The 72089-nt window shown below is 38.4% G+C and overlaps 6 protein-coding genes across 7 annotated transcripts in view; 4 read left to right on the top strand and 2 right to left on the bottom strand.

Moving 5' to 3' along the window:
* The first annotated feature begins 21577 nt into the window (after window positions 1-21577).
* LOC111797706 (protein BEARSKIN2-like) lies at window positions 21578-24256 on the top strand. The gene is made up of 3 exons (XM_023680812.1): window positions 21578-21758; window positions 23257-23552; window positions 23639-24256. The coding sequence occupies exons 1-3, from the start codon at window positions 21578-21580 to the stop codon at window positions 24254-24256; spliced, it is 1095 nt and encodes a 364-aa protein (XP_023536580.1).
* A 2486-nt stretch (window positions 24257-26742) lies between these two features.
* On the bottom strand, window positions 26743-28913 carry LOC111797307 (pentatricopeptide repeat-containing protein At1g33350-like). The gene is made up of 2 exons (XM_023680286.1): window positions 27027-28913; window positions 26743-26958 (listed from the first exon to the last, which is right to left on the bottom strand). The coding sequence occupies exon 1, from the start codon at window positions 28845-28847 to the stop codon at window positions 27255-27257; it is 1593 nt and encodes a 530-aa protein (XP_023536054.1). The 5' UTR covers window positions 28848-28913; the 3' UTR covers window positions 26743-26958; window positions 27027-27254.
* A 2998-nt stretch (window positions 28914-31911) lies between these two features.
* LOC111796902 (CLP protease regulatory subunit CLPX1, mitochondrial-like) lies at window positions 31912-55475 on the top strand. Its single transcript, XM_023679697.1, has 15 exons — window positions 31912-33191; window positions 33538-33599; window positions 33710-33807; window positions 33898-33977; window positions 36026-36076; window positions 36588-36662; window positions 36749-36826; window positions 40666-40722; window positions 42148-42318; window positions 42453-42557; window positions 49049-49111; window positions 49216-49338; window positions 49414-49572; window positions 52558-52578; window positions 55117-55475. Exons 1-15 carry the CDS (start codon window positions 32292-32294, stop codon window positions 55168-55170), a joined length of 2097 nt encoding a protein of 698 aa, XP_023535465.1. The 5' UTR covers window positions 31912-32291; the 3' UTR covers window positions 55171-55475.
* Window positions 43511-45681, top strand: LOC111796900 (CLP protease regulatory subunit CLPX1, mitochondrial-like). Its single transcript, XM_023679696.1, has 3 exons — window positions 43511-43612; window positions 45038-45208; window positions 45343-45681. The coding sequence occupies exons 1-3, from the start codon at window positions 43541-43543 to the stop codon at window positions 45481-45483; spliced, it is 384 nt and encodes a 127-aa protein (XP_023535464.1). The 5' UTR covers window positions 43511-43540; the 3' UTR covers window positions 45484-45681.
* A 568-nt stretch (window positions 55476-56043) lies between the features above and the next one.
* LOC111796480 lies at window positions 56044-59335 on the bottom strand. 2 transcript variants are annotated; one of them, XM_023679116.1, is made up of 3 exons: window positions 59226-59293; window positions 58148-58316; window positions 56044-56418 (listed from the first exon to the last, which is right to left on the bottom strand). In XM_023679116.1, the coding sequence occupies exons 1-3, from the start codon at window positions 59266-59268 to the stop codon at window positions 56214-56216; spliced, it is 417 nt and encodes a 138-aa protein (XP_023534884.1). In that variant the 5' UTR covers window positions 59269-59293; the 3' UTR covers window positions 56044-56213. The 2 variants fall into 2 exon arrangements, with proteins under 2 accessions (XP_023534884.1, XP_023534885.1); XM_023679117.1 differs by lacking the exon at window positions 58148-58316 and having other exon boundaries at window positions 59057-59335.
* A 5935-nt stretch (window positions 59336-65270) lies between these two features.
* Window positions 65271-72089, top strand: part of LOC111797374 — a 9446-nt gene continuing 2627 nt past the window's right edge. The window contains exon 1 of the mRNA XM_023680360.1: window positions 65271-66155. Coding sequence (XP_023536128.1) covers window positions 65321-66155 — 835 coding nt within the window. The 5' untranslated portion in view covers window positions 65271-65320. The remainder of the gene's footprint in view (window positions 66156-72089) is intronic.

The raw sequence follows: 72089 nt of genomic DNA, 5'->3' as shown, positions 1-72089 counted from the left end.
TCCGCTGACCTCCGGACGTCGCTACAGATTAGCTTGACCAGAGGGTCCAGGGGGTGTGCGAGCGCCCTGGGGACTCACACTCGCACGTGTGAGTCGTGTGTAGGGAAGTACTACACATCCAATTTGTCCGAGACTGGAGGCCACCCCTAAGATGATTAGAGATAGGTCCCTANGTCATATTGCATCATGTCGTTAGATCGACATAGGACACAACCCTAAAAGCATGAAAATTATATTAATATAAATATCCACGAGTATGTGTTACCTAAAGTAAAAAAAAGATGAGACTAGAGGGTTGTGTTAGAAGAGACGTTATGATGGATTTAGAGAGACCTCGCATATTGTATGTTCATAAGCATAGGGCTACTTCCCCTAGAGATGATGAGTGTGGACGTGCACAGTACGATGATGAGTGCGAATGTGCATCAGCGCGAATGTGCACAAATGAGGGTGTTCATGAGGTGCATGACACTATGGGGTTCCGCTGACCTCCGGACGTCGCTACAGATTAGCTTGACCAGAGGGTCCAGGGGGTGTGTGAGCGCCATGGGGATTCACACTCGCACGTGTGAGCCGTGTGTAGGGAAGTACTACACATCCAATTTGTCTGAGACTGGAGGCCACCCTTATGATGATTAGAGATAGGTCCCTAAATCATGATTGCATGTGCTTGCATTTGCATGACCCCCTATAGTGGGGTCACTTACCGAGTATTCTTTGAAATACTCAGGTCGTGTGCCACGTCATTTTTCAAGTAAAGGCAAGGCGCACTTGTACGGAGACGTCGACATTGCGAGCATAGGGTAGACTCATATTTAAATTTCTAGTCTTAAGTTAGAATAGGTTGTTTTTCATTTCATTATTTTAAATTATTTTGTATTTGTTTTTATTTTCTCTGAATTTCAGTATTTCATATTTAAATACGTAAGACAATGACTGTGTTTTTCAGAGAAGTTGTTTTAAGCATTTTTCAAAGTTTTGTAAATGATGTTCATGTAAGAGTTATATTTCCGCATTATAGATGAGCATGAGACGTCAGTAACGATTCTGAGTAAGTGAAAATTTAGAATCGTTACACGTTGGAACCATTTATGTATTTTGTCTTTTGAAAAAATTATCGATGATTTTTTTGTGTTCCATGAATTTTTGTTTAATGGAAGTAAGCTTTATGTTCCTTGTGAAATAAGCACATGGAAGGTGGCTTAATGAGATATTTTTGGATTAATAAAACTTATAATTGTTGCATTAACACTTTTTTAGGGCAAAAATGAAGTGTGATGTTCAAACGTTTTTGTAAACAATGTTTCAAATGTAAAGAATCTAAGTTTAGATCACAATTAAATGGATTGTATATTCCTTCCGAGGTACCTAATGAACCTTGGATTGTTCTTGGTTTTCCCCCACACTAAAAGAGGTGAATATAGTATTCTTGTTGTTGTAGACAAATTTAGTAAGATAACTCATTGCATTAATAAAATAGACAATACAAAACATGTTGCTGACATAATCTTTAGGGGAGTAGTAAGATTACATAGAATTCCTAAAATTATTGTCACTGATACACGAATGTTAAATTTGTAGGGTAAATTAGGTACCAAATTGGAGCATATCATCCTCAAACTAATTGAAAAGTGAGATAGTTAATAGAACATTGGGAGTGTTGCTTAGAACTATTAATTTTAAGAATTATGTTTTGAGAAAGAATGTTTTGAAGTTATTTATGGATTTAATACCCTTACATCTCTTAATTTGCTTCATATTCTTTCTAATATTTTTGTGAGTGAATCAACTCCAGCGAGATTTGATCAAAACCTTACCTAAAGAGGTGAAAAAAATAATTGAGAATAAAAAATTCAATATTGTTTTAAGAATTAACCAAGGATAAAAGGAACTCATTTTTAAACTCATTGACTCTATACATTTTCGCAAGGAGTAATTTACATCTGGGGAAGAAAAACTTACATCCAAGAGAGGAATGACCTTTACCAAGTTTTTGAAAGAATTAATAACGCCACCTATAAAATTGATCTTCAAGGAAGAATTTCAGCATATTTTACTTTCAATGTTACTTAATTGAGTCCTTTTGATATAAGTGGTGATTTTTTTTATTCAAGAACGAATCATTTTGAAGAAGGGAAGATGATAAAGATCATGGTTTTCCTAATGTTCCAATTGAACCTATTACACGATCAAATGTCAAGAAGATTTAATAAATATTCATTATTCATCTACAAAATTGAATAGGCTCGGTCTAACGTCCATTTCATATGCTACAAGTTGACTTAAGTGAGAAATGACCATTTAAAATTTTGGAAATGAACATTTCCTAGGTTGTAGTGGAGTATGAGGCTGCCATATATAACACTATCATTAAAAAAAAAAAAAAAAAATATATAATAACCCAAAAAAATAAATTTAAAAAAATAAAGAGAAACGAAAAGGTAAATTGTCCCACATTGTTAAGTTGAGAAGTGGGGAGTTTGTCTCATTTATAAAAGGATTCCTTCACTTCATTGTATCATCTCACTTGAACGGTTTAAAACCAGTATGAGAATACACTTTGTGACGGTTTGATACGCTTGGACCCTTTTCTTCTAGTTTCAACTCTTCGGAAGTGTTTAAGGTTAGTATGACTACAAAAGCGTTTACGGTTAATATCACTACCTTTTTAGCTAGTTTAAAATTTTGGAGTCGAGTTTAAATTATTTTATGCAAAAATGATGTAAACCAATTCCTACGATAGAATTCTAATTTATGATTGTTGGACACCTTAGGCAGAATTAAATATTAGAGAGCAGAGTTAAACTAACATCAATAAGTCGTAATAGGTTTGGCCTAGGCCAACCAAGTGAGTGGTCTTACTATCGGCTCGGTCGGATGACTTGTCTTATGTATGACGACATATGTCTAGTGGCCTTTGAACCTGTCATTTATGTTTTATGTTATATGATGATGTAATTATGTTATATGATTATGAGATGATTTTATATGATGATGTGATGATGTACATAATGATGACATGATATGATGATATGATGATAACATGATACGACGATATGATGATGGTGATGCATGATAACATGATGATGTAAGGTGTATGGTAATGAGATGACTTAATATGATGGTATTTCATATTAAGATACATGTATTAAATGTCATGATGCATTATGACGACGAGTTTTCTAAGACACAACTCTAATTAATGTTAATGATGATGAACGTATGAAGAACAATGCATGCATGTTACCTAGGGTAATTTGTGAATGATGTATAGAGTTGGGTCATAAGAATGATTTAAAAGATGAAAATTATAGGGACCTCATGCATATTGTGTGTTCATATACATCGGGTTACTTCCCCATTTATGATGATGAGTATGGACGCTCGATGATGATGATGATGATCATCATGCCTCGCATGATACTTGGGGGTTTGCTGACCTCCGGACGTCCAGTTATAGACAACTAGCCCGACTAATAGTTCACCCTATTTTTTTTATATAATGTTTCAAGGTTCGATTATATTTTCTAAAATTTCCCTATGTTTTTTTGGTTCTTTGGGCCTTTTGAAATTCCTTCTCAACCATTAATTTAAAATCAAGGAAGTTTACTAAAAATTAGAAAAATAATAATTTTATCCCATCTTAAACTTTTCGTGACCGTCACATATCACAGCATAGTGACTTCATGATAAATTTTTCTGATCTAAAGAGATCGATTGTTTTATGTCGGTCTTCTTCAACCTCCTCTTTTAAATCAAGCATTAATAGTGAATATTGTTCTCGGCACCGATTGTAACAATAACCATAGACTTTGAGGTATATAAAAGGCGACTATCNAAAAAAAAAAAAAAAAAAAAAAAAAAAAAAAAAAAAAAAAAAAAAAGAGACAAAAGGGAAAAAGGATAGACGTTTTTGGAGAACTCTTGATCCGTTAGAACCATGCTATTTTATAGTTGAAGAAATGTTATAAATGATATTTTATATGTGATAAAAAATAATATAATGCAAATATGATTAATATTTTTACCCATTTTTAAAAAATTTCAAAGTTTTTAAATTAATTTTAATATTTTTATTTTAAAATATTCTTCAACGTCCACATGTGAGGGATATTTACATGCATTTCATACAAATACCTAAAAAGTAATATAAAATTAAAATTAAATAGATTAACATGCATTTATTTTTAAAACGACGAGGAATCAAATGGGTTTGAATTTGAAGATTTTTAATTTAAAATATTAAATGTTTTTTTTAATATTATTTAGGTAAGTAGTTATTTATTTATTTCTCCTCCCCTTTCTTTTTTAGGTAAGTAGAAGAGATTTAGGTAACTATTTTTATATTGTAATTGAACTCTATTTCTCCTCACTAATGTACAATGAATTTGAAGAAAAAGAAAAAAAAATCATAAAAGCCCTTCCAACAAAAACAAAGGAAAAAAACCGAAACTTTATAAGTCCCCCCCTCAATCAAGATGTGGTTGATTTTTGTTTTTCAAGTACGATGGTGTTAGACGAACGAACACGACTCTCCACAATGGTATGATATTGTCCACTTTGAGCATAACCTCTCATGGCTTTGCTTTGGACTTCCCCAAAAGGTTTCGTTCCAACGGAGTTAGTATTCCTCACTTATAAACCCATGATCATTCACTAAATTAGTCGATGAGGACTTTCATCATCCACCACTTCCTCTCGAACAAAGTACGCCTCCAGGACTTTCATCATCCAACACCTCCCCTCGAACAAAGTATGCCTCCCCTTAGTCGAGGCTCGACTCCTTTTTCTTTTGGAGTCTTAGTCATTTTTTACTATGCCTTCGAGGAGGCTTTTCATCACCCAATACCTCCCCTCGAACAAAGTACGTCTCCCCTTAGTCGAGGCAGTCGAGCTCGACTCCTTTTTCTTTTGAAGTCTTAGTCATTTTTTACTATGCCTTCGAGAAGGCTCGACTTCTTTTCTTTTGGAGTCCTTTGTTCAATATTTGAGGATTTACCAATCTATTGGCACGACTAAGTTTTTAGGGGATAACTCTGATACCATGTTAGACGAACACAACTCTCCACAATAGTATGATATTGTCCACTTTGAGTATAATCTCTCATGGCTTTGCTTTGGGCTTCTCCAAAAGGTCTCATGACAATGGAGTTAGTATTCCTCACTTATAAACCCATGATCATTCCCTAAATTAGCCAATGTGGGACTTTCATCATCCAACAGACGGGACGCAATGATCATTATAAGAAAAGTAGAGGTCATGGGCGCAGGCGTAGACATGGCAGCAAAGGAGGTTGTGACAATACCTCACAACTCCTTGATGATGACAAACCCTGAAAGGATAACAACATGATCAAGTGTTATGACGAAGAGCCCGCACTAATGTTGGCCTAGAATATGTCTAACTTGTTAATGCTGAATGAATAGAATGAATAGAAAGTTATGGTGAACCTCTTCATAGATGGAGAAAATGGAGTGGAGACCAACATGAAGTGCCTAACAATAGAGCAAACAACCTCATGTATATTACATCTCAAGTTTGAATAACAATTTTATTACCCTTATTCAAATGACCTAAGAAGGCAACAGAGTGAAGTTAGTCGAATCATTCTTGACGATGTTCGACAAAAACAGAACCTTGTTGATGAAAGTTAAACGGTCGCAAAACTGCCTATATAAGATACTAAAGAAAGACCATCAACATCTTTTGGAACCCTCCTTTGGCATTAGTGGCCAAAAAGGAAATAAGAAACTAGTGGGTCGGGAGAAAAAGGAATAGAAAAACATAGGTAAAAAGAAATTGGAGGCTATTTCAATCAATGAAAAGCAACCTACAAATCTAGGTGCTTCATCAAACTTATCATCTCAATCAAAAAGCCCTGGAGGAAGATCATCAGGACGTAAAAAAAATGAGACACCGAACTTGTCATCTCAACCAAGAGGTCTAGAGGTAAGCCTATAAAAATACAAGAATCCAATGATAACAGCGGTGACAATTACCAACTAGTTCAGTCCCTTTCTATTGAATACCCAGTTGGTTCATCCCTTGAGACTAATGGTACCTCCAAAAATTTTGAAGTTATATTATTAGAAAGCAGGGTTGAAAGACACGAGAGTACCTTACAACACGTTTTTACATGCAATTCTAATGATGGATTTCCTGTGATGAAAAAAAAAGGAGGGGAAGAAATTACATGTTACAGAATTGAAAATTTTCTTATGAAGATAGTTGACTAGGGACCCAACAAAGTTGACACTAGAGAGTAACATGCAGATATTCTCACCAAGACCTTGAAAAGGGTAAAATTTGCAAATACAAAGTAAAGAATCTCGATATTATAAGTAAATAAGTTTGACTTGTGGAACCATTTTAAGAATTGTAGAAAAAGTCTCGCTTAAGATTCTACTATTCAAAGAAAATTCCCTTCAAATTTTTCTATCTACTTCATTATTTGTTTCCTTATATTTGGATCAAAAGTAAAAATAATAAATAAATAAAGTAGAATATTTCATTATGGGCTTGAGACTTAGGAGTTGTGTCTACTCATGAGCCAACTGCCTATGCTACAACACCTCGACTAGTGAGACGATTGGTGATCGTGAGCTCCCAACAGTGACATAGTTCTTTTCTTGGGCTTGACCAAAGGGCATACGAGGAAAGTAGTGTCGTATGCAAAGCCCCCATTCCAAACCCCACAGAGTCAAAGTTGACCTAGACCAACAAAGAAATAGAGGCCTTCACAAGATCGTTCTCGTAAAAAAATATTTTGTACTAACTATGGACAACGCCACTTGGGACAATTGGGACAATGTAGCTTTAAGAACATAGCGTGCTTCAATTGCCACAAAGAGGTCCATGTAGCCTCCCGATGTTCTTAAAGTAAAACGATGGCTGACACCAATTAACCCGCATGTAATGATCAAGCTCCACCTTAGAAGCCGACCCAACAAAAGGGTTGAATCTATGCCATTATTCGACTGAAGGCTGAGACCTCAAACACTGCAGTTTAGTAAATTGTCTATCCTTGGACACTTCGCATGAGTGTTGTTTGTTCTAGTTTCACCCATTTTTTCATTTCTACCAATTTTGTTAAACACACCAAAATATAACTAAAGTCACTAGGTTATGTATTGTCCATAGGCACCGGGTGAGTATGGAAACCTCACGTGGATGTGACACAGATAGTCTTGGATATAAAAAAATTCTAACGTCCTCTTAGGGATGGAATGGTTGCCAAATAATCGTGCACTTATTAATTTCTTTAACAAGGAAGTGATGTTTAAGCCCCTAGGTCAGCCAAGTTTCAAATTCACGGAATCTAAAGCAAAAACGTTACCTAAGATGGTCTCAGCATTAAATGCCAAAAAATTACTCTCCTATGGTGCTATGTAGCTATTACCTTCTATTGAGTTGAAAAAATTAAAGTTGCAAATCCAAGACTATCTGTGCATTTCCATGTGGAGTCCCAATAGTATATGTAAAGAAAAAAGATGAGTCTATTTGCCTATGCATAGATTATTAACAGTTCAATAAAGTGGCAGTGAAGAACAAATAGCTTTTGTCTCAGATTGACGACCTGTTTGACTAGTTGCAAGGAGCAATGGTGTTTTAAAAAATTGACTTACAATAAGGTTATCATTAGTTGAGGATTATGGAGGTTGATATTCCCAAGACTACCTTTCGCACTCAATACGAGCATTACAAGTTCAAAGTAATGTCGTGTTAATCATTACAAATGTTTATGGGCTTGATGAACAAACTATTTAGAGAATGTCTGGGCAACTATATGATCGTGTTCATTGACAAAATCTTAGTGCATTCCAAGACAAAAGAGGACCACACTAAACCTCTTAGGAAGGTGTTGACTACCTTCAAAGTTCACAAAACTTAATGTAAAATGCTCCAAATGTGAGTTTTAGCTTGAGCAAGTAGCATTCCTCAAACACATGGTGACACAAACAGGGATCACAGTTGATTCAATGAAGATTGAAGCAATGATGAATTGGCCGTGTTCGACTACTTTAATGGAGGTATGAAGTCTCCAAATAATGGGCATTCCTATTAAAACTCAAACCATTTTGTTTTCAAAACGCGATTAGATAGGTATGTCATTTTATGACTATACATTGTTTGCAATCATGCATGAAAAATATATGTTTTGGGATCACATGTATATGCATGTTATGATTTATGAATGTAAGGAGTATGGTAGGAGTTACACATTGTGTGTATCAAGTAACTAGCCACCACTGGTTACTAAGAAATGATTACTAAAAATAGTTTTTGATGAGTAGGTTACACGAGGTGTGTTTTAGGTAATCAACACCCAAGTCTCTCAAATTTGATTGGTTAGTTGTACTATGATTTGCATATATGGACATCAATAAGACATCAATAAAGGAGTGACTTATTGAGTAGTTTTTAACACTCACCTTGTTCTTAAAATCATTTTCAAGTAAGGGCAAGATCGTAACATTAAGTAATGAGCAGGGTGGAGAAACTAGTCATTGGATATGTAATGGATCAAATAAAATAAAATAAAATAAAATAAATAAATAAATAATCGTCAGCAGGACCGAAAACTCCGATAGTTTTCGTTTGTACACGACCCATAAAGAGTGCCCGACGTCGGGGTCACCACGGAAACCAAACCGGACCTTCAGCCACCTCCAAGACACCTGCAGAGAAGAAAAATAGTGAGAATACGAGAAAGACAATGAGAAAATCCGATGAAGCTTCGACAAAGCCAAACCCTACGAAATCAACGTCGAAACCTCCGATTTACGCAATGAAAACAATCCCAGAGACTTTTACACACACCAGGGGTAGATTTAGACGATTCCTACACGTTGTACACCGTGGAGCAAGGGAGACAGAACGTCGGATTTTCGAACCCTCTACGATCCGGGAGTGTTAGGCCTTTACGAACCAAACATATACCAAAAATGGAATTAGGGGGAGAAGGAGACTCGAAAATGGAGGAAAAAGGATGTCGGAACGACGTTACCGAGGAAAGAGAGGTCACTGAAAAATTTCGTGTAATCGGGCGAAGAAGACGAAGTCCAACTCGAGGGCCAGACTCCCGCGACCCGAACTGAGTCCAACCCACTCCAGTCCAAACCTCGGCCGACGACACCCCCGTGGCCCAATTGCCTCAGCTCAAACAAGAAACCCAATTACGGCCTAACCCATCAGCTGCGACCCGAGACCAAAAATCCAGCTGACCTGAGACCCGCAAGCCCAATCCAATACCTGACGCTCACAGCCCAGCCCACCTGCAGACCTTTCCATTCAGTCCAGGCCCGATCCATCACTCGCGGTCAACCCAGACCCTCGACTGTAACTGAAAACCTGCGCGCTTGACCCGACAACCCTCGCCTCGACCCGAGACCGCTGCACACGCGTCGCCCTCTGGTTGTGCCACGTGCCACGTCTGCAGCGCGACACCCCTCGGCTTCGTTTGAGGTAAGATAGATCATTTTAAGATCGTATTTCACAAATTCAAGTTGAAAATTAATTATGTTTGTGAAATACTAACGAAGGTGTTGAATGATCCAATAGGAACCAACCACCAACGGAAGCGTAGGACGTATACGAGGAGCTAGGAGCTTACGTTTATATTTTAGGGAGTACTTTAGCTAAGGCCTACTAAGTAAGTGGCTCACCCGTCGTAGGTTATGCGTTGTTTGTTGTATGTTGGCACGTGCCCGTAGATTCGCACGTGTCATTAAATTGCATGCTAGACTATTGTGCTTAAGTACGTAATCTTGTGAACCTGAATGTATGTTATTTAGTATGATGTGATATGTAGTGCTTATGACGTTTATGATGTTCCTAAATGATTATGGCATGATTGTACGAAATATTTGTATGTATACAGCATGTTATGAATGACATGATATCACGATAAATGAAAAGAAATGTAACCCCGTTAGGATTATGTATGACACGTAGACTGAAAAATGAGAAATGACATGTTAAGCATGAAAGATGATAGTGGGGTTATATTCATTAATGATAAAAGTAGAAATATTGGGGACCTCATGCATTATGTGTGCTCATGCATTTGGGGATACCCCTATTCCATCACAAGGGTATGGACGTGTACATCCAATGGCAGGACAACGATCGTTATGTTTTGCATAGCATTGCCGTGACGGTTACTAGCCGTGAAGGTTACTAGTTATAACTGGTGTCCGGCCTAAGGAGCTCCCAGAGTATGCTCGTCCGACAAGGAAAGTGGCCCAGCGGTGTGCGAACTGGCTAGTGAACCCATACTAGCACGTATGGGCTGTGTGTAGAGTATATGGTACACGTCTAAATTTACCCGTTAGAACAGCACCGTAGGAAGACAAATTGAAAGATAGGTCCCACCATCTCATTGCATGATTGTTGCATAACCCCAATAGGGAGTCACTTACTGAGTATTCTAGAAATACTCAAGCCTCGTGCTACTATATTTTTCAAATAAAGGCAAGGCACCCATGTGAGATCGACGGCGGCATCGCACACCCCAGGACTGTGGCACATGCATAGGATAGTTGTTTTCCATTTCGTAGTATAGGTCAGTATAGGTTGAATTTTGTTTGCATTCAAAGTATAGGTTAGTTTAGGTTGATTTCCCGTTTGCATCATTAGTATAGGTTAGAATAGGTTGAATTGTAATCGCATAATAAATCATAGGGTAGTATAAGACAGTTGTTTTAAGTGTTGTTCTTTTTCCTTTCTTTCCCTTGTATTCGTTTTTCACGAGGTAATAAAAGGTCAGCGTAAGTCGCATTTATGATAAGAGCCTATTTAATGTAAACTCATCATTTCAAGATACACTAATAACGTTAGATTAAATAGGTAAAAATTTAGGGTCCTTATAGGATAACTCTAGCATCTTTATGTTTTTATCTATTTAAAACGTTTTCTAATAAAATTTAATTACATATTTAAGCTTTGTTAGAATACTCTTAGTCTACGGGAACTAGAAATTTTGGACGGAAGCGTTTTTCAACTTTCTCGTTGTTAAACTATTTGATTAAATTGCATGTCTTTTAAAATTTCTTTAGAAAGCGATACTCGTAAAAGTGTCTTTTAGCATTTTTTTTCATATATTTTTAATTAATTAATTTTTTTCGTGTCACGTGCTTTCTCCACTAGTTTTAGTACTTTGATTACTGTTCGTGTCAGTCTCAATATTGATCTAGGTTCTAATTGTTGGATTAAAGTTTCACATCAGCTAATTTAGGGAATGATCATGGGTTTATAATCAATGAATACTATCTTCATTGGTACGAGGCTTTTCGGGAAAGCTGAGAGCAAAGTCATGAACGCTTATGCTCAAAGTGGACAATATCATATGATTGTGGAGAGTCGTGTTCGTCCAACACTAATATCGGCCTTATTTTTAAGACAAAATTGCAGCATTCTCCAACTACGAGGATTATTTTAAAAGGTTTTTTCCAAAATCTTTCACATTCATAAATTAGATCATTATAGACTTTTGACTTTGGTAAAAAAATGTGATGTAGTTTTCTTGGGAATGTATATTTGTATTAGGTGTTGTCTTTTTAACCCACGATCCCGTCAATAGAGACCTACTCGAAACGAGATAAGAAATCTCCATCTTAATGGATAATAATGAGAGGGAGTAGAAAGGATTTTCTCTATTAATTAAACATAGCTCGAGACGAAGAATATCGAAATCCTGTCAAATCTTCACGTCACCCGGTTTATTATATTTCAAAAGTAAACCTCAAAACTAAATAAATATATAATAAATCTATGCATGTATGAAGTAATATTGAAATTTGAGAAATATCATTGGATTTATTAGAAGGTTTGAAATTATATTAAAAAACGTAAATCATGTATTAATTTTTTTAAAATGAATAAATATATACAAGGAAGTACTACACATCCAATTTTTCCTTGGCTGAGAAGTAGAGACCAAAACTATGATATTCTACAAATGAATAGGTCCCAATAATGGAGCAGTATTTTTAAATACTCAAGCCAAATGCAACGTCTTTTTCATATAAATGTAAGACACTCATGTATAATTGACGGCATCGCTCTACAAGTCACAGAAACAACGAGGATAGTTGTAATTTTTATTCAAGTTGTAGCCATTAGGTTAATGAAAGAGTTTTCATTATTTTGAAATTTTTTGTTATTTCGTTTTCGATGTTTATTTTTAATTCAAATGTTATGCGAACGTTTAAGTCCATGGTATCCTTTTCATGACAAATTTTTGCACATATAAGCATGTCATGAATGTAGGTGCAACGTTATTTTAGAAGTAAACATATAGTTGTTATATTTACATGCAAAAAGAAAAAAAAATGATAAACGTTAGGGTATAATTTCTTATTATGTTCTTAAGGGCTTGGCACTTAGAGCTCATCTTGTTGTAAGTCATGTTCTGTTCCTAAAATCATTTCTCTAAAGTAACCTTTGATTCTCTCTCCATAAATACATGAGTGGTATCATCACGATCCTGTCATCCTACTGGAGAATCGTGGTGCAAAGCATCTAATTTAGGTGAGGAAAAGAGGAGGCCCATTATAACGTCCTGCTCATAGTACATATTGCAGGACATCCCACCTAAAGAGGAATAGGGGCCTCATAGTACACCTCGTGATGAGAGATGTTGGTTACTTATGGGTATCACTCCTAGCAACTTACTTAGGTACATTCTGACACATGGATTGATGATTAGCCTTAGTTTATACATAGTATCATAGGTTAGGCTTAGGACCTAAGGGTTTTAATTTAGGTAAACGTTAAAGGGAAATCTATCGTGGTCTCATGAGCATGAAAAACCTACCAACACCTTGATAACACTATTGTAGGATCGAGGTTCATGTTGTATAGGTACTCAACATTCCTAAAACGAGGTAAATTCATATGAAGGGTATTATGGTCAGTTTATATCTTATTTTGGTTTAGCTATTTAATCTTGTCCAATGACCACCAAATTTCATATACAACTTCAGTCTGTCATATTATGCTCAGAATTAAAAAGTCATAGGCAGCGACATACGCTTAGTGAGTCATTTTAACGTTACATAAATTGAGCAATTTGGTCGGTTTAGGGCGTTAACTCACATTTCTAGGTATTTTTCTTTCATAATTCCTTAATTCATACTTAGTTTAAGGTTCTTCACGAAAATTTTGAGATGACTACTTTTCTCTTGTTCGGTGTTCGGGACCTTGTTTCTTGAGCTTTTGATACTTGATTTTCTCCAAATTTTCTTTGATAGCTTCCTTAGTGAGTCTAGTTTCTAGAACCATTGAGAATTTTGTGAGAACTTGCAAGAAACGGTTTAATTTGATGAAAAAACTAAAGGGGGTAAGATTTTGGGTTGGATTCGGCCACGTCATCGTCTTATTCCTCTCACAAGGGAAGAAGACACACGTGCAATTCTAGGGCATTTCTCCCCTCAATTCCTTTTGGAAACATAAAGATGGAGGGTAAAGGAAGAGTTTGGCATTGGTATTTTAACTTTTTGTGAACTACAAAGTAAGTTATAACGTCCAGAGTCAAGGAAAAACTTGTTTTGTCGCCGAAGCAAACCTAGAAGATATTGTTATTGAGCTTGATGATCTAGGCTTTATTAGACCACACCTTCGTCACCAAAAATCTTCATTATACTTCACTGAAACTATAAGAATGAACCTGAGAAGACGACTTGGTGTGATTGAGGCTAATTTTGAGTTTTCTTCCTCGGTTTGCAACTCAACCTAGAATGCGATTTCTCCTTCTATTGGGCTGCAGCTCGACTTAGGGCGAATTAGGGCAAGACTCCTTCATCAAACATACTCAATTTATTAGCCTCAAGCCATTAAAATTATCAATTTTGAGTAGGGCAAATTAGGTTTGCAACTTACGCAACGATTCGAGTTTTATCACCAAATCTTACCTGGTATCGAATTTCTTCGATTACGCACCTTCCTGAGGTTGTCTCTCTTCATAGCCTTCTTCAAAACTGATTCTTAGATATGCAGAGATCGATTGGGATAGGACATTTATGGTGAATCTGTCTATAGCCTCGAATTGGTTTCGACGTCACCTTTTAGCATCCTTCAATGGCTGACAAGATTGAGAAAATAGGATAGGGATGTTTTTGAAGCTGTCATCCTTCACCAAACTTATGGGTAATCTTTTTTAGAAGGTGTAGAAACAAGTTTGGATAGGATTGGTGGATTGTATCTCTTGAAATTGAAGTAAACCTGAGAAAGCGATACCCAAAAACCAAACGCTTCTACCTCCCGATTGGGGACTCCACTAATCTTGCTTCTTGCTTCTAATATTTTCCTTGATTCATAATTTATAGATGGATGATCCACCGCAATTGAAACATCTAGAATTGCATAATTTCACAGTTAAATTTTCTAGATCTTTCTCCAAAAAAAATCTGATCCGATTAGAGCCGCAGATCTTTAGTTTTGAATTCTAGCTATGGGATGAAATGACGTTGAGGGTGGTATTTTTTTAGAAAATAATATTAAAATATTCAAAAATGACAAACTTACCAAAATGTTCATAAAAATATGGATAATTACGAAAATACCTTTCTAGCCCGAGCTTTCACATTGACCCTTTGCACAAAACCCATCGAATTTCAAAATCCCATAGCTAGAATTCTATAGGCTACTATGGATGTTGAGGGTGGTAGTGTTGAAGGAAAATTTCATTTAAGGGTTCTATTTTGGGGAGTTCCATTGAAAATCTATATGAACACCAAGCTAAGTAAAATTTAAAAATTATGGAAAAGTTAAAGTCCAAAATAGGAAGTTAAGGATCTAAACTAGACGACTGGTTGGAGATTCAGGTGACTTTAAAATAATTCACTAAATCGGTTACTCATGAAGTTTTAGTNATGGATTCGGTTACTCATGAAGTTTTAATAGAAGACTTAATATGATATGATAAGGTTATGCATAAAATTTGGTGGTCATTAGATTAGGTTACGAGGCTAAATTAAAGATAGATGTAAAATGACCAAAATGTCGAGATAGTCACATGGGTTTATGACCCAAGTGACCTCTAACTGACATCAAATTTTATACCTAGCCTTATTTGATGGTTTAAAAAAATTAGGCAAATTTTAAGACCATTGGAATATATTAAGGACTTAAACTAACATTTAGAGTAGTAAATGATCCCAATACCCCTATCAGAATTTTAAGATGTTTCCAAGAGTCTAAACGACGCCAATGTTATGAAACTTTGTATGAGACACATATATGACCTTAAGGGTAATCATGCAAGATCTCAAGGGGATTAAAACTTGTTTAGGGTATGAACCAAGAATTAAAAAACGAAATTACCCCTCAAGACCCTTTATAGAAATCAAGGTTTTTGTGATTATCATGTGACAAGTATTTATTCATATAAAGAAATGTTTATGTCTCTGAATGATTAAGGCGTACATGTTAAGAATTTTTCAAGTTTCAACATGGTTGTTATGAGTAACTGCGAGATCTTTGGACTGACTGATGCCCACCACTTGTATAATTTTCATGAACTAGATCTTTAAGGAGGTTCTTAGACTAGTTGTATTAGTGTGTATCTTGAACATAGTAGTTTAATCAAGGTCTAACAGGAGTAACAAAATGAGCCCTTAAGTAAACTTGATATTTCTATATAATGAGCGTCATAACAAGCTCTCAGAGTGTAACTCTTGGATGAACAGAAGTGTTTTTCTTGGACACTAAATATTAAAGAATGTGGTCTAACGGACTAGTTTTAATGAGGAACAATTTGTAGTTGGTCTAGACTTACAGAGACATAAAATTTTAAGCTCTCTCGTTTTCATGATGTAGAAGGTTTATTCGAATGTTTCAATCTTGACTCAGTTCATTCACAGAAGCATAACTCATACTTAAGACAAGATTGTGGGAAGAGCTTTCTGAAGCTAAAGAATTGGCTGGCCTCAACCGTAGTATAAAGATATCATAGATGATGCATGAAGGTTAGTAAAATTTAATGATGTTATGGAGAGATGACTAGTCGGAGTACTAAGGTAACATCAAAAGGTTAGTGTGCTACCTCATATTTACCCAAGAAAAATGAGATTATTTGCCCATGCTTAATTTGGATTTTGTACTAAGTTATTGATGAAATTGTTTAAGTTCTTCAAGGTGGTCGGTCACGTGGAAGAGTTGTTAAAGGATATATCCAAACCATTATTCAATTAATCTGAGGGGACACTAAGAGATTCAATAGCTTGCAAGGTTATGTCATGATATTTTTTCTAGATTTACCAAAGATAACATAAGGTCACACCGCCATTTGAGTAGCGGTGGTTATTGCATTCACTAGCTTACACATATTACTTTGGATAAAGTCTCAATATTTATAATAGCAATGCCTCGGTCTTAGAAATAGTTGGATTTTAAGTTGCATCTTATAGAAATCACTTCCAACCAAAGATATCAAACGACTATTGGTGTGACGTTGTTCAAAACTTTATATTGAAACAATAAAAGTCTTGGTGTGTTGGATCATGAGATAGGCCATAATGTATTCTTGAAAATGTCCCGAATGAAAAGTGTTTTAAGATTTAGACCATAGGGAAAGTTGATCCCATGCTTCATTAATGGCAGGTAGATTATCCCTACAACCATCTNAAAAATGAGATTATTTGCCCATGCTTAATTTGGATTTTGTACTAAGTTATTGATGAAATTGTTTAAGTTCTTCAAGGTGGTCGGTCACGTGGAAGAGTTGTTAAAGGATATATCCAAACCATTATTCAATTAATCTGAGGGGCACTAAGAGATTCAATAGCTTGCAAGGTTATGTCATGATATTTTTTCTAGATTTACCAAAGATAACATAAGGTCACACCGCCATTTGAGTAGCGGTGGTTATTGCATTCACTAGCTTACACATATTACTTTGGATAAAGTCTCAATATTTATAATAGCAATGCCTCGGTCTTAGAAATAGTTGGATTTTAAGTTGCATCTTATAAGAAACGAAAAAAGAAAATAAAATAAAGAAAAGTTCTTACATCTATTAGATTGAGAAAGGGGGAGTTGGACTCTAATATAAAAGAGAGATACCTTGGCCTATTGAGTCACACTTTGACGATTCAAATCCAGTCGGAGAATCTATGTTTTAACAGCTCCAACTCGAATTCTCGGTTGATCTGGCTTTGGTCAATACACTCGAACTCTTTTTGACTCTTTGATAGTCATTTTATGACACTTTCATAAGCGTTTGAGGTCAGTAAACCATTGTTTGGTCAATTTAAATTATTATTAAGCCAAAAGTTGATTTATCTCCAAGTGTTAAGTGAATTTAGTCATTTATTATGCCTTAACTCAATGTCACGATACTCCTCAAGTAGAATTAGGTTTCAGGAAGAGCTTTAAGCTAGTATTAATGGAGCTTAGTAACTTTGGCTTTGGCCAATTAGGTAATTGGTTTTACTGAATGACTTGTATGATGTATAAATGACATGACATCTGCTCTGTGGCCCCTGCACGTGTTATGTTTTATGACTATTTAATGTGTGTTATGTTATGTTTATGCTATGATACAAGTTGTGATATAATTATGTTATATTATGGAACTATGTTGTATGATGCGTGAACCTCCATATGTCACGCCATATAAACTATGTTAACATGTTCACTCTATGCCTATGAGACATTAATAAGTCATATATGTTAATCATAAAAGATATGATAAGTACTATGTATATAGGTCTCACATAGACGTTATATCATAAAAACAATGGAAGTATGAGTTGCATCATAAGTTTATGTTATGATTTAAAGCTACGGGTACCTTATGCATTTTGTATGATAAGTATGTCACGTGTATCGAGATACTTCATTGTTTTGAATAGTATAGATGTGTACACTACTATATCATGTATATCATGATATTATGCACGCTCCTTTACCTATATGGCTTCCGATAGCGTTAGTCTATGCTAGCCCAATAGGCAGACTCATGGGATACATATATGAGCCCGCTTGGTAGGTCCATGTGTGCATGTGTGGATCGTATGTAAAGAAGTACTACACAAACAATTCTACTCGGATGGTAAAGTAGAGACCAAAGCCATGATATTCTGTAGGTCCCACTATGATTGTATGTTCTGACCCGAACAATGAGGCTACTTATTGAGTATTTTTAAGTATTCAAGTCACATGCTACTTCTTTTTCAGGTAAAATGTAAGATACCCATATAAAGTTGATGGCGTCGTTGTGTAGGCCACGAAAACAGAATCAGGATAGTTGCATTTTCCATTCAAGTTGTAATCATTATATTAGATTATAATGTTTTCATTATTTTGAAATTATTGTTATTTCATTTTCACTACTTCATTGATGTTTACTTTTATTTTAAATGAATTTTGTGAACGATTAAGTCCATGGGATCATTTGTATCTGAATATTTCTGAACGATTTTTCGCATATATTATACATGTCACGCATGTAGTACCAATATTATTTTAATAGTAAAAATAGGTCGTTATAAGTCTTGTTTAATATCTAATTTTGACCTTTTTATTTTATTTTTAAGATAATCCTCCAAGGGAGTTTGGCGAGGAAGGTAATCAAGAAAGGAAAGAAGAAGTCCTATCTAAATTCACGGTAATAGAACAGATGACATATATCTTTAGTTTCCATAAATCTTCTTGAAGAGTTATGCTATTCTCGCTGATGAAAGATTCTTCTTTGAATAACATTATTCCTTTGTTTACCGTGAAAGAAGGAAAATTCTTGATTCTCGGCCCTCTTAGAAAGAAAAGAGCCTAAAGAGCTACCGAAGGAAAGGGCTGCAGTCTGTCCCTCGGTCTTTCGTCCTTTATATAACTTTAGAAGAGCTACAATTCTCACGTAATTCAAAAAAAAAACATACGATTTGTTTGAAAGGAGACATGAGACTACCCGGGAGAGTCAACTCGGCTTGGCTTTCAATTAGTTGAAAATTATTTACCCCCAATTTTAGTAATTTGATTACTGTTCATGTCACCATCAACATCGATCCAATCTCTAACATCGACCTTATTTTTAAGACAGAATTACAGTATCCTCTAATCAAAATATTTTCTGTTTAGGATTTTCGAGATCTATAAGATCATCTTCCCTAAGATAATTATTTTACCAATCTTCTCATATAGGTACCCTAAATCACGGAATCCAAACACAGTTCTTAAACTCCCTACTTAAATCTCCAAACGTTCTAGACAGAAGCTTAAAATAGTCAAAATTATAAACGCTTATTAGGCGTTGACAAAAGCAGAAGGCGAGAGGAAAGGAGTGCACGAGGGGCGTCGGGCATGGCAAAAATGGTAAAATTTAGGTCATAAGGCGATCTATATGGTCGATCACATGTGCAACCAATAGCAACTATAACCTAAAGAACCAAATCCCACCCATATGAACATTATTGCTCCCTCTTTTCACTACCCCTTCTACATTGGGTTTTTAATTAATTAACCATATGAATATAGTAGCGAATATCCCAAGATCATATTATATAATTATATATATAAGTAACATTGCTTTGGGAGCAATCTAATGCGTATTTTAGTACTCATTATTTTCCTCTCTTGGGATCGTTTATTGGTCTCCTTTCAAATTGCTAACCCTAATTATTAATAATATGTATTCACATTCAAACCCTAATTCCCAAGCTGGCGCGTGTACTACACTCTCCTCTCATTTACTTACATATATTATGTGCATGCAATCCCTTCACGTTAGCGTTGACATTGTTGCTTACTTTTTTCACTTAGGTCAACCCTATTTTACCCTATGTTTTACTCTTACAACTCGTCTCTTTTTGGGTTAACCTATAAATTTGGTCTCGAGTTTGAGTAAAATTTTAACTTGGTCTCCGTGTGCTTTAGAAATTTTTTATTCAATCCCTTTTGGTTTCGTCTAGATGAGTTAAATTTAGTCTCCAAACATGTACTTGGTTTAGGGCAAAGGGCGGAAAAAAAAAATACAATAGATAGGTTTTTCAAGTGGGTAAAATAGGGTTGAGAGGTAATTGGTAAGATTTAACGTTAGCATAAGGATGAACATGAAACTATAATGCATGTCGTGATAACCAAGAAATGGAGGAGTACTGTGAGATCTCATATCGATTGGAGAGGAGAACGAAGCATTCCTTAGAAGGGTGTGGTAACCTCTCCCTACAGTTGCATTTTAAAATTGTGAGGCTGATAGCTATACGTAACGTGCAAAAGTAGACAATATTTGCTAGCGATGGGCGTTATATATGGCATCAGAGTAGACACTGGACTGAGCTCTCATGAGGGTGTATGTGGAAATCTCTTCATAGCAAACGCATTTTAAAACTGTGAGGATGAGGGCGATACGTGATAGGCCAAAACAAACAATATCTACTAGCGGTGAGCTTGAGTTTTTACATGAATGGATAACTCACTTCTATTATAGCTTCTTGGTGAGATCTTTGCTTCATATTCTCTTATCCATCGTTTTCTTGTGTGATAGACAGCTTAAAGAATTTATGTCTCCCAAACATGAACAAAATTATAAATTTAGGGTTCAAGTAATAGTTTTTTTTTAACTTTTGTCAATGAAAACTTTCGTTCATACTTTGGATACTTGTATTAATAACCGCTCCACGTTTATATGAGTTGAGCTGAAAAATCTTTTAGACCAACCTAAAATTTCTAGTTGGTTGGGCTGGTGATCTGAGTAGCCCGAATAAAGTTCACAACCCAACTCAACCAAATCCAACCCTGTATTTTCGGGTTGGGTTGGTTCACCATACATGTTACATTAATAATTAAGATCTATAAAGTTCAAATATCAAATATTTATTAGTCACAAACATCACTAACATCTGTTGTTCATATTTTTATTCTTTTTTTAAAGTAGGGTAGGGTTGGGTTGTAACCCTATTTCTAGGTTGGTCGGGTTGATATGACGAAAAAAATATCAACCCACAAACGGAATCAAATAACTAAAATCTATAAGATTCAAATATCAAATATTTATAAGTCACAGATATCACTAACATGAATTACAAACGTTCATATTCTTATTCTTTTTAAAAGTAGTGTCGGATTGGATTGTAACCCTATTTCTAGGTTGGTCGGGTTGACCTAACCAAAAAACTATCAACCCACAAACCGAACTGAATTTTCAATCGTCGAAAAATTCAATTCAACCCAATCCAAATCGAAAAAAATATAATTCAAACTTGGGTTATCGAGTCATATAAATCCATAAAATGTATGGTTCCGAGTAATTATTAATTTGGAGTACAAGTATATGATAGGAGTTAATTAAAATGGTTTGGAGGCACACGCTCCTAAAATGGAGGTGAAGAGATATCACAGTCCGTTGTGTAGTAAACTACAGCTAGCAAATGAGAAAAAGCATCCCCTCATTCCCTATGCTTCCTTTCTACGATAGCTTTAACCATCCCCTCCGCCGTAGTCTCCGCCGTCAACGCTTCCCTTTTCAATTATAACCCTCTTCTCTTCTTCCCCCCTTTTGACTCTCCTTTCATATTTATACCCTTTCATCATCTTCCACTCCTAATTCCTTACAAGGATAGTTATCATTACACCATATAAATGGGCTCCTCGGGCGGCAGCGGTGGCGGTGGTGGCGGCGTTCCGCCGGGTTTTAGGTTTCATCCTACCGATGAAGAGCTCCTTCATTACTACTTGAAGAAGAAGGTGTCGTTTCAAAAGTTCGACATGGAAGTCATTCGAGAGATCGACTTGAACAAGATCGAACCGTGGGACTTACAAGGTAATTAACTATAACAACAACAACGTTCATCTTGAATTTTCTTTCTAATTTTGCTTCTATAAAAATTTCTTGCATACCCTCAATGGCATGCATTTTGATGGAAATTATGAGTAAAGTCCCGTGCTATTTCGATCGGTATGAGGCCTTTTGGAAAAGCCCGAAGCAAAGTCATGAGAGCTTATGCTCAAAGTGGACAATATCATACCATTATAGAGAGTCGTGTTCATCTAACATAGTATCAGAGTCATGCCCTAAACATAAATCCTCAAATGTCTAACAAAGTATTGTCAGCCTAGAACCCACATTGGCTAATTTAGGGATGATCATGGGTTTATAATCAAAGAATACTATGTACATCGGTATGAAGCCTTTTAGAGAAGCCGAAAGCAAAGCCATGAGAGTCACTCAAAGTGGACAATATCATACAAGAGAGTCGTATTCAACTAACCATCTATATGATTAATTACAAATTAACATGATACTCAATCATTTGTTATGCTAAATTATTGATGTCTTGAATTAATAAACTAAAATTTATGATGATATTAATTCTCGGCGGCAACGTGAAGAAACTGGTGGTGGTGGTGCTCGTGGGAGTTCATCTTTTTTTTTGACTATTTGAGGGTTTAGATGAATAAATTATAATGGCTATGCTAATTATTTTCTTGTGATTTGTGCATCTCAAATCTTCCCATTTATCTATGCATTACTTTTCTTATTGATTTTTTTAATTTTTTTTTTAATTTTTTGGTTTGAAAAAGAAGAACTTTCCATGATAAATTCAAGAATGATCACATTTTTAGATGTAAGAATATGTTTTAAATTAATAATTTTTAGGTTGAAATCGTTCGGATTGATTCAATGGTCAAAGAGACGTTTGTGAATTTCGATGTCGAGTTAGGTGATGAAATTATATAGAATTAACCCTCGTGATAGTAGGAATATACACGGGTTGGATTGAATTGGAATTTTTTTAGACCAACTCGAAATTTTGAGATGGTTGGGTTAGTGACCCGAGCAGTTTAACTCAATTATTTATTTTCGGGTTGGATAGGGTTGGGTTGTAAGGTTGTTTTTTTAATTATTTTTTAAAATATCCTACTTATATTACATAAATAATTAAAATCTCATAGACTTTAAATATTAAACAATCACGAGTCAAGTCGAGTATTCTTAATCTTCGTAATAATCTTTTAAGACTAGATCAGGGTTGGGTTGTAACCCTATTTTTGAGCTGGTCGGGACCAAAAAAATGTCAACCTATGAATTGACTCAAATATTTCAATTTTCTAAAGATTCAACTCGACCCAAGTCGAAAAAAATCTAGCACAACCCAATTTTTATTGTTTGAGTTATAGTTCGAGTTGATTAGGTACTCAGGTCATATAAAGACCCCTATATGGTAGTGGTTTTGAAGAAAAAACCCTAAATACTTTTATGTTAAAAGTGATATCAAAATAAAGTTTTACATGTTATTGAATTTTTTATATGGTAACAGAGAAATGCAGGATAGGATCGACGCCACAAAACGAGTGGTACTTTTTCAGCCATAAGGATAGGAAGTACCCAACAGGATCAAGAACCAATAGAGCCACTAACGCCGGTTTCTGGAAGGCCACGGGCCGAGACAAGTGCATTCGCAACTCTTACAAGAAGATCGGGATGCGCAAAACCCTCGTGTTCTACCGTGGTCGAGCTCCTCACGGCCAGAAGACTGATTGGATCATGCACGAATATCGTCTCGAAGANGAATATCGTCTTGAAGACACCGATGATCCTCACTTCAATAACTCTGTGAGTCACCCATCTCCATTCCTATTACTTACACAAATCTCAAAATTTAAAAACTAAACTTATGACCCGACTTCTTATTTGCGTAGGAGGACGGGTGGGTGGTTTGTCGGGTTTTCAAGAAGAAGAATCTATTCAAAGTGACAAACGAAGACGGAGGAGGAGGGTCTAGCGCTAACTCCGACCCGCAACTAAACAACGCCCAATCATCCGCCTCAATCACCACACCACGCACCTTCATGCATAGAGAATCCCAATACCAACTCCGCCAACCACACCAAAATTACGCGTCCCTGCCCACATTCGAGCTCAACAAATCGGACCTAGCCCTTCACTACATGCCATCCACAGCCCCACCTTCCCATTTCCCCCATCACCTCTTTCACCCCAACATTTCTACCATGAACAGCAACCATAAGTCCCTCGGCGACGCCTCCGAGGCCTACGACTACCCGGCCCTATCATCGCTGCCACCGGACACTCCGCTCATGGTGAAGCAGCTGATGTCTAATCCCGAAACTAGCCAACCGGCCGATAGTATGACCGAGCCTTGGGCCATGTTGGATCGGCTCGTTACGTCTCATCTTGGGAATGAGGATTCGTCTAAGGATGTGAGGTATGAGGACGAACACGGGTTGTCGTCGATTAGCCAAATCAATCAGCTTTCGATGAGGGGAGAGATGGACTTTTGGAGGTACGCTAAATAATTTAAGGATGTTGTTGTTTTATATACTGGCTATGATAACAGAAGCTGGGGATGAATTTATTTGTTTTGAATTTCATTTTGGTTTGATTGATTGTGAAAAATGTTCGGTTTAACATTCTAAATAATATTTTTTTTATTTGGAATATGACCGAAGTCTCGTATCAGTTAAATAAAGAGAAGATCGTGGGTATATAAGTGAGAGACGATATCATCAATATTAGTACGAGCGTTTTGAGATGAAACCAAATGTAAAGTTATGAAGGAAATTTCATACCATCGTGAAAAATATTTGGAGGGTATGTTATACGTAACAAGTGTATCGTCGACATGTAAACTACAATTGAACTAAAATGGAGCTTTGTTGGACATGCTTGTACTCTAAAAAAGACGAGTTGTCCTAGATAAGAGAAAACTCTCGATCATAGAAGTTGTTCGGGTTAGTATTTGCTCGAGTAAATAGCATTGCATCTTTGCAACTTATTTCCCACTCGAAAATGGTAAGTTGAGAGTTGGCTACAGGAGACGAATTATAGGAGTTGGGTTGGGTTGGGTTATTTTTCTTGAACCTCAATTAACTCAGTTCCATTTTTAGTTTCTTTTACTATTTCTTTTTTTATTTTTGTCTGATATAGTTTCTTTAATCTAATCATTTTTACTATTTTTTTTAATTCCATTATCGATCTTTGTATTTTCATTACTTTTAGAGTAACCGATTCTAAAAAAGTGTCGGTATTTAGTTGTGTTTAGTTATATGACAATGTTGAACTATGTTAAGATCTTACAATTTTACCTTGTTGTTGTAGATAATTTTTTTTTTTTAATGATTATAGATTGATTTGTGTTTATTTGTGAACTTTTAATATCTTTCCTCTAAGATTGTGCAGAATAATTATGGATTGTGGATAAATAAAACTTAAAAAAAAATATTTGACAATTCGACGACCCAACTCAACCTAACTCGAACCANACAACCCAACCCGAACCCAACTCGTAAATTTTTTAGTTGATTGGGTAACCCGAACTTTTGGGTTGAGTAAAAACAAATCTCTCAACCCAACTCAACCTGAACTACGTACACCCCTACTTCTAGACTTCACATTGGTAGAGGTAGGTGTTACACTTGTTCCATTCTATGATAGCCTTGTGGACCTCTACTCGAGGGATTCACCATTATGTGCTACTTAGGAAATATGTTTGTCGCTAAAAGGACTATAGTTGAGTCGCATAGAAATCTGTATCCTAACATTTTTTTGTCATGGCCAGAACTCTTTTTCGGAAGCAAGGTCTATAAGCTTGTAACACAATCCTCCATTAGCACTATACTTTAGCTAGCTTCTCAACTAATCACTTTTACATGCAAATGCTGCACCGACACTTCCTTCGTCTTGCTGCAATTTTGTTCTTTATGTCGCTTACGTCCAACCTGATGCTCTCTTCTTGAGTGAATGTTGGGCTCGACACTATTGTGAAGCTACCCACCTTAGGCACTAGACAATGGCTCAAAGAATACACTGTGGGGTAAGCAACCCATTTTCTCAAGCTCTTTCCCACTCAATTCAATACAAGCACTTCTATGGGGTAAGCAACCCATTTTCTCAAGCTCTTTCCCACTCAATTCAATTGTTTTCTCGTAACGATGTCGTCCACCCATATGGACTTGCATGGTGCACAATTTAGTACTTGGTCGATGCATGTCTCATCTAACTCCTGACTTCTTTGTTAGCACCCATTGGCATTATTCCTCTTATGCAAACGACTCTTTCAAATTTGACATCTCAATTTCTTGGTAGATGAACTTGGTTCGTGCACCGCTGATGGGTAAGACTTCCTCCTCAAGGAGTCTAGCTTCGACCCACAAAGCTAATTTTTATTTTGGCTTGCAACCGTCCTACTCAATCTAACACTTGTGACATACTTGTAAAGTCTTCACTCAACCCTCGGATGCATTTTCCTGACATTCTAGCCCGACTAGACACACGAAGTATAGTTTGAGATGAATTTCACGGTTGTACATTTTCAACCGTGCGATGTCATGATCTTGACACGCTCATGACAAGCCTTAAGGAAAATTCAAGCCCCATTCACATTTTTCGTCTTACGTTTGTAACCAAACAAGTTTAGATTCCGCACGAGTTGTACTTAATTAGCAAAGACAAACCTCGCCTAAGATTCAACGAAGCCACAAAGCTAGGCAAAAGAATGTGAATGAGGCTTGAGTTTCCTTTCAACCTTGTCATAAACATGTCAATATCATCATATAAAACGGTTGAAGATGTACGACCGTGACACTTTAACATCTAAGTGAGAAACCTTTCTCATTAGCCAAAATATCATTACTTAGTAACAGTGTAATTGTTTTAAGAAAATGTAACAGTTTAATTACAAACATAGCACCATCCATAAAAGATACAAAATTCAGAAATGGAGCCAAAAAGAAAATAGCTTAAACTTTCGAGTTCATTATTTCAAAATTCAGAAACGTTAAATTATTGATATAATTAAATTTATCATAACCCATCAACTTAAACTTTTGAGTTCATCGATAATTTAACAAGCATAGCTCGAGCTATGATTATTGATAATGAACTTACTTGGGGGCAATGGTTATGGCCAGTAACCTTCTTTGTAACTCATCACAAGTGTTGATACAAAATCTTCCCAAAATGGGAACCTCCACCCTTTAGGTTAGCTATCCTTCTACACCTGCCATAGAACACTAATAGATATCCATGAACAACTTGGTAAACATCAGTAAAACAATAGTCACATACCCATGAACGCCATAGAACTAGCACATAGCCCTTGATTTGTTCATAGAACTCCAAAAAGCTTCCCTACTAACTTATCGCTCAATCGCCTCGAACTACCGTCCCTCTGTCTTGCACCTGTTGTCAATGGAAGACGGTGCCAATGGAAGGGGAGAAGAGCTTGGTAGAGCTTGCCGATCCTCTCGTGGTTCGACTTTCTCACCTGATGAATGCTGAATATCCTCTTGCTTTTTACATAAAGATGATCATACTTTCTAAGGTTTTGTATATTTGTTCTGCATTGGGATGTGACATGTCAAAAGAATAGAATTGATAAACCTGATTATCAACCTCAATCCAACTGCAACCTGGTATTTTGTAAGCATTTTGCTCCTTCAAAAGTTTCCGAACCCTACGAACCTCGTCCCAATTTTCAAGCTCGGCGTATATATTTGCTAGCATAATTCTATAACCGCCGTTTTCTGGATCCATCTCGATCAACTTTTTAACCGAGTATTCAGCTAAATCTAGACGGCCATGGATTTTGCATCCATTTAGTAAAGAACCCCATACAACCTCATCTGGTTCAATATTCATTCCCTTCACAACTTCCATTGCTTCCTCAAACCGCCCTGCACGACCCAGAAGGTCGATCAAGCACCCAAAGTGTTCGATCTGAGGCTCGATGTCGTAATCCTGCCTCATCATTTTGAAGTATGAGTAACCCTTTTCAACTAATCCTCCATGAGTACAAGCATTCAACACACCCACAAAAGTAACCCCATCTGGCTTCACGCCATCCTCACATTGAACTAACTCTAGGAACAAATCAATTGCACTTCCACTATGACCATGGAGTGCAAGACAATTTATCAAGGAATTCCATGATGTCAAGCTTTTTAAAGTAATCATATCGAAAACTCTCCTAGCAACTTTCAAATTGCCACATTTCCCATACATATCTAACAGAGCATTTGAGATAAATGAATCTTGACCAAGATAAGTTTTGAAAACATAACCATGAATCCACTTACCAAGATGAAGCATACCAGTATGTCCACAAGCGGATAGTGCAGATGCAACTGTGACCTTATTCGGCTTGGTTTCACGCTCCTTATTACCCTCCAAAGCCAATGATACCATTCTTTTGAACAACCCAATTGCTTCACTGAAGAATCCATTTTGAGCACATCCAGCAATAAGAGCATTCCAAGCAGGGATATCCCTCTCAGGCATACTCTCAAACAAAGCCATTGCATTATCAATGTCCCCAAGCCTCGCATACCCCGAAACCATAGCCGTCCAAGACACTACACTTCTCTCAAGCATTTCGTCGAACACCTGTCGGGCAATTCCAATATCCGTACGGAATCTCGAATAGGCATCAACAATGGCCGTTTGGACAACTGGGTATCCACCAAATCCAGATTTCAGAACCTGGGTATGAACCATTTTCGTGCCATTGGACTCCAAAAGCTCAGGGCACGACTTCAGTACATGGGGATAAATAAAATGGTTGGGTAGAGGATCTCCTCGGCGGACCATATTACGGTACAAAAGAAACGCGGCTTTAGAATCGGACTCCGAGGCATAAGCAGTGATCATTGCAGTATAGAGATAGACATTTGGGGAAGATAGATGATCAAAAATGAAGCGAGAATAACATAAATCAGTAAGAGTAAGGTTACAGAAGCGAACGAGCTTGAAGGCGTAGAACTGGGTTTGTGAGTGACCGAGAGAAATGAGAAAGCCTTGGAGCTGCTTGAGCTGATTGAGATGGCTGCATTTTTCGAGCACTGATAGAACTAATTGATTCAAATGAGGTTGGATTGGAACAGATGCCATGATTCTTCGTTGTGTAAACGAACTTCGAATATTTTAGTAATGTTTTTGGGATGAAACGAGACAGGTTTGGAAACATAGTACCATATATTTTTTTTTTTTTTTTACAAAAGTTGAAAAAATAGAGTGTAAGCCCTCCCAGTTCAAGGGCTGTTGTCTATAGTTGTATGCCTATCCTTTATTTGATTTCATGTTGCATTGTTTTACTATTATATTTTTTTTTGTTTGTTTGATGGTTGGGCGAAATCATGTTTGGGTCTGTGTCAGGCTTGAATTGTCTCAAGATGTACTACAGGGGACCAAGTAGTCATCAAACCTCTCCTCGCCTTTATAATCTCTCTTGTCTACCTGTCTACATGGGTTCAATGCAATTGACTTTCACAATGCTTGTTTCCAACATGTTTTCAATGATTTTCCTCGACCACGTTTTCTAAAACTTTTTCTCTCAAAGCATGGTTTGAGGCTCGATTATACACTAACGTTGTTCGTGAAATTCGATTTTACACGTTTGGCTTGTTCGCTGGGTTAGAGCAAAGTCTACACGATCACTAGTCTGTTGCAAGAAAAATGCAATTGTGACAAGTGATATCAGAGTTTCATTAACTTCTAGTCTCATCAGAAGACCGAAACAATGTCGACACTAAAATAGTTGGTTAAGTCGCAAGTCGAGCGATTCACTAAGATTGAATATGACATGTCCTTCCTAAAGGAAATTCTCGACACTATCCGCTTCCTCGAACGATGAGTGACGAAATTCAATGGAAAATTCGATGGAATGGATGCAATCGGCGACCACTTGGATGGGTTGTCAATCAAAGAATTGATGTTTAAGGTTGACTCCCTAGAAGAAAGAACCACACGATCGAACAGCTTGTAATGTGGAGTTAGCTTCGAGAGTTCTATCATACACATTGAAGGACGTGTCGAAGAGCTAGACATTAGAAAACTTTATCATTGATATAGAACAATACTTCAAAGCTACAGGAACTTGCTTAGAGGACCTGAAAGTTATGTTCGCCACAACGTATCTCGTGGATGATGCAAAACTCTGGTGGCGCTCAAAGGTGAATGATATCCAAAATGGGTCATGCACCATAAACTCATGGGAAGATCTCAAGAGGGAATTGAGGACTCATTTCTTCCCTGAGAATATAAAATTCATAGTAAGGCGGAAACTTCAAGAACTGAGACACACTAGAGGCATAAGAGACTACATTTAGAAGTTCTCAACTTTAATGTTAAACATCAGGATATGTCTGAGAAGGAAAAAATATATTGCTTTGTTGAAGGATTGTAACCCTAGGCCAAAATAAAGTTATACAAACAAAAGGTTCGAGATCTTGTCACTGAACTTGCTGCTGTAGAGAGACTCCTTGACTTTGAGGACGAAGCTAGATTTCAAAGAAAGAGTACACCATCCCTAATCTCTCATCCCTAATCTCTGAGGGCAAACCTTATAAGCCACCAAGTCAGTGGATTGAAGGTCTCAATAGACCAAACAGAGGGAACAATAGACAAAATGGTGGAACAGATAGACCTCTTTAGGGTACAAACGTCATATTATCCCAAGGGCCCTATCCCCAAAGGAATTATATAACGACACCTTTACCGTGTTTGTTGTGCAAAATCACCTATAGGATGACCTATTATCTTCATCAAGCATTCCTCAATGCACTCCAAGTCTCCATACAAGAGAACAACGACTCGGGAATTGAGCTAACATCCGAAAAAGAGGAAGACCAACATAACCCCAAGATGGGTGCATTGAAATTTTTGTCACCATCCAAAAGAAGGTCGACCCAAAGGAAATAACCGAGAAGGGTATAATGTTCATAGACCCGACAATAAACTCGCGACCCAACAAAAACATCCTGGTAGACTTAAGCGCAACTCATAATTTCATCTCTGACCAAGAAGCCCGTAATTTGGGAGACATAATAGAGGACCTCGAAAAATGAAAGCTATTAATTCATAGGTCCTATCTAACATTGGAGTTTTTAAGAGAGTCTCCTTAAAACTGGGGGCTTGATAAAAAAAAAAAGATCTTGTCGTGGTTCGCAGGGCGGACTTCGACGTCATACTTGGAATGAATCTCCTCCTTAAGCACAAAGTCATTTCAATGTCATTAGTGAAGTGCATAGTGATTACCAATCACAATCCTACTTACTCCCCGCAAATATGAAACAATCAGGTAACCTCATAATGGTTTCCTCCTGACAATTGAAAAGAGCGCTCGTGCAAGAGTAGGCCACATTTATAGTCATACCTTTGGTGGAAGATGTAACCACCATTGAACCTATCCCGAGTGAAGTTAGGGATGTATTGAATAGTTATGCTACATAATGCTAGAGGGCTTGCCAAAAACACTACCACCTCGTTGGGGCATTGATCATGAAATCAAGCTTCTCCCTAGGGTCAAACTCTAGCGAAAAATGCATATCGGATGACTCCACTAGAGCTAGCCAAACTGAGAAGGCAACTGGATGAGTTGTTAGTTGCAGGATTCATCCGCTCCGCAAAGGCACCCTATGGGGCCCTCGTACTATTTTAGAAAAAGAAGGATGAGACGTTCCGTCTGTGCATAAACTATCGAGCCTTGAACAAGGTGACAACACATAACAAATATCCCTTACCGATAATATCTGATCTATTTGACCAGCTTCACAAGGCCAAAATACTTCACAAAGCTAAACTTATGATTAGGGTACTCCGAAATACGCATTGTTGAGGGAGATGAACCCAAGAAAATGTGCGTAACGAAATATGAGGCTTTTGAGTTTTTAGTAATGTTCTTCGACCTGACGAACGCCCTAACTACGTTTTATAGAACCCACACGTTAGAATTGTTATAACAAAGTCTCAATGCAAGAGACCTCCTATTGAAACTAAATCATTTTGTTAAAAGAAAAAAAAAAACGCCATTGGTATTTCATTTTTATTTATTTTTTTCATACTTGGATAGTGTTTCTAAGTATAAAAACACAGTGGAATTTATGTGATTAATGATAGAAATTGGAATTAACCATTTATGAGACATCATGAGCAATAAAAAATTCGGACATAAATTACAGAAAATCCACAATATCCATTCGAGAGCTGAAATCGAGCATGGACGAAGAATTGCTTACCATGAGAGTTTCTCCTTGAAACTCTCCCAATTTCATCTTCCCCTCCTTCGCTCCTCTCCCTGTTTTCTTTCCCAAATCCCACACTCCTTCTCATCCTCACAATCATAAAATATTCCACACCCTTCTCTTTCTCAATAAATTAACATTCTCCTTGCCAAGTTTGTACTCTTTCATTTGATGCGCACCTTTTTCGTCGATTTGTCCCTCTCTCTCTCTCTCTGTTCTTGAGATTTAGAGCTTGAACTGAATTGGATTTCATCTGGGTTCTTGACGAACGATCTTATTTGTTCATCTTTGTTGGATTATATACAAATTTCTCATGTCTGGCAGTGGTGGAAGTGCGATCTTGAAATGGAAGAAGTTGCAGGCGATAAGGTTGCTCTGTTTCTCAAATCCGAATCACCGCACGACCCAGATTTGCCCCATTTCGACCCATCTCAATTATCTTCATGTTTCGAGTTATCGCCGGCGGGAATCGTTTATCGGCGTTCAGGAGCGGTACAAATGGGACAACGGTGGGTCTGGTTCCGATGATTTCAATTCACAGTCCAATAACACAGGTACTCCAATCCGTAAGATTCGGGCTGAGGCCAATTGCCCTCGTTGCTCCAAGCATATGGATATCATCTTCTCTAGCCGCCATTTCCCAACCCTTAATCCTCCTTCTGGTGATGCTCCTTCCAAGGCTGCTGGAGGAAGAGAAGCTTACGAGGCTGTTAATTTGTGCCCCAATTGCAAATCCGCTTACTATTTCCGCCCTTACAAGATCGCTCCTCTACAGGGCAGCTTCATTGAGATTGGTAATCTGAATTCCAAACCAAAGAATTCCGCAGTAAAAAGGATCACTAGCAAAGATGGTAAAGGTAATGCCATCATCGGTTCTTCAGATGAAAATTATGCGAGTGGTAGGCTGAGAGTCTCCTTATTCGAAACTATGAGATCGTCTGGTGGAGAACCGCCTGAAAATTGGCCTCCTGGACCGCCCCCCGTCAATGGGTTGGCGGTGCATTCTCCTCCGGGACCGCCATTTGTGCCTGGTGTGAACTTCGTTCGTGCTACAGGTCCTGGTGGAAACACCTCCGGTTCTGGTGGAAATGGCGCTGGTGATGGTAAGAAGAGTGAGTGGGGTGGATCCAATTTGGGGAAGGATCTACCAACTCCAAAAGAGATTTGCAAGGGTTTGGACAAATTTGTTATTGGCCAAGAAAAAGCCAAGAAGGTCTGCATACTCTTTTTCAGTGATCTAATAGAATTATCATTTGTATGCATTTCATCGTGGCTTTTCTGCATAAAAATGGACATATATTCAGCTATCATGCAGTTAATTATGCCCAGCTTGTCATGTTTTTTAGTTTCTTTCTAAATTTCTCCAATTACTTAGTCTTTGAAGTTTGATCACGTTTTAGCACATCGATAACTAGGAGCGAACGAATGTAAGCTCTAATATTCGGTGCTGAAGAACATAGTTTTGCAAATTTAGGTGATTGTTGTTGCAAGGGGAAGTTATGTCATTATTTGGTGAACTATTGTTAAATTTTGAAGTCAGCTTTCTTTATCTTTCTCAGGTACTCTCTGTGGCTGTACATAACCATTACAAACGAATATATCATGCTTCCTTGCAAAAAGGGTTAGTTTTTTTCTATAACATTTGCATCAAAATTGCTATTTTGGGAAATATTTCCTTTCAGTTCATGTCCATGAGTTGGCTGCTATTGTTGTTGTGGATTTGTGTTGCAGGTCGGGAACTGAATCAGGTACCCAAGATCGGATAGATGATGATGATAACGTCGAGTTAGAAAAGAGCAATGTTCTTTTGATGGGCCCAACAGGCTCTGGTATGAACTTATACGCTTATCGAGTTCCAATGTATTGTCTCTGATTGTTATTCATTGAAGCCTCGTTCTGATTTGCGAATTGTAATATAGGGAAGACACTCCTTGCTAAGACTTTGGCTCGATTTGTGAACGTGCCATTTGTCATTGCTGATGCTACAACTTTAACACAGGTGAGTTTCTTTCTTTCTTTGTTCCTTTTCTGAATGATTTATAGGAAACCGTAAAATATGATGGTGTTCGTATGTTTACTGTGAGCTTCTGGCACATCCTAGTCATCATCTTGTGCCTTTTCTTCCTTTGTGAATGAAGTCTTGAAGTTGAGGCTTGCCACACTGATAAAAATTCATAGTTTCTTCGAACTAGAAAGCAGGCAGCCTTTTACATTTTTGTTTATACGTTCTTTTTCTTAATCATTTTTTTCAATTATTTGAAACAAAGGTAGCTCAGTTGCAGCACAATTCTTGGGATGATCGGGTATGTCTTAGGTTGATTCTCAACGAGATAAGAGGCTAGCAACTAAGCGGTAAAGAACGGGAGAGTGCTTTTATATCAGATGGAGATATCCGAACTTCATGATATTAGTTCTTTCTTGTACCACTACTCAATTATGAGGTGCTTTAAGCCATGTGATTTAAAAGTGTTAAGAAACTTTCCTTTTCTATCTCAAAATACTGACCAAAGTAGCTTTTCTCCGTTCGGAGTATCAAGTTTTGGTTCCCTAGAGACTTCCTCGAGAGCCAAGATTGAAATGTTATGGAATGTTTCTTTTATGATAGATAAAATACTGCTTTCAATCCAAAGAAGAAATAAATTAGTAACTAATGTGTGAAAGATGTCTGACTAGAACTAGAAGGAAAGTTTTGGACAATGGGTATAGACCACACATTATTGTATACATATTTTCTTTTGCAATCCCCACTGGGATCAGGTGGAAGATTACAATTATTTATAGAGTTAGGTAGCCCTAACCCACAAAGTGGAAGTAGATTATGTGGAAAATTGATAAGAGATCAAAGAGAATTGTATGGTTAATGTGTTGGGTACTGTGGCTCCAATGACATCATTAAACTTTTCAGTATTAATCTACTTTCTTTTCACCATTTATAGGCTTCTAATTCCATTTGACATGCGCTGGTCTTTTTGTAAAGAGATATGTCTTGATTGTTGCATAAGGTGCCTAAAAATGAAACAAGAAGACTATGATATCTCACGTTGGTTGGGGAGGAGAACTTCCTAGCAGACGCGTTTTAAAGTCTTGAGGGGAAGCCCAAAAGGGAAAGCCCAAAGAGGATAATATCTGCTAGCGGTGGGCTTGGGCCGTGAGCCAGACACTGGGCGATGTGTCAACGAGGAGGCTGTTCCCTGAGGGAAGGGGGGGGGTNTGATATCCCACATTGGTTGGGGAGGAGAACAAAACACCCTTTATAAGGGCGTGAAAACCTTTTCCTAGCAGACGCATTTAAAAACCTTGAGGGGAAGCTCGAAAGGGAAACCCCAAAGAGGACAATACCTACCTGTTAGCGGTGGGCTTGAGCCATTACAAATGGTATCAAAGCCAGACACCGGGCGATGTGCCAGCAAGGAGGCTGTTCCCCGAAGGGGGTGGTTTTGGTGGGGTCCCACATCGATTGGAGAAAGGAACGAGTGCTAGCGAGGACGTTAGGCCATGAAGGGGGGTGGATTGTGATATCCCACATCGGTTGGGGAGGAGAACGAAACACCCTTTATAAGGGTGTGGAACCCTTTCCCTAGCATATGCGTTTTAAAAACGTTGAGGGCAAACCATGTGATTAGGCACTCTGTTGGCTATTTGTTGAATGAGAAGATGGTCTTCAAAGATGAGGATGAAAATGTGGAAGCTGCATGGGATAGAGTTCATTGCTTTACTTATTATTGGTTTTGGAGTGTTAAGTCCTTGTATTTTGGAATTTCTTCTTCTTGTAGTCTACATAGTCGACTTTTCGAAGATAAAGTTTTTCAGTTTTCATTAACGGGTGCCTTATCCTTTTGTTTGTTTCCTCTCAAAAGGGACGCGGGGCAATAAATGTAGAAGCAATCCATTAATTTGATAGTAGAGAACCAGAATACACATTGCTCTAACTTTCTTCATTTTTCCATGTGCTCCAAGCCTCCAACACTAGTTCATACAATATTAGCTTCTTCTCAAGAGAATAAAATTTGTTATTGAATTAAGAGAGGATGCTTTTACTTTTCGCAGGCTGGTTATGTTGGAGAAGACGTCGAATCGATTTTGTACAAGCTACTTGCTGTAAGTTTCATGTTTAATTTCCTTAACTGTGTTTAGAAATTTCCTTGTAGCTTGCTGGTATGGTGTATTAGTGACTTATAATTCAGCTCAACAAACTGAGAAAATGTTAATACCCAAATGACACCTGAAACTACCACTAATTTGGATTTTGTCACCAGCTAGCTGAAACATAATCCAATATTTGCTTGCCTTAACTCAACTCGTCCCTTTATGATTGATGAAGTTCTTCCATGCTCTTGATTTGAATTCTGGTTAAAACTCGTGTCATTCTGTTAAAGTTGTTCTTCCACAAGATCATATGCCTTTTCTGGTATACAGAAATACATCTATGTCGTTTCGTCACCATTTTGTTAAACTGATTGGATGCTTGATGACTGTTTTAGTTCAAGACATCTGGTTCTTACTTAAATATTTTCTCCCCATTGAACAGTCCGTTTACTTTATAAGTATCCAGATCTTGCTAACTAATCTATGAGCTGCTGATATTGATGCACATTTTATATTGATTTAGGCAGCAGAATTCAATGTACAAGCAGCTCAACAAGGGATGATTTACATTGATGAAGTTGACAAGATAACAAAGAAGGTTTTCACGATTCTTCATTTAATCAATTGCTTCCTTTATCTAGATCTACTATATCAACATAAACCCACTGGTGTTCTTCTTCTTAGGCTGAGAGTCTAAATATTAGCAGAGATGTTTCTGGTGAAGGCGTTCAACAGGCATTATTGAAGATGCTAGAAGGAACTGTGAGTTGATTAAACTTTATCACTTCCAGTGCATTACTTTTTCCAATTTAACGTGTTAACGAAAAAATTGTTATGCTATTTCAGGTTGTACATTATTTTGTTCTTTTTTTGTGTACATCTTTTACTGAAAGGGGCATTATTGATTCTAGGATGAGTGAGACGTGTGTTGTATTCCTAAGAAAGATAAGACTAACACAGTTAAAGGCTTTACACCCATTAGCCTGTACGTGTTTATATAAGATCATAGATTGAGGAAGGTCCTTCTTAGTACCGTCTCTAAATCTCAAGGCTTTTGTATAGCTAGAAGACAAATCTTAGACCAAGTGTTGATAGCTAATGAAGCCATTGAAGACCACAGGAAGCAAATAGAAGGGTTTATCTTCAAAGTTGAATTAGAGAAAGCTTTTGACCATCTGGATTGAACCTTCTATGTTAGGAGGAGGAGTGTGATGTCCCACGTTGGTTGGGGAGGAGAACAAATCACCCTTTATAAATGTGTGGAAACCTTCCCCTAGCAGATGCGTTTTAAAGCCTTGAGCGGAAGCCTGAAAGGGAAAGTCCAAAGAGGACAATATCTGCTAGTGGTGGATCTGGGTCGTTACAAATGGTATCAGAGTCAGACACCGGACGATGTGCTAGCCTTCTCGCTGTTCCTCGAAGGGGGGTAGACACGAGGCAATGTGCCAGTAAGGACGCTGGGCCCCAAAGGGGGTGGATTTGGTGGTGGTCCCCTATTGATTAGAGAAAGGAACGAGTGCTAGCGAGGACGCTGGGCTCCGAAGGGGGGTGGATTGTGATGTCCCACATTGGTTGGGGAGGGGGTGGCGGAGGGTTTTAAGGTGGGAAAGGAGTCAATTCATTTGACTCCATCTTTAGTTTGCCAATGACATTCTTTTCTTCTATTCAGGCCGTGATAGCTCTTTCGTTAATCTTAATGTACTCTTGTCGTTCTTTGAAGCTATTTTTAGCCTTAAGATTAACCGGGGTAGAAGTTCCATCATTGGTCCCTATTTTTGCTCTGCCAAATCAAGTTCTTGGGCTTCTTAACCTGCATGTGGGGTGACTCAATTTTCATCCACTTATCTTGGGCTGCCATTGGGAGGTAATCTGCTGAGTCACATTTACATGGTCAGGTGAACACTATGTATTAGGTCCAACGCCACACTTCCTTTTTAGTACAACGCCACGCTTCATTTTGCACCGTCAATTTGGAGAAGATGGTTGAGGGCTTTTAACATGTGGCTTGGAGGTGAGATTGCTTTTTATGATTGAGGAGGTCCTCGTGTTCGATTTTCAGTGAGAAAGGCAATGTGTTGTGGCAAACTCGTTTTTTGTAGAGAAATATTAGGACTTTTTGAGAGGTGGATAGATTGCGTAAGGAGGTAAAGGAGGGGCTCACTTTCTTTTTAGTCTTGTTTTTGCACGCCCTTGTTTTCTTTCGTTTTATCTGAATAACAGCTCGGTTTCTTACCAAAGCAAAAAAAAAAAAAAAAAAAAAAAAAAAAAAAAAAAAANTAGAATTTATCCTCCACGAGTAGATTAAAACCATTGCAGTCACCTTTGATTAATCTTATTATCTATGTAATCTTCCATAGAACACATGGGTCGAGTATATCTTGTTTTTGCGTATTACCATTACATTTTCCGTATAGAGTCGATTTTGCTATTGTGTGGGGAGAGGCTTGTGGTAGGCTTGTTTCTGCTATATTGTGGAGAGTTTGGATCAAGAGAAATGGTAGAATTTTTAGAGGGGGAGAGATCTTTATTAGAAGAGGTGTGTGACATTGTGAGGTTTTATGCATCTCTTTGAGTTTTTGTTGGCCGGAATCTATCTCGAATCAGGATCTTTTTATCAGCTTGATATGATTCTCTTGGCTTGAAGTTCTTTCAATGGGGCGGGGACCGTCTCCTTGCCCCGTAAACCTCTTTATTGAGGACTACGTTTGTGATTATTTTGTATGCCACTGTACATTTCTATGAAAGCTTGGTTTCTTAAGAAATTTCCAGGAGTTTTTAAAGAACGAATTTCTTAACAAGGGGACGAACAAAACGTATGTAACTTTGGTTCCAAAGAAGAGTGAGGTGTTGAAAGTGAGCGACTTTAGACCTATGAGTCTTGTTACTTCCCTTTGTAAAACCGCGGTCATAGTTCTTGGCGAGCGACTAAGAAATGGCTTGTCCTATACCATGGATGATACACAAATGCCTTTTCTGGAGAGGAGGCAAATTCTTGATGCAATCTTGCTTCCTGCTGAATCTATTGATGATCTGGAAGAGTTGAGGCTTCACAGTGAAAGCAACTTACTTGGCATTGCAAGAAAAGAGATCTGCTCTTTAAGTTGGGGAGGTTCGGTACCCGAAAGGGCGGTTCCTCCTTTGAACAGTTGCTCACAGCAGCATTAATACTCATGATAAGATGCAAAGAAGATATCCTAACCTTAATATCTCCCCTACATATGCAAAAGAGAGTGGAACTACTTTGGTAACTTATTCTGTTTAAATTGGTGACACTGTTTGGCGTTAGATCAGTGGCTGGTGGAGTCTTTGAGCTGCTGGGGATTGAAAGACAAAGTTCGTATTATGATCAAACACTGCGAAGGCTATTTTGTGTCTTATTTGGGACGAAAGAAGTGCTAGAATATTTCAGATAAATACAATTCTTTTGATTGTTTTTGTGACCTTATACAGTTCACGGCCTCAGGAGTAGCCATTTAGATTGGGAGTTTTTTTTGTAAGTTCGTAGGGAAGGGGCTTCTTGTTCTTCGGCCCGCTAAGCTGGTGTGATGTCCCACATAGGTTGGGGAAGAGAACAAACCACCATTTATAAGGGTGTGGAAACCTTCCCCTAGTAGACGCGTTTTAAAGCCTTGAGGGGAAGTCCAAAGAGGACAATATCTGCTAGCGGTGGGCTTGGGTCGTTACAAATGGTATCAGAGCCAGACACCCAAAGAGGACAATATCTGCTAGCGATGGGCATTGGTCGTTACAAATGGTATCAGAGCCAGACACCGCACGATGTGCCAGCCTTCTCGCTGTTTCCTGAAGGGGGGTAGAACGAGGCGGTGTGCCAGTAAGGACGCTGGGCCCTAAAGGGGGGTGGATCTGGAGGCGGTCCCACATCGATTGGAGGAAGGAAAGAGTGCCAGCGAGGACGCTGGGCCCCAAAGGGGGTGGATTGTGATGTCCCACATTGGTTGGGGAGGAGAACAAACCACCATTTATAAGGGTGTGGAAACCTTCCCCTAACAGATGTGTTTTAAAGCCTTCGAGGGGAAGCCCGAAAGGGAAAGCCCGAAAGGGAAAGCCCAAGGAAGACAATATCTGCTAGCGGTGGGCCTGATGTGTTTTAAAGCCTTCGAGGGGAAGCCCGAAAGGGAAAGCCCGAAAGGGAAAGCCCAAGGAAGACAATATCTGCTAGCGGTGGGCCTGGGTCGTTACAGCTGGTCTTTTTCTTGATGTTCTGGAATGAAATATTTTCTGTTCTTTATAAAAATCTTGATCTTTTGAAATGAAAGGTTTTCGAAAGATCAAGATTTTTATATAAAAAAGTGCCTTTTAAGAACCGTTGCCTTCTGCACTCTCTTTTATACATCGAACGGTTTAAAACTATGTGGTTTCTCCATCGAAGGTATTGAAGATCGAGAGCGATTTCTCCTAATGCAGGTTCTTAAGGAAAAAATCCTTATCTCTAAGCCCTGTCCCAAGTCCAACACTAAACACTATAAGAATTAAGAAACACATTGCATGATTTGTGTATGTTGTCATTTAAAGATCCAAATTTTGTATTATTTTTAACTTATATTTCCCCATCCTAAATTCTGGGTATGACTTGTTGTCAGATAGTAAATGTTCCTGAGAAGGGGACGAGAAAACATCCTCGCGGTGATAACGTTCAGGTAATATATACGAAAACATACTCTCGAGTTTCTTTTATTCACCTGTATGCAAGTGTCCATTGTTTTTCTTTGTCAGATTTTTCTGAAGAAATTTGTTTATCTTTGCTTAGAGACAGCTTTACACGTATTACATGTATACATGTACACACATAAATAGAATAAACAGGGAATAATTGAGACCCGAGGAGCACCGGTTGGGGTCACACAAGACTTCATGTGCTGCAAGCTGCGAGCATAAGCTCAAGGCTTGAAATGATGGGTAAAGAGAGAGTTACTGTGTAGGTGTGAGATCCCACGTCTGTTGGAGAGGGGAACGAAACATTCTTTATAAGGGTGTGGAAACCTCTCCCTAGCAGACGCATTTTAAACCTTGCGGGAAAGCTCAATTCAATTGAGACCTGAGGTAAAAAGCAAAGATCCACGTAGGAGCACAAGTTTGGGGTCACTCAAGACTTCATGTGCCTACAAGCTGCGAGCATAAGCTCAAGGCTGGAAATGATGGGTGAAGAGAGAGTTACTATGTAGGTGTGAGATCCCACATCTGTTGGAGAGGGGAACGAAACATTCTTTATAAGTGTGTAGAAACCTCTCTTTAGCAAGCGCGTTTTAAAACCTTACAGGAAAGCCCAAAAGGGAAAGCCCAAAAAATTGAGACCTGAGGTAAGAAGCAAAGATCCACGTAGGAGCACAGGTTTGGGGTCACTCAAGGCTTCATGTGCCTACAAGCTGCGAGCATAAGCTCAAGGCTGGAAACGATGGGTGAAGAGAGAGTTACTATGTAGGTGTGAGATCCCACATCTGTTGGAGAGGGGAACGAAACATTCTTTATAAGGGTGTAGAAACTTCTCTTTAGCAGATGCGTTTTAAAACCTTACGGGAAAGCCCGAAAGGGAAAGCCCAAAGAAATTGAGACTTGAGGTAAGAAGCAAAGATCCACGTAGGAGCACAGGTTGGGGTCACTCAAGAATTCACGTGCCTACAAGCTGCAAGCATAAGCTCAAGGCTGGAAACGATGGGTAAAGAGAGAGTTACTATGTAGGTTTGAGATCCCACGTCTGTTGGAGAGGGGAACGAAGCATTCTTTATAAAGGTGTAGAAATCTCTCTCTAGCATACGCGTTTTAAAACCTTACGGGGAAGCCCGAAAGGGAAAGAGCCCAAAGAGGACAGTATCTACTAGCGGTAGGCTTGGGCCGTTACAGTGTGGGTAAATGTTTAAGTCAATCATCAAACCTTTTGTGTTGTGAAAGTACATAAACTAAGTCTCGAGTCTATCACTTGTAGACATTTATAGCTCTCAATTATAATCTAGACATTCACAACCTGCTGTACTTATATTTTCAGATATAGTTTCATAGAGACTTCCTGTTGTGCATACAATCCCTTTATGAGGTTTGATGTTGGCTATTGCTTTGAAAATGTGCAGATAGATACAAAAGATATTTTGTTCATATGTGGTGGAGCGTTCATAGATCTAGAAAAGACAATCTCTGATAGACGGCAAGATTCTTCTATCGGTTTTGGCGCGCCTGTTCGTGCTAACATGAGAATGGGTGGGGTTACGAGCGCTGCTGTTACATCTTCGTTGCTGGAAACGGTGAGAACGAAAGCTCTTTAGATTTGTTGGCATAGTCAATGAATATTACTTTATTTTTTGGATGATACGTCCCCTCGACATAATGCCCGAGTCCCTTTAAAGTTCGTCTAAATGTTCTATTTCGTGCTTTCCAGGTTGAGAGTTCTGATCTTATAGCATATGGTCTGATACCAGAGTTTATAGGGCGTTTTCCAATTCTTGTTAGCTTATCAGCCTTGACTGAAGAACAGCTTGTCCAGGTATCCATCATTATTTCTTTATTGTTGTTCATCTAGAACACCACAACTGGAAGAAAGAACTTCGTTAGAGATCTAATATTTAGTTAACAATTTTGTTTATATGAAATATTGTCTGAATTGTTAGAGATCTAATATTTAGTTAACAATTTTGTTTATATGAAATATTGTCTGAATTGTCCAATAAGATAGTCACATCAGTTGGGGAGGAGAACGAAACACCCTTATAAGGGTGTAAAAACCTCTTCCTAGCAGACGCGTTTTAAGAACCTTGAGGGAAAGCCCAAAGAGAACAATATCTGCCAGCGATGGGCTTGGGCAGTTACCAATGGTATCAGAGCTAGACACCGGGCGATGTGCCAGTGAGGAGGCTGAGCCCTGAAGGGGGTAGACATGAGACAATGTGCCAGCAAGGACGCAGGGCCCAGAAGGGGGTGGATTTGGTGGGAGTCCCACATCGATTAGAGAAAGGAACGAGTGTCAGCGAGGACGCTGAGCTTCGAAGGGGATGGATTGTGAGGTCCCACATTGGTTGGAGGCGAGAATGAAACACCCTTTATAAGGGTGTCGAAACCTCTCCCTAGCAGATANGGTCGTTACAGCTGGTCTTTTTCTTGATGTTCTGGAATGAAATATTTTCTGTTCTTTATAAAAATCTTGATCTTTTGAAATGAAAGGTTTTCGAAAGATCAAGATTTTTATATAAAAAAGTGCCTTTTAAGAACCGTTGCCTTCTGCACTCTCTTTTATACATCGAACGGTTTAAAACTATGTGGTTTCTCCATCGAAGGTATTGAAGATCGAGAGCGATTTCTCCTAATGCAGGTTCTTAAGGAAAAAATCCTTATCTCTAAGCCCTGTCCCAAGTCCAACACTAAACACTATAAGAATTAAGAAACACATTGCATGATTTGTGTATGTTGTCATTTAAAGATCCAAATTTTGTATTATTTTTAACTTATATTTCCCCATCCTAAATTCTGGGTATGACTTGTTGTCAGATAGTAAATGTTCCTGAGAAGGGGACGAGAAAACATCCTCGCGGTGATAACGTTCAGGTAATATATACGAAAACATACTCTCGAGTTTCTTTTATTCACCTGTATGCAAGTGTCCATTGTTTTTCTTTGTCAGATTTTTCTGAAGAAATTTGTTTATCTTTGCTTAGAGACAGCTTTACACGTATTACATGTATACATGTACACACATAAATAGAATAAACAGGGAATAATTGAGACCCGAGGAGCACCGGTTGGGGTCACACAAGACTTCATGTGCTGCAAGCTGCGAGCATAAGCTCAAGGCTTGAAATGATGGGTAAAGAGAGAGTTACTGTGTAGGTGTGAGATCCCACGTCTGTTGGAGAGGGGAACGAAACATTCTTTATAAGGGTGTGGAAACCTCTCCCTAGCAGACGCATTTTAAACCTTGCGGGAAAGCTCAATTCAATTGAGACCTGAGGTAAAAAGCAAAGATCCACGTAGGAGCACAAGTTTGGGGTCACTCAAGACTTCATGTGCCTACAAGCTGCGAGCATAAGCTCAAGGCTGGAAATGATGGGTGAAGAGAGAGTTACTATGTAGGTGTGAGATCCCACATCTGTTGGAGAGGGGAACGAAACATTCTTTATAAGTGTGTAGAAACCTCTCTTTAGCAAGCGCGTTTTAAAACCTTACAGGAAAGCCCAAAAGGGAAAGCCCAAAAAATTGAGACCTGAGGTAAGAAGCAAAGATCCACGTAGGAGCACAGGTTTGGGGTCACTCAAGGCTTCATGTGCCTACAAGCTGCGAGCATAAGCTCAAGGCTGGAAACGATGGGTGAAGAGAGAGTTACTATGTAGGTGTGAGATCCCACATCTGTTGGAGAGGGGAACGAAACATTCTTTATAAGGGTGTAGAAACTTCTCTTTAGCAGATGCGTTTTAAAACCTTACGGGAAAGCCCGAAAGGGAAAGCCCAAAGAAATTGAGACTTGAGGTAAGAAGCAAAGATCCACGTAGGAGCACAGGTTGGGGTCACTCAAGAATTCACGTGCCTACAAGCTGCAAGCATAAGCTCAAGGCTGGAAACGATGGGTAAAGAGAGAGTTACTATGTAGGTTTGAGATCCCACGTCTGTTGGAGAGGGGAACGAAGCATTCTTTATAAAGGTGTAGAAATCTCTCTCTAGCATACGCGTTTTAAAACCTTACGGGGAAGCCCGAAAGGGAAAGAGCCCAAAGAGGACAGTATCTACTAGCGGTAGGCTTGGGCCGTTACAGTGTGGGTAAATGTTTAAGTCAATCATCAAACCTTTTGTGTTGTGAAAGTACATAAACTAAGTCTCGAGTCTATCACTTGTAGACATTTATAGCTCTCAATTATAATCTAGACATTCACAACCTGCTGTACTTATATTTTCAGATATAGTTTCATAGAGACTTCCTGTTGTGCATACAATCCCTTTATGAGGTTTGATGTTGGCTATTGCTTTGAAAATGTGCAGATAGATACAAAAGATATTTTGTTCATATGTGGTGGAGCGTTCATAGATCTAGAAAAGACAATCTCTGATAGACGGCAAGATTCTTCTATCGGTTTTGGCGCGCCTGTTCGTGCTAACATGAGAATGGGTGGGGTTACGAGCGCTGCTGTTACATCTTCGTTGCTGGAAACGGTGAGAACGAAAGCTCTTTAGATTTGTTGGCATAGTCAATGAATATTACTTTATTTTTTGGATGATACGTCCCCTCGACATAATGCCCGAGTCCCTTTAAAGTTCGTCTAAATGTTCTATTTCGTGCTTTCCAGGTTGAGAGTTCTGATCTTATAGCATATGGTCTGATACCAGAGTTTATAGGGCGTTTTCCAATTCTTGTTAGCTTATCAGCCTTGACTGAAGAACAGCTTGTCCAGGTATCCATCATTATTTCTTTATTGTTGTTCATCTAGAACACCACAACTGGAAGAAAGAACTTCGTTAGAGATCTAATATTTAGTTAACAATTTTGTTTATATGAAATATTGTCTGAATTGTTAGAGATCTAATATTTAGTTAACAATTTTGTTTATATGAAATATTGTCTGAATTGTCCAATAAGATAGTCACATCAGTTGGGGAGGAGAACGAAACACCCTTATAAGGGTGTAAAAACCTCTTCCTAGCAGACGCGTTTTAAGAACCTTGAGGGAAAGCCCAAAGAGAACAATATCTGCCAGCGATGGGCTTGGGCAGTTACCAATGGTATCAGAGCTAGACACCGGGCGATGTGCCAGTGAGGAGGCTGAGCCCTGAAGGGGGTAGACATGAGACAATGTGCCAGCAAGGACGCAGGGCCCAGAAGGGGGTGGATTTGGTGGGAGTCCCACATCGATTAGAGAAAGGAACGAGTGTCAGCGAGGACGCTGAGCTTCGAAGGGGATGGATTGTGAGGTCCCACATTGGTTGGAGGCGAGAATGAAACACCCTTTATAAGGGTGTCGAAACCTCTCCCTAGCAGATACATTTTAAGAACTTTGAGGGAAACCCCGAAAGAGAAAGCTCAAAGAGGACAATATCTGCTAGTGGTGGGTTTGAGCCATTACAAATCGTATTAGAGCCAGATACCGAGCGATGTGCCAGCGAGGAGGCTGAGCCCCGAAGGGAGTAGACACGAGGTGGTGTACCAGTAAGGATGCTGGGCCCCGAGGGAGGTGGATTGTGAGATCCCACATCGGTTGGGGAGGAAAACGAAACACCCTTTATAAGGGTGTAGAAGCCTCTCCCTAGCAGACACGTTTTAAAAACCTTAAGGGAAAGCCTGGAAGGGAAAGCCCAAAGAGGACAATATCTGCTAACGGTGTGGGCTGCTAACGGTGTGGGCTTGGGCCGTTACATAAAGCCTCCATTGCTTGGACCTCGAATGAGCTTGAAATCCAAAATATTGTCTGAGTTAATTCTCTTCGGCATTTTTTTTCTATAACNCGGGAAAGCTCAATTCAATTGAGACCTGAGGTAAAAAGCAAAGATCCACGTAGGAGCACAAGTTTGGGGTCACTCAAGACTTCATGTGCCTACAAGCTGCGAGCATAAGCTCAAGGCTGGAAATGATGGGTGAAGAGAGAGTTACTATGTAGGTGTGAGATCCCACATCTGTTGGAGAGGGGAACGAAACATTCTTTATAAGTGTGTAGAAACCTCTCTTTAGCAAGCGCGTTTTAAAACCTTACAGGAAAGCCCAAAAGGGAAAGCCCAAAAAATTGAGACCTGAGGTAAGAAGCAAAGATCCACGTAGGAGCACAGGTTTGGGGTCACTCAAGGCTTCATGTGCCTACAAGCTGCGAGCATAAGCTCAAGGCTGGAAACGATGGGTGAAGAGAGAGTTACTATGTAGGTGTGAGATCCCACATCTGTTGGAGAGGGGAACGAAACATTCTTTATAAGGGTGTAGAAACTTCTCTTTAGCAGATGCGTTTTAAAACCTTACGGGAAAGCCCGAAAGGGAAAGCCCAAAGAAATTGAGACTTGAGGTAAGAAGCAAAGATCCACGTAGGAGCACAGGTTGGGGTCACTCAAGAATTCACGTGCCTACAAGCTGCAAGCATAAGCTCAAGGCTGGAAACGATGGGTAAAGAGAGAGTTACTATGTAGGTTTGAGATCCCACGTCTGTTGGAGAGGGGAACGAAGCATTCTTTATAAAGGTGTAGAAATCTCTCTCTAGCATACGCGTTTTAAAACCTTACGGGGAAGCCCGAAAGGGAAAGAGCCCAAAGAGGACAGTATCTACTAGCGGTAGGCTTGGGCCGTTACAGTGTGGGTAAATGTTTAAGTCAATCATCAAACCTTTTGTGTTGTGAAAGTACATAAACTAAGTCTCGAGTCTATCACTTGTAGACATTTATAGCTCTCAATTATAATCTAGACATTCACAACCTGCTGTACTTATATTTTCAGATATAGTTTCATAGAGACTTCCTGTTGTGCATACAATCCCTTTATGAGGTTTGATGTTGGCTATTGCTTTGAAAATGTGCAGATAGATACAAAAGATATTTTGTTCATATGTGGTGGAGCGTTCATAGATCTAGAAAAGACAATCTCTGATAGACGGCAAGATTCTTCTATCGGTTTTGGCGCGCCTGTTCGTGCTAACATGAGAATGGGTGGGGTTACGAGCGCTGCTGTTACATCTTCGTTGCTGGAAACGGTGAGAACGAAAGCTCTTTAGATTTGTTGGCATAGTCAATGAATATTACTTTATTTTTTGGATGATACGTCCCCTCGACATAATGCCCGAGTCCCTTTAAAGTTCGTCTAAATGTTCTATTTCGTGCTTTCCAGGTTGAGAGTTCTGATCTTATAGCATATGGTCTGATACCAGAGTTTATAGGGCGTTTTCCAATTCTTGTTAGCTTATCAGCCTTGACTGAAGAACAGCTTGTCCAGGTATCCATCATTATTTCTTTATTGTTGTTCATCTAGAACACCACAACTGGAAGAAAGAACTTCGTTAGAGATCTAATATTTAGTTAACAATTTTGTTTATATGAAATATTGTCTGAATTGTTAGAGATCTAATATTTAGTTAACAATTTTGTTTATATGAAATATTGTCTGAATTGTCCAATAAGATAGTCACATCAGTTGGGGAGGAGAACGAAACACCCTTATAAGGGTGTAAAAACCTCTTCCTAGCAGACGCGTTTTAAGAACCTTGAGGGAAAGCCCAAAGAGAACAATATCTGCCAGCGATGGGCTTGGGCAGTTACCAATGGTATCAGAGCTAGACACCGGGCGATGTGCCAGTGAGGAGGCTGAGCCCTGAAGGGGGTAGACATGAGACAATGTGCCAGCAAGGACGCAGGGCCCAGAAGGGGGTGGATTTGGTGGGAGTCCCACATCGATTAGAGAAAGGAACGAGTGTCAGCGAGGACGCTGAGCTTCGAAGGGGATGGATTGTGAGGTCCCACATTGGTTGGAGGCGAGAATGAAACACCCTTTATAAGGGTGTCGAAACCTCTCCCTAGCAGATACATTTTAAGAACTTTGAGGGAAACCCCGAAAGAGAAAGCTCAAAGAGGACAATATCTGCTAGTGGTGGGTTTGAGCCATTACAAATCGTATTAGAGCCAGATACCGAGCGATGTGCCAGCGAGGAGGCTGAGCCCCGAAGGGAGTAGACACGAGGTGGTGTACCAGTAAGGATGCTGGGCCCCGAGGGAGGTGGATTGTGAGATCCCACATCGGTTGGGGAGGAAAACGAAACACCCTTTATAAGGGTGTAGAAGCCTCTCCCTAGCAGACACGTTTTAAAAACCTTAAGGGAAAGCCTGGAAGGGAAAGCCCAAAGAGGACAATATCTGCTAACGGTGTGGGCTGCTAACGGTGTGGGCTTGGGCCGTTACATAAAGCCTCCATTGCTTGGACCTCGAATGAGCTTGAAATCCAAAATATTGTCTGAGTTAATTCTCTTCGGCATTTTTTTTCTATAACCCAAATGAGCTCGAAACTTTACTTGAACCTGCCGTTGTTAACAGGTCCTCACTGAACCGAAAAACGCCCTCGGTAAGCAGTACAAGAAGTTGTTTGGCATGAATAACGTGAGTATTTACTTTCTCATGCAACCGATTTCTACGTTTTCCTACACGAAACTCTCTCCTTGTGGAGTAGAACCCTCTTAGTAGAACCGCCATTCGATTTCCAGGTGAAGCTGCATTACACAGAGAAAGCACTGAGACTGATTGCCCAGAAATCAATGGCTAAGAACACCGGTGCCAGAGGCTTGAGAGCCATACTGGAAACCGTTCTTGCAGAAGCCATGTATGAGGTATTGATGCCAAAATCATCCATCTTTATGTAGCCCATTACAACATTAGCTCATTTCTATTCTCAAATGGTTTAGATCCCGGACGTCAAGACTGGAAACGAAAGAGTAGACGCCGTCATCGTCGACGAAGAATCCGTTGGCTCACTAAATTCGAGAGGCTGCGGAGGCAAAATTCTTCGTGGTGATGGAGCGTTGGAGCGGTATCTAGCTGAAACCAAGTCGAAAGAATCAGAGGTACCATTTCTTTCAAATATGGCCTAACATTTTTTATATGAACCATGAACAAGCAATTTCCATATCTCAAGGTTCAATTACAAGGACGAGAGCTAAGAAACTACAACAAACCTCGTGAACTCATCAAAGGAAATTCTAGAAGACGTTGGAGACCTCCNGAAATCTCTCTCTAGCATACGCGTTTTAAAACCTTACGGGGAAGCCCGAAAGGGAAAGAGCCCAAAGAGGACAGTATCTACTAGCGGTAGGCTTGGGCCGTTACAGTGTGGGTAAATGTTTAAGTCAATCATCAAACCTTTTGTGTTGTGAAAGTACATAAACTAAGTCTCGAGTCTATCACTTGTAGACATTTATAGCTCTCAATTATAATCTAGACATTCACAACCTGCTGTACTTATATTTTCAGATATAGTTTCATAGAGACTTCCTGTTGTGCATACAATCCCTTTATGAGGTTTGATGTTGGCTATTGCTTTGAAAATGTGCAGATAGATACAAAAGATATTTTGTTCATATGTGGTGGAGCGTTCATAGATCTAGAAAAGACAATCTCTGATAGACGGCAAGATTCTTCTATCGGTTTTGGCGCGCCTGTTCGTGCTAACATGAGAATGGGTGGGGTTACGAGCGCTGCTGTTACATCTTCGTTGCTGGAAACGGTGAGAACGAAAGCTCTTTAGATTTGTTGGCATAGTCAATGAATATTACTTTATTTTTTGGATGATACGTCCCCTCGACATAATGCCCGAGTCCCTTTAAAGTTCGTCTAAATGTTCTATTTCGTGCTTTCCAGGTTGAGAGTTCTGATCTTATAGCATATGGTCTGATACCAGAGTTTATAGGGCGTTTTCCAATTCTTGTTAGCTTATCAGCCTTGACTGAAGAACAGCTTGTCCAGGTATCCATCATTATTTCTTTATTGTTGTTCATCTAGAACACCACAACTGGAAGAAAGAACTTCGTTAGAGATCTAATATTTAGTTAACAATTTTGTTTATATGAAATATTGTCTGAATTGTTAGAGATCTAATATTTAGTTAACAATTTTGTTTATATGAAATATTGTCTGAATTGTCCAATAAGATAGTCACATCAGTTGGGGAGGAGAACGAAACACCCTTATAAGGGTGTAAAAACCTCTTCCTAGCAGACGCGTTTTAAGAACCTTGAGGGAAAGCCCAAAGAGAACAATATCTGCCAGCGATGGGCTTGGGCAGTTACCAATGGTATCAGAGCTAGACACCGGGCGATGTGCCAGTGAGGAGGCTGAGCCCTGAAGGGGGTAGACATGAGACAATGTGCCAGCAAGGACGCAGGGCCCAGAAGGGGGTGGATTTGGTGGGAGTCCCACATCGATTAGAGAAAGGAACGAGTGTCAGCGAGGACGCTGAGCTTCGAAGGGGATGGATTGTGAGGTCCCACATTGGTTGGAGGCGAGAATGAAACACCCTTTATAAGGGTGTCGAAACCTCTCCCTAGCAGATACATTTTAAGAACTTTGAGGGAAACCCCGAAAGAGAAAGCTCAAAGAGGACAATATCTGCTAGTGGTGGGTTTGAGCCATTACAAATCGTATTAGAGCCAGATACCGAGCGATGTGCCAGCGAGGAGGCTGAGCCCCGAAGGGAGTAGACACGAGGTGGTGTACCAGTAAGGATGCTGGGCCCCGAGGGAGGTGGATTGTGAGATCCCACATCGGTTGGGGAGGAAAACGAAACACCCTTTATAAGGGTGTAGAAGCCTCTCCCTAGCAGACACGTTTTAAAAACCTTAAGGGAAAGCCTGGAAGGGAAAGCCCAAAGAGGACAATATCTGCTAACGGTGTGGGCTGCTAACGGTGTGGGCTTGGGCCGTTACATAAAGCCTCCATTGCTTGGACCTCGAATGAGCTTGAAATCCAAAATATTGTCTGAGTTAATTCTCTTCGGCATTTTTTTTCTATAACCCAAATGAGCTCGAAACTTTACTTGAACCTGCCGTTGTTAACAGGTCCTCACTGAACCGAAAAACGCCCTCGGTAAGCAGTACAAGAAGTTGTTTGGCATGAATAACGTGAGTATTTACTTTCTCATGCAACCGATTTCTACGTTTTCCTACACGAAACTCTCTCCTTGTGGAGTAGAACCCTCTTAGTAGAACCGCCATTCGATTTCCAGGTGAAGCTGCATTACACAGAGAAAGCACTGAGACTGATTGCCCAGAAATCAATGGCTAAGAACACCGGTGCCAGAGGCTTGAGAGCCATACTGGAAACCGTTCTTGCAGAAGCCATGTATGAGGTATTGATGCCAAAATCATCCATCTTTATGTAGCCCATTACAACATTAGCTCATTTCTATTCTCAAATGGTTTAGATCCCGGACGTCAAGACTGGAAACGAAAGAGTAGACGCCGTCATCGTCGACGAAGAATCCGTTGGCTCACTAAATTCGAGAGGCTGCGGAGGCAAAATTCTTCGTGGTGATGGAGCGTTGGAGCGGTATCTAGCTGAAACCAAGTCGAAAGAATCAGAGGTACCATTTCTTTCAAATATGGCCTAACATTTTTTATATGAACCATGAACAAGCAATTTCCATATCTCAAGGTTCAATTACAAGGACGAGAGCTAAGAAACTACAACAAACCTCGTGAACTCATCAAAGGAAATTCTAGAAGACGTTGGAGACCTCCCTTATATGTTGTGCAAAGTTGAGCTTCGAGAAAGAGATGCATTAAATGCACTCTAAGTTACATTTAATGAACTCAATTGAATTTGTGGAACTAGTCTAAGTATGACTAATAAGCACATTTTTTGAAGCTCAACTTTGCACAACATATAAGGGAGGTCTCCAACGTCTTCTAGAATTTCCTTTAACGAGCTCACCATAGCTTGAATATAAGTGTATAAGGATTGTCGTAGCTTCTTGGCTCTTAAGGTATGGAAATTCCTTGTTCGTGGTTCATATCAGTTTTGTTCTTTGTTGCAACTAAACAATATGTTTATAGGATAATATGGAGGAAGGCGAGGCAGAGATGTCATCGAGAGCTGTGAGTCTATAGAAACGTGCAAGATAAGGTAACCACGACCGTGATGAAAAGAAAAAGAAAAAGAAAAAAAATACATTTCCCCCTTTTTGGTTTATGTTATTTTGGGGGAAGAAATAAACAGATATGGTGTAATTATCCCATTGTAACACCACATAGCTCAGGTTAAGTCCATTGTGTTAGGGAGGATGGAAGGAAAAAGGCATTCATCGTTTAGGCTAACATATCTGAGTAANATATTACTTTATTTTTTGGATGATACGTCCCCTCGACATAATGCCCGAGTCCCTTTAAAGTTCGTCTAAATGTTCTATTTCGTGCTTTCCAGGTTGAGAGTTCTGATCTTATAGCATATGGTCTGATACCAGAGTTTATAGGGCGTTTTCCAATTCTTGTTAGCTTATCAGCCTTGACTGAAGAACAGCTTGTCCAGGTATCCATCATTATTTCTTTATTGTTGTTCATCTAGAACACCACAACTGGAAGAAAGAACTTCGTTAGAGATCTAATATTTAGTTAACAATTTTGTTTATATGAAATATTGTCTGAATTGTTAGAGATCTAATATTTAGTTAACAATTTTGTTTATATGAAATATTGTCTGAATTGTCCAATAAGATAGTCACATCAGTTGGGGAGGAGAACGAAACACCCTTATAAGGGTGTAAAAACCTCTTCCTAGCAGACGCGTTTTAAGAACCTTGAGGGAAAGCCCAAAGAGAACAATATCTGCCAGCGATGGGCTTGGGCAGTTACCAATGGTATCAGAGCTAGACACCGGGCGATGTGCCAGTGAGGAGGCTGAGCCCTGAAGGGGGTAGACATGAGACAATGTGCCAGCAAGGACGCAGGGCCCAGAAGGGGGTGGATTTGGTGGGAGTCCCACATCGATTAGAGAAAGGAACGAGTGTCAGCGAGGACGCTGAGCTTCGAAGGGGATGGATTGTGAGGTCCCACATTGGTTGGAGGCGAGAATGAAACACCCTTTATAAGGGTGTCGAAACCTCTCCCTAGCAGATACATTTTAAGAACTTTGAGGGAAACCCCGAAAGAGAAAGCTCAAAGAGGACAATATCTGCTAGTGGTGGGTTTGAGCCATTACAAATCGTATTAGAGCCAGATACCGAGCGATGTGCCAGCGAGGAGGCTGAGCCCCGAAGGGAGTAGACACGAGGTGGTGTACCAGTAAGGATGCTGGGCCCCGAGGGAGGTGGATTGTGAGATCCCACATCGGTTGGGGAGGAAAACGAAACACCCTTTATAAGGGTGTAGAAGCCTCTCCCTAGCAGACACGTTTTAAAAACCTTAAGGGAAAGCCTGGAAGGGAAAGCCCAAAGAGGACAATATCTGCTAACGGTGTGGGCTGCTAACGGTGTGGGCTTGGGCCGTTACATAAAGCCTCCATTGCTTGGACCTCGAATGAGCTTGAAATCCAAAATATTGTCTGAGTTAATTCTCTTCGGCATTTTTTTTCTATAACCCAAATGAGCTCGAAACTTTACTTGAACCTGCCGTTGTTAACAGGTCCTCACTGAACCGAAAAACGCCCTCGGTAAGCAGTACAAGAAGTTGTTTGGCATGAATAACGTGAGTATTTACTTTCTCATGCAACCGATTTCTACGTTTTCCTACACGAAACTCTCTCCTTGTGGAGTAGAACCCTCTTAGTAGAACCGCCATTCGATTTCCAGGTGAAGCTGCATTACACAGAGAAAGCACTGAGACTGATTGCCCAGAAATCAATGGCTAAGAACACCGGTGCCAGAGGCTTGAGAGCCATACTGGAAACCGTTCTTGCAGAAGCCATGTATGAGGTATTGATGCCAAAATCATCCATCTTTATGTAGCCCATTACAACATTAGCTCATTTCTATTCTCAAATGGTTTAGATCCCGGACGTCAAGACTGGAAACGAAAGAGTAGACGCCGTCATCGTCGACGAAGAATCCGTTGGCTCACTAAATTCGAGAGGCTGCGGAGGCAAAATTCTTCGTGGTGATGGAGCGTTGGAGCGGTATCTAGCTGAAACCAAGTCGAAAGAATCAGAGGTACCATTTCTTTCAAATATGGCCTAACATTTTTTATATGAACCATGAACAAGCAATTTCCATATCTCAAGGTTCAATTACAAGGACGAGAGCTAAGAAACTACAACAAACCTCGTGAACTCATCAAAGGAAATTCTAGAAGACGTTGGAGACCTCCCTTATATGTTGTGCAAAGTTGAGCTTCGAGAAAGAGATGCATTAAATGCACTCTAAGTTACATTTAATGAACTCAATTGAATTTGTGGAACTAGTCTAAGTATGACTAATAAGCACATTTTTTGAAGCTCAACTTTGCACAACATATAAGGGAGGTCTCCAACGTCTTCTAGAATTTCCTTTAACGAGCTCACCATAGCTTGAATATAAGTGTATAAGGATTGTCGTAGCTTCTTGGCTCTTAAGGTATGGAAATTCCTTGTTCGTGGTTCATATCAGTTTTGTTCTTTGTTGCAACTAAACAATATGTTTATAGGATAATATGGAGGAAGGCGAGGCAGAGATGTCATCGAGAGCTGTGAGTCTATAGAAACGTGCAAGATAAGGTAACCACGACCGTGATGAAAAGAAAAAGAAAAAGAAAAAAAATACATTTCCCCCTTTTTGGTTTATGTTATTTTGGGGGAAGAAATAAACAGATATGGTGTAATTATCCCATTGTAACACCACATAGCTCAGGTTAAGTCCATTGTGTTAGGGAGGATGGAAGGAAAAAGGCATTCATCGTTTAGGCTAACATATCTGAGTAATCTGTAAAATGAAAAGGAAATAGCTGCCCATTAAGATGTCTTCTTCCCATTTATTTTATTAAATTATAAATTTAGTCTTTAACGACGTTCCAGCTTTTGATTTTGATTATGTTTTGTCGTCGATGCTATTACTTAAATGTTCACATAGCACGATGTGATTGAAATGGGCACGGAAAATAAGTAATATGTTATAAATTATTTGTTATATCCTTTTGAATTTTTAAGATGGGGAGAACATAAGTGGATTGATGAAAGTATTTTGAATATTCGAATTTGCATTTTCGTTCGAAAAAAGGGTTGCTTGTTCGTTCAAAAACGATTCATTCTAAAGGAGATAGACTATTTCAAGCAAAAAAATAGAGGAAATTTTTATTTGATCAGTAAAAATCATACCTATTCCTTATGAGAATCGAACTCGTATCTTCGACATGGAAAATCATACCTATTCCTTATGAGAATCGAACTCGTATCTTCGACATGGAAAGACAATGTCCTAACCACCGGACGAAAGAGACCAAAAAGTCATTCTATACCTAAGCTCTGAAAATAGAAATAGTTCGTTTTCTTTCTATATGTGCAATTCGAGGATTTTTCTGAGTGAATTCGACGGGTCGTCGCGCCCTCCCTATCGGGATACAAGAAGGAAAACTTTAGGTTCTAATTGTGAGCATCAAACTCAAATGTGATCTTGGATTGATACTCAGTTTGTGGCATAAGCAATTCAGTAATAGAACCTATAAATCCGGTTTGGTTCGGTTCGGTTCGATTGAACAAAGAAAAGGAGCAATGGAGTTCATGAACATACAAAGGGCTTTAGATACAACTAACCAAATTTATAGTGCTTATCCACAGCAATTGAGACATCCCAAGTGCAGCTCATTCCCGCTGGGAACACAACCAAATCCCCAGCGCCAATCTCGACCCCCTCATCTGAGCCTGCTGGAGTAACCTTTACCTTTCCCTCTAGCAAATAGCATGTCTCCTTGTCCGAATATGTCCATGGGAATTTGCTCGGCCCACACCCCCACCTGTTGGATTCACAATCAAAACATCCAATTAATCAAAAACCCATCTCTCCAGTTCATGCTTTCAAGTTTCTGTTGAACAATTTATATATCTTTATTGGTTTGTAAAGCAAAAACTAAGGTACTAGTTATGAATTTGGTGACGAACAGATTAGCATAAACTATTTTGAAATAATACTATTGGAACTACGGACCTTTACAATGGTATGATATTATCCACTTTGAGCATAAATTCTCGTGACTTTACTTTTGGTTTCCCCAAAAGGCCTCATACCAATGGAGACGTATTCCTTACTTACGAACTCCCTCCCAACAATCCTTTCCTCGAACAAAGAACACCATAGAGCCTCCCTTGAGGTCTGTGGAGTCCTTGAACATACTCCCCTTAATCAAGGCTCGACTCTTCTCTAAAGCCCTCGAACAAAGTGCACCATTTGTTCGACACTTGAGTCACTTTTGACTACACCTTCTAGGCTATCAATTTCTTTATTCGATACTTGAGGATTCGATTAGCATGACTAAGTTAAGGGCATGGGTTTGATACTATATTATGAATCATGACTCTCCACAATGGTATGATATTGTTCACTTTGAGCATATGCTCTCATGACTTTGCTTTTGGTTTCCGTAAAAAAAGAGCAAATACCAATGGGATGTATTTCTTGCTTATAAATCCGTGATCATCTCCTTAATTAGCCAATGTGGGACTCCCTTCCAACAATCCTCAACACTAACAACATACATCTTGAAACCTAGTAAGACAAAGACATGCCCCACTTGTAATGAGTTATTTGACACCCCACATCCCAACATACAAAATCCTTCAAAAAAAAAAAAAAAAAGTCGAGCCTTGATTAAGGGGAGACTGTTCGAGGACTCCATAGGCCTCGGGGAGGCTCTATGGTGTACTTTGTTCGAGGGGAGGATGGTTGGGAGGGAGTCCCACATCGGCTAATTAAGAAGATGACCATAGATTAATAAAGGAATACATCTCTATTGGTATGAGACCTTTCGGTAAAACCAAAAGCAAAGTCATGCCCTTAACTTAACCATGACAACTGAATGCTCAAACGTCAAACAAAGAATTTGTGAGCCTCAAAGGTGTAGTAAAAAATGACTCAAGTGTCGAACAAAGATGTACTTTGTTCGAGTACTCTTTAAGAGTCAAGCCTCGATTAAGGAGAGGCTGTTCGAGAGCTCCATAGGCCTCAGGGAGGCTCTATGATGTACTTTGTTCAAGGGGCGGGAGTCCCACATTGACTAATCAAAGAAATGATCACGGATTTATAAGTAAGGAATACATCTCCGAGACCTTTTGTAAAAACCAAAAGTAAAGCTTATGCTCAAAGTAGACAATATCATATCATCGTGGAGGTCAGGATTCCTAATCGTTCTTCTTAGTCTTAGTCTTAGCTACCTGCCTAACAACCAAACAAGAAATGACAATATGCACAACGTCCAACCAGAAACTTCAAGCGATCAAATATCAAAATAACAACACCTTAAGCATCCAATCATCCATCTATTAATAAACATTCATAAACTCTCAAAACAGATTGAAACCCAATTCCAAAACTCCTAACATCGCTAATATCAAGGCTAGATCATAAAAAGAACAGCCAATCGGGCCATCAACATCAACAACCAGTAAACATTAGGCGGCCGAAACAATGATATTGCAGCAATTAAAAGGAGAAAACAATCAAGAAAAGAGATATAGAAATCAAAATACTTGGGCCATTGACGAACGCCGAGTTCAGTAAGCTTAGATTCAGGCGGATTCTTCTCAACCTTGATGCCCAGCCTCTCAGTCGCCATGGAATCGGCTCGAATCTGAAGTGATGGTGCCCTTTTCGCGAAGTTCAAAGAGAGGTTTCTGGGTTTACTGAGGGAAGTGGGGGNCTATTGGTATGAGACCTTTCGGTAAAACCAAAAGCAAAGTCATGCCCTTAACTTAACCATGACAACTGAATGCTCAAACGTCAAACAAAGAATTTGTGAGCCTCAAAGGTGTAGTAAAAAATGACTCAAGTGTCGAACAAAGATGTACTTTGTTCGAGTACTCTTTAAGAGTCAAGCCTCGATTAAGGAGAGGCTGTTCGAGAGCTCCATAGGCCTCAGGGAGGCTCTATGATGTACTTTGTTCAAGGGGCGGGAGTCCCACATTGACTAATCAAAGAAATGATCACGGATTTATAAGTAAGGAATACATCTCCGAGACCTTTTGTAAAAACCAAAAGTAAAGCTTATGCTCAAAGTAGACAATATCATATCATCGTGGAGGTCAGGATTCCTAATCGTTCTTCTTAGTCTTAGTCTTAGCTACCTGCCTAACAACCAAACAAGAAATGACAATATGCACAACGTCCAACCAGAAACTTCAAGCGATCAAATATCAAAATAACAACACCTTAAGCATCCAATCATCCATCTATTAATAAACATTCATAAACTCTCAAAACAGATTGAAACCCAATTCCAAAACTCCTAACATCGCTAATATCAAGGCTAGATCATAAAAAGAACAGCCAATCGGGCCATCAACATCAACAACCAGTAAACATTAGGCGGCCGAAACAATGATATTGCAGCAATTAAAAGGAGAAAACAATCAAGAAAAGAGATATAGAAATCAAAATACTTGGGCCATTGACGAACGCCGAGTTCAGTAAGCTTAGATTCAGGCGGATTCTTCTCAACCTTGATGCCCAGCCTCTCAGTCGCCATGGAATCGGCTCGAATCTGAAGTGATGGTGCCCTTTTCGCGAAGTTCAAAGAGAGGTTTCTGGGTTTACTGAGGGAAGTGGGGGGTTTTAAATTTAGTAATGAGAAACCGTTCACTGCGGAAGCCATCGCAACTCCCAAGATCCTCACTATTTGATTTCCCCTATTTTTAGGGCTATATTATCAATTATCCTTTTGCCCATAAATCTGTTCTTATGCCACTTGGAATTGGTTTCATCGACTCCTACCTTATCCGGAATTTTTATTTTAGTTTATTTTATTTTAACCATTTGAACGTTGAGAAATTTTTGTTAAAATAAGATAAAAAAAAAAAAAAAAAAAAAAAAAAAAAAAAAAAAAANCTTTATTTTATTTTAACCATTTGAACGTTGAGAAATTTTTGTCATAAAAAAAAAAAAAAAAAAAAAAAAAAAAAAAAAAAAAAAAAAAAAAAAAAAAAAAAATNAAAAAAAAAAAAAAAAACTCCAACACTCATGTATAAAAATTAGAAATTAGAAAACATGGGTGAGATCAGTTATAACAATATAATTTATAGGATGTCCACTTGCACTTGCTGACCTATCTCGAATGTAGAGGGGNCTAGGATGTCCACTTGCACTTGCACTTGGGGACCTATCTCGAATGTAAAGGGGATTCCTTGTTTAGACGGGGAACAAAGAGGTTATGAAGTATGCTGATTATTTATAGCTTAATCAATGGTTATACATCGTAAACAATTTATTAAAAAGCTGGTATATATAATAGATTATTATATCGGGTTAAAACTATATACGGTAAACTTAACCATATATATATACCCCTTAGGGANATAGGATGTCCACTTGCACTTGCTGACCTATCTCGAATGTAGAGGGGATTTCTTGTTTAGACGGGAAACAAAGAGGTTATGGAGTATGCTGATTATTTATAGCTTAATCAATTGTTATACATCGTAAACAATTGATTAAAAAGTTGGTATATATAATAGATTATTATATCGGGTTAAAGCTATATACGGTAAACTTAACCATATATATATACCCCTTAGGGAGTGCTTTGAATATGTACTTTTTACTATTCTCTCTTGTTGTATATACGTAAAGACATCAATATAAACTTTTAGCCAATATTTCTCCTGTTGCTTGTGTTCATCTAGATCGAGTGTGTGTGTTATTGTGCGATCCTAACAACTAGTATCAGAGCTAGGTGAAATTCACCACGATTTATGAAGATGAAAAGTTCAAAGATTTGAATTGAGAAGTTCGATGGATCCAATTTCGATTTCTGGAAGATGCAGATTGTAGATTATCTGTACCAGAAAGATCTTCACGAACACTTGTCGAGGGTGGAGCCAAATACCATGAGCACGAAGTAGTGGAAGCTCAAGGATTGTCAGGCCTTAGGGTTTATCTGGTTGATGCTGTCTAGAAATGTGACGTTCAACATCATTAAGGAGAAGACAATGTTAGATCTGTTGAAGGCATTGTCGAATATGTACGAAAAGTCGTCGACTATGAACAAAGTGTATTTGATGCGAAGATTGTTCAATCTACAAATGCCTGAAGGTGGATTTGTTGTTGATCATATAAATGAATTCAATATGATTGTAAGTCAACTAAGTTTGGTGAAAATTAATTTCGAAGATGAAATTAAAGCATTGATTTTGATGTCATCTTTATCCGAGTCGTGGGATACTGTTGTTGCCACGATCAGCAGTTTCCGAGGATTTGAGAAAGTGAAGTTCGATGAAATCAGAGATGTAGTTCTCATTGAAAGTATTTGCAAGTGAGAAACCAGAGATTCATCTGGTAGTATTCTCAATGTTGACCAAAGTGGAAGAAGTAAATCAAAGGGCCCAAACAAAAGTCGATCAAAATCAAAGAACCGTGAAAATTTTCTAAACAGACTAAACATAATGTATTGGAGTTGTGAAGAAAATGGTCACTTTCTAAGAGATTGCACAAGACCAAAGAGGAATCAAAATCAAAGAATCGTAAAAACTTTTCAGACAAACCAAACGTAACGTGTTGGAGTTGTGGAGAAAATGGTCACTTTCGGGCAGATTGTACAAGATAAAAAAGGAAACAAAATCACAAATCGGAGGATGATAATGATTCTATAAATTTAGTAGAAGATATTGGGGATGCTCTAATCCTCAGCGTGGACAATCCAATTGAATCCTAGATTTTGGACTCAAGTGCATCTTTTCACTCGTCTCCAAATAGATAGCTGTTTCGAAATTTCAATTATGGAAACTTTGAGAAAACGTATCTTGCCGACAACAAAGATTTGGAGATTGAAGGAATGGGGATGTCTGCATAAAAACTCCAACAGGAAATCAGTGGACTTTAAATGATGTCAAATATATTCCTGGTCTCAAGAAGAATCTGGTCTCTATTGGTCAGTCGGGTTGCACAGGTTATGTAACAAAGTTTGGAAAGAGTTTATGGAAGATTGTGAAGGGTGCTATGGTGGTAGCACGTGGCACAAAATCTGGAACCTTATACATCACTACAGGGTGTATAAACATGATTGTTATTGTTGAGGGTGCTTCAAATTCAAGTCATATAAGCGTCAAAGGATAGAAGATGTTGGCTGCTAAATAAGTATTAGAAGGTTTGAAATCTGTTGATATGGGATCTTGTGAGAGCTGCGTTATAGGCAAACTCAAACGAGTTACCTTCACAAAGAGTGCCAGAGAAATGAAGAAAGTGAGGTTAGAAATGATCCATATAGACGTTTGTGAATCATCTCCAGTTTCATCACTTGGTGGATTAAAGTTCTATGTTATCTTCATTGATGATTTCAGTAGGAACGTATGAATTTATTTCCTGAAACACAAGTCAGATGTGTTTGCCACCTTCAAGAAGTGGAAAGCTGAAGTTGAAAATCAGATCGGCTTGAAAATCAAATGCCTGAGGTCTGACAATGGAGGAGAGTCGACAAGTCAGAATTCAAAGCATTTTGTGTAGTTGAGAAAATTCAATTAACGAGCACAGTTCTCGGTAATCAAGACAAAATGGCGTTGTTGAAAGGATGAACAGAACATTGAATAAGTTGGCAAGGAGTATAAGGATTCATTCTGGATTGCCAAAAACATTTTGGGTCGATGCTGTAAATACAACAGTCTACTTGATCAATAGAGGGCCATTAATACCCTTGGAGCTCAAGTTGCCAGAAGAGTATGGTCAGGAAAAGAACTCAAGTATTCTCACTTTAGAACTTTTGGCTGCACTACGTATGTTCATGTTGATCCAAAGAAGAGTGACAAGCTTGATGTTGAAGCTATGAAGTGCTACTTCATAGACTATGATTCTGACATGTTCGAGTACAGGTTTTGGGATGACAAGAATAGAAAAGTTCTGAGACATTGTGACGCGACTTTGATGAAAATGTCCTATACAAGAACAAAGAGAAGAAAGGTTTCGAGACAACAAAGCAAGGGGGAGTTGAGGTTACATTGCAGAAAAATTCATTACTTAAAGAAACTTCTGAGACTGTTGCTGAGGAACCAGAGGTGGAGCAAGTGACACCTAAACACGTGTTGAAAAGATCATCCAGAGCTATCAGAGTACCAGATAGGTATGTACCTTCATTACACTATTTGTTGCTGACTGACGAAGGAGAACTAGAGACCCTTGATGAGGCTCTACAATTGGAGAATACAACCAAGTGGGAGCAAGCCATAGTTGATGGGATGAGCTGGATGTCTAGGCTTCAGAATTGTGTTGCTCCTCCATCTATTAAGGCTGAGTACGTGGCAATAGCTGAAGTTGAAAATGAGATGATATGGATAACATACTATCTAGGGCAAGAAGCAGCGTGAGAAGATTCTTCATGCAAATAGTTAGAGTTCAATACAATTGTTGAAGAACCCGGTCTATCAAAGACAAAAGATATCAGAAAATGATACTACTTCACTCGCAAGTTATTGAAAGATGGTGATGTGTTTGGAGAAGATAGAAGGTGCAAAAAATCTAGCAAACATGTTGACAAAATGTGTTGATGTTGGAAAATTGAGGTTCTGCAAAACCTCAATTGGTATGGTACAGCGAAGACATTGATAGTCGTTTGAGAATGAAATTCTTGGTTGACTGGATCAGACTTCAAGTAGGAGAATTGATGACTGGATCAGTCTCCAATTGAGAGAATTGTTACGTTATGAAACGTGTTAATTATTTATACCTTATTCAAGTCTTATATCTAATAAAGCTTGAAAATGGTCATATACGGTCAATGACTATTTATAGCAAAAAGCTGGTAGAAGCATATATAGTAGATAGTTATATATAATACATAGTTATATCCGGTAAAATTAGCCAGTGGTTTGAAGATGTACTTTCCACCTTTTTCATATTCTCTGGTACATACCTGAAATCATCACTATAAACCTTTAACCAATATTTCTTCTACATTTTCTCTCTCCTATTCTTTGTGTTTATCTAGATGAGTGTGTGCTTTGTTGTGTGATCCTAACACGAAGACATTTTTCACTGTAAAACAAATGAGGTTGGGAACGATATTATATTTTTCATCTCCATCTCTGCTCAATTCCCCCCGCCTTGCCCCATCCTTGACCCGCTTAATATAAATATATTTTCAAAACACAGACACACATATATGCTTTGTGGCTATATTAAAAAAAAAAAAAACAGTTAATTTTCCGACTCTAATGGTAACATTTAAAATAAAACTATGTTGGATATTTTTTAAAATTGTTAAAGACGGTCGTAATATAAAATTTTGAATTTTAAAAAAATATGTTGGTAGCCGTTTATGAAATATATTGATTATATTTGTTAGAATCTTTTTACAATTTTTTTAATAAGAATTATATAAAAAAAATTGAAAACTTTAAAATAATAATTTTTTTTAAGAATACGAAACGAGTAAACATTACATGTGGGGAACACGATCTCTACAATTTTCTACTTCGATCTCCACAAAAATAAATGAAAATTTTTATAAGATGGAAAATGGAACAATATATTTCAACAATATATAATTATGTTTCAACAATATATTTTTAAAATGAAATAAATATGAAATAAAATTAATTTTTCCATAAAATTATAAATAATATAATGTACTTACTCTATATTACATATTAGTTGTCAAGCCAATTTTAATTATTTATTTTTATAAAAAATATTTTTTAAACAATTTCAAAGTTTATGATTTTTTTTAATATCCTTTAAGATTCAAAGGTATTTTGTAAAATTTAACTTTTGGTATGAAACACAATGAATATGTTTATGATTTTTTTTTTTGTTAAATTAGAAATTTAATTTCAAAAGTTGATATTAAATAGGTCTCTAAATTTTAAAAATTTGTCTAATTTAAGTCCTTAAATTGTTTATTTTATAACTAATAGGTCATTCAACTTTAATTTGAATACGTCTTTAATTTATTCATTTTTTTTATAGGTCATTAACTTTTTTAAAAATGTTAGAATATTTGGTTGACATACTTTTGGATTAGAATTTTTTTAAAATTGTAATGGATTTCTATTCTAAAAATAGTATTGAAATATTTATGAAAGGTCGAGATAATATTGTAACTTTTGGAAGAATATGAGTCTTAAAGGAACGATAAAGTTTAGGAGTACGATTCCGTAATTTGGCCCAAGGTTTACCATGTATTAAGAGGATATTTTGCGGTGATAATTAGTTAGAATATATCTCACATATTTAGGGAGTTGTTAGTATAGATTTGATTAACCGTATATTTTATTTATTTACCAGATTTAGTTAGATATATATTTTTTCTATTTTTAGGTATTAGTTGATAGTTTGTATCCTATTTAAACGTGGTAAACCTGAATGAAGATCATACTTTCGATCCCAATTCTATTTCTATTTCTCATTCTTAACATGGTATCAGAGCACCGATCTTGGTGTTCTTAAATATCAAAATTTCCTTTATGGCGGAATCAGCCAAATCCAGCTTCAAAATTTCGGATGTTGATTTAACACATCCGTACTATATTCATCACTCTGATCAGCCAGGATATTCACTTGTTCCAATCAAATTAAATGGAGCAAATTACCAATCCTGGAGTAAATCAGTTATGCATGCTCTTATTGCCAAGAAGAAAATTGGCTTCATTGATGGCACAATTGAGGAACCGTCCCAAGATGCAAATTCAACCGAATTCGAACTCTGGAATCAGTGCAACAGTATGATAATATCTTGGTTAACTCATTCCGTTGAAGCAGATATCGCTAAAGGCATTATTCACGCCAAGACAGCTCATCAAGTGTGGGTTGATCTTCACGATCAATTCTCACAAAAGAATGCTCCAGCAATTTTTCAAATACAAAACTCGATAGCAACGATGTCACAAGGAACCATGGCGCTGTCAACATATTTCACCAAGCTCAAAGCACTTTGGGATGAACTGGAAGCGTACCGCACACCATTTACCTGTAATCAACGTCAAATACATATTGATCAACGCGAAGAAGACAAATTGATGCAATTGCTCATGGGGCTTAATCAGTCTTATAAAACGGTGAGATCTAACATATTGATGATGTCTCCATTACCTAATGTGAGGCAAGCCTATTCATTACTTGTACAAGAAGAGATGCAGCGTCAGGTAACTTCCGAACCTACTGAGAAAATCTCGATTGCATCAGCAGTGCAAAAGAAAACAATATATTCAAAATTCGCCAAGGACAAATTGTGTGAACACTGCAATAAAAGTGGTCATACAATTAATGAGTGTCGAATTCTTAAGTTTCACTGTAAGTTTTGTGATAGAAGGGGCCATACAGAAGATCGGTGTCGACAGAAAAATAATTCTGGAAGGACAAGACAAGACAATCAACACAATAACCGTGGATATCGATCATCTGCAAATATGGCCGATGTTTCACAGTTGAATACAGAAGAACAGTCACCTAATTCCATTCCAAATTTTTCTTCTGAGCAATTACGACAGATAGCACAAGCCTTATCTGCAATCAATCATCACCCTTCTGGTAATTCTGACAATCACATCAATGTTGCAGGTTTGTTTCCCATATCTACATTATCTATTAACTCTGCGAGTTCTAATTCATGGATTCTCGATAGTGGAGCTACGGATCATATAGTATCAAAATCTTCTGTTATGACTGAACCAAAGGCTGCCATCATGTCTGCAATAAATTTGCCTAATGGAGAGACAGCACGTGTGTCACATACTGGCAATATTTCTCTTAGCCCTAACCTTCAATTAAACAACGTTTTATGTGTGCCTTCATTCAATTTAAACCTAATGTCGATCAGCAAACTTACCAATAACTTGAAATGTTATGTCACCTTCTATCCTGATTCTTGTGTTATGCAGGACTTGGCTACGGGGAAGATGATTGGCTCGGGTAAACAATTTGGAGGTCTCTATCATATTTCTTCATCTCCAATCAAATCTTCAGCTCATCAAGTATCTCAGTCATCTGATTTGTGGCATTTACGCCTAGGTCATCCTTCCTTTTCTCGTTTTAAATTTCTAGCTGATCAATTGCATCTTAATAATGCGAGTTATTCTCATAATTGTAGTATCTGCCCGTTAGCAAAACAAACTAGGTTGTCTTTCCCAAGAAGTTCAATAACAACCCATTCTGCTTTTGATCTGATACATTGTGATGTTTGGGGACCACATAAAATTCCTACCCATTCTGGTTTGCGTTTTTTTCTCACTATTGTTGATGATTTTACTCGATGTACTTGGGTTTTTTTAATGCAACATAAGTCAGAAGTACATCATTTGTTAATGAACTTTGTTAAATTCGTTCAAACTCAATTTCATACTACTATCAAGATAGTTCGATCAGACAATGGGACTGAGTTCCTATCTTTGCAACCATTCTTTACTTCTTGTGGTATTGAATTTCAGCGCACTTGTGTCTATACTCCACAACAAAATGGAGTCGTAGAACGCAAGCATCGCCATATCCTAAATGTAGCTAGGTCTCTTCTTTTTCAGTCACAGGTTCCACTTAATTTTTGGGGAGAGTGCATTTTAACGGCTGTTTATCTTATAAATAGAACGCCATCACCATTATTATCTAACAAGACACCCTTTGAAGCACTCTACAAACGACCACCTACATTTCATCATCTTAAAGTTTTTGGTTGTAAATGTTATGCAACTATAGTACATCCTAAGCAAAAATTTGAACCTAGGGCAACTCCTTGTGTTTTCGTAGGATATCCTTGTGGTCATAAAGGTTACAAGTTGTATGACATGCAATCTCACAAATTCTTTATCAGCCGTGATGTCAAATTTTGTGAAGATGATTTTCCTTTTTCATCAGCTTCACAAACTTCGACATTAGCTCCTTCGACTCCTGTTGTACCACTTCATGATCCATCCTACTCAAACATCCATCCTCCACCTTCTATTCCTTCACCTCCTACTCCGTCGTCTCCTCCACCTTCTCCAGATTCGCCCACTAATTCCAATCCTATCCCACCTGATACATCAGCTCCACTTCGACGTTCTACTCGTACTAAACAGCCTCCAGCTTGGCATAAGGATTATGAGATGTCTTCTGGAGCCAATCATTTAACCTCTAGCTCAAGTCCCGGCACTGGCACCAGGTATCCCCTTCATCATTACCTTTCATTCTCTCGTTTTTCTCCTACTCAACGTGCTTTTCTAGCTCTTATTACATCCCAGACAGAACCTAAAACCTATGACGAGGCAGTTGGCGACCCGTTATGGCAGCAGGCTATGAATGATGAAATTGCAGCTTTGGAACGTAATCATACATGGTCTCTCGTTCCTCTACCACTTGGTCATAAAGCTATTGGTTGTCGTTGGGTGTACAAAATTAAATACAACTCTGATGGTTCTGTTGAACGTTATAAAGCTCGACTAGTAGCAAAGGGATACACTCAGGTTGAAGGTATTGATTACACAGAAACATTTTCCCCTACAGCGAAACTTACTACACTTCGTTGCTTACTCACTGTTGCTGCTGCTCGAAAATGGTTCACCCATCAGTTGGATGTTCAAAATGCCTTTCTCCATGGTAATCTAGACGAGGAAGTTTATATGTCTTTACCACCAGGTCTTCGCCGACAGGGGGAGAATACAGTATGTCGGCTCCATAAATCTCTTTATGGATTAAAACAGGCTTCTCGCAATTGGTTCTCCATATTTTCTACAACTATACAAAATGCAGGCTACACTCAGTCCAAAGCAGATTACTCTTTGTTTACTAAGAGTAAAGGTACTTCTTTCACTGCAGTTCTAATCTATGTTGATGATATTCTGTTGACAGGCAATGATCTCGAAGAAATTCAATATCTCAAGACTAGTTTACTCCAGAAATTTCTTATCAAAGATTTAGGAAATTTGAAATATTTTCTAGGCATTGAATTTTCTCGATCTAGAAAAGGAATTTTTATGTCTCAAAGGAAGTATGCTCTAGACATACTTCAAGACACAGGTCTTACAGGAGCACGTCCAGACAAATTTCCTATGGAGCAAAATCTGAAACTTTCTTTAACTGAAGGAGAGAAGTTGAATGATCCAAGTAAATACAGACGGTTGATTGGCAGATTAATATATTTGACCGTCACTAGGCCTGACATAGCTTATTCAGTTCGTATGCTTAGCCAATTTATGCATGAACCAAGAAAACCACATTGGGAGGCAGCTCTTCGAGTTCTGAGGTACATCAAAGGCACTCCTGGTCAAGGACTTCTACTGCCATCTGAAAACAATTTAAGATTACAGGCATATTGCGATTCTGACTGGGGTGGTTGTCGAACTTCCAGACGATCTATTTCTGGGTTCTGCATTTTCCTCGGAAATTCAATTATTTCTTGGAAGTCTAAAAAGCAGACTAATGTGTCCAGATCATCAGCAGAAGCCGAGTATCGAGCTATGGCAAATACTTGTTTAGAGTTAACTTGGTTAAGATACATTCTTCAAGACTTGAATGTTCCACTGTCCGAACCAGCATTATTATATTGTGATAATCAAGCAGCATTACATATAGCAGCCAATCCAGTTTTTCATGAACGTACGAAACACATTGAAATAGATTGTCATATAGTTCGAGAAAAGTTACAAGCTGGAATCATCAAACCGTATTATGTATCGACCAAAATGCAATTGGCAGATGTTTTTACTAAAGCTTTGGGAAGACAACAATTTGACTTTTTGAAGGACAAGTTGGGTGTGATCGACATACACTCTCCAACTTGAGGGGGAGTATTAAGAGGATATTTTGCGGTGATAATTAGTTAGAATATATCTCACATATTTAGGGAGTTGTTAGTATAGATTTGATTAACCGTATATTTTATTTATTTACCAGATTTAGTTAGATATATATTTTTTCTATTTTTAGGTATTAGTTGATAGTTTGTATCCTATTTAAACGTGGTAAACATGAATGAAGATCATACTTTCGATCCCAATTCTATTTCTATTTCTCATTCTTAACACCATGCCTATCACTTTTCACTATAGATATGGAGGTCAAAATAAACAATCTAGGAGTAACTAATTATGTAAGAAAGAGGTTGAGGTCGAGTTCTCTCAAGGTAGATGAAAAAATCCTGACAAACGAGCTCACGTTAGGGACCAAAGATGAATAATGGGTTAAAAACTCATAAACTCGCCCTCGATAGGCTAAAGGTGGCACACGATGAGGTGAACTTCTGACTTCTAGATTAACCAAAAACCATGCCTTGAGTAAGAAAAAAAGGGTTGTAGTTGAGAGCTTACATCTTTTAGAGCTAGAGTGGTTGAAGTCGATGTGAGTTAATGTAACAGCCTAACCTACCACTAGTAGATATTGTTCGCTTTAGCTTGTTGCATATTGTTGTCAGTCTCACGGGTTTAAAACGCATTTGGTAAGAAAAGGTTTCCACGCCTGAGAATCCACCCCACGTGGGGTTCCAACGTTCTCGCTGACATACCGCTTGATGTCTGGCTTTGATATCATTTGTAACAACCCAAGCCTACCGTTAGGAGAAGGAAAAACCGAAAACCTTGAGGGGAACCTCGAAAGGAAAAACCCGAAAAGGACAATATCTGCTAGTGGTAGGCTTGAGCTGTTACAAATGGAATCAGAGCCAGACATTAAGCCCACAAGGAGGCAGATTGTGAGATCTCATATTGGTTGGAGAGGGGAACAAATCATTCCTTAAAGGTGTGAAAACATTCCCTAGTAGACGCATTTTAAAACTTTGAGGGAAACAATGGAACGAAAAACTCAAAGAGAACAATATTTGTTAGCGGTAAACTTCAGTTGTTACAACGATGTGCTTTTTTCATGCCTAGCCCCATTACATGAATTGAAATCATGAAAAATCTATAAATTAGGTTGATGGGAGGGTTTATAGGTCATTCCAAGTAAATAAACTCAATTATCCAAGGCAAACATCTAAAGGGTAATATTAGACATTAATTGTTGCCTCGTAAGACCAAGAAAAGGATGAATTATACATCAAATTTATTTTCTAAAACTGAAAAATAAAAGCCAAAGACTATTCTAAGCCAAAAAGAAGGCTTAGGTCGGTCACTTTTTGTAACACTCAGCGTATTCGAGATAGATCTTAGGAGGGTAATATTAAATGTACTAGGCGTAAATAAGACCGAGTAAAGTGTATTGACTTTTATTCTTACCTAGCAAAATGAATCTTAAGGACTAGTTCGAGGTCAAAAAGGCGTGGGCGGGTTATTTTTTGGCAAAGGTCGCATATCGAGGATTAACAAGTAGGGGTGCATTTTTCTAAATCAAAGTTCATGTCCAAAATCACCCAATGAGATAGAATATAAACGTGAGCATGGAGGATAACTCTAGTTTAGGGTTTGTACGTGTACAACCCATATAAAGTCGCTACTACATGCATGACATGACTTTTTTATGTGGAAGCATTCATTTAAAATAATTCATAAAACGATGTCATAGACTTAACCGTGCACAATAAAGCTTAATAAAACAATGAAAAATAAACAATATAAAATTTAAATAAAACAAAGAAAAGATTAGAACAATGTTCTGATCTAACCTAACCTAAGGGCTACAAAATAAATAAAATTCAATTAACTTAACACAAGTTTCATGGTCTTCAACGCGACCTTGCCGTCATCCGTACAGGGGTGCCTTACCTTACCTGAAATGTAAGAGTAGCACATGACTTGAGTATTTTAAGAAATACTCAATAAGTGACCCTACTATTGGGGCCGTGAAATGCGAACACATGCAACATATTGGGGTCGTGAAATGCAAACACATGCAACATAGTGGGACCTATCATTTAAAACATAATTTCATTCTCTTAGGCGGCTTTTCAGTCCGAGCTAAATTGGATGTGTAGTGTTTCTCTACACATAACCCACATGTACGAATGTGACCTACCAGGTGGGCTCGCACACCCCCTGGGCCTGCTGGTCGGGCTAGCACTTGCTGACGGGTTATTGCCGGACATCTAGAGGGAATAGTGACCGTCATATCATCATAACAAACATGATGGACATAATTAGCTTCATAGTGTACATGTCTGTACTCATCGTAATGGAGAAAGTTTCCTAATGTATGTGAACACACAGTTATGCATGAGGTTCTCATATTTCCTATCATGACATAATAAATGATGTAAGAAAATCTCTATTCTTTTATAGCATGTTAATTCGGTAATTATGTATACATAATTCTTATACATTTTATACATAACATTGCTTCCATGATATGATATAGGGAGGTTTTGCATCATAGATTTCCTTATTTCAAAAACATATCATGACATGTCATAAAGTCTGAAGTAGAGGCTTTCATTTGGAGCAAGGATCGAGCTAAGTCGATACCCCCCCCCCATCGCAATATAGCTTCCAATGAGCTCTCAGATTTCTTCGAGAGCCACAATCCACCATTTTCCTACACGTTCTAACAAGATTACCCATAAGTTTGATGAATAAATCGAGTGTTGAAGAAGCCCCA

This window comes from Cucurbita pepo, chromosome LG06 (genome assembly GCF_002806865.2).
Source record: "Cucurbita pepo subsp. pepo cultivar mu-cu-16 chromosome LG06, ASM280686v2, whole genome shotgun sequence".
NCBI classification, from domain to species: domain Eukaryota; kingdom Viridiplantae; phylum Streptophyta; class Magnoliopsida; order Cucurbitales; family Cucurbitaceae; genus Cucurbita; species Cucurbita pepo.
Note: the sequence above shows the minus strand (reverse complement) of the source record. Positions and strands in the feature narration are given on the sequence as shown.

Coding starts and splice junctions, on each gene's coding strand:
- LOC111797307 (XM_023680286.1), bottom strand. CDS start 28,847: ATGGCATCTGTTCCAATCCAACCTCATTTGAATCAATTAGTTCTATCA.
- LOC111796902 (XM_023679697.1), top strand. CDS start 32,292: ATGTCTGGCAGTGGTGGAAGTGCGATCTTGAAATGGAAGAAGTTGCAG. Junction 33,808..33,897: donor GATGGGCCCAACAGGCTCTG/GTATGAACTTAT, acceptor ATTGTAATATAG/GGAAGACACTCCTTGCTAAG. Junction 42,558..49,048: donor CTGAAGAACAGCTTGTCCAG/GTATCCATCATT, acceptor CGTTGTTAACAG/GTCCTCACTGAACCGAAAAA.
- LOC111796900 (XM_023679696.1), top strand. CDS start 43,541: ATGACTTGTTGTCAGATAGTAAATGTTCCTGAGAAGGGGACGAGAAAA. Junction 43,613..45,037: donor CTCGCGGTGATAACGTTCAG/GTAATATATACG, acceptor GAAAATGTGCAG/ATAGATACAAAAGATATTTT. Junction 45,209..45,342: donor CATCTTCGTTGCTGGAAACG/GTGAGAACGAAA, acceptor CGTGCTTTCCAG/GTTGAGAGTTCTGATCTTAT.
- LOC111796480 (XM_023679117.1), bottom strand. CDS start 59,268: ATGGCTTCCGCAGTGAACGGTTTCTCATTACTAAATTTAAAACCCCCC. Junction 56,419..59,056: donor GGCGTTCGTCAATGGCCCAA/GTATTTTGATTT, acceptor TGAATCCAACAG/GTGGGGGTGTGGGCCGAGCA.